This window comes from Hyperoodon ampullatus (assembly GCF_949752795.1).
Source record: "Hyperoodon ampullatus genome assembly, chromosome: 10".
Classification (NCBI taxonomy): domain Eukaryota; kingdom Metazoa; phylum Chordata; class Mammalia; order Artiodactyla; family Ziphiidae; genus Hyperoodon; species Hyperoodon ampullatus.
Genome location: NC_136923.1, coordinates 65,248,043 through 65,320,131, shown reverse-complemented (window position 1 = coordinate 65,320,131; position 72,089 = coordinate 65,248,043). Strand labels below are relative to the sequence as shown.

Below are 72,089 nucleotides of genomic sequence, written 5' to 3'. Positions count from 1 at the left end.
CCATAACCCCAATACAGGTCCACAATCCCTTTTCTGCATTTCCAAATCTGGACAGCTCAGAAAATCAAATTTTCTAAAAATTTGCTGCTAAAATTCGTTTGGCAAATCTGACCTGTTGAGGGAAGGGGTCAAAAGTGTCTCAGAGCTCTTATTGGTTACATGTGGTTCTGTAGCTTCACTGTGTGTAAAGATACATATAGACATAAATATACACATATATATCATATGAATGCACATATTTTTGATTTTTTGGTATTAAATTACAGTATCATTGACATTATGTTAGTTCCAAGTGTACAAGATGATTCAATATTGTTAAAGGTTATACTCCATTTAAAGTTATTACAAAATAATGGTTATATTTCCCTGTGTTGTACAATATATCTTGTTGCTTGTTTATTTTATTCATCGTAGTTTGTATCTCTTAATCCCATACCTTTATCTTGCCCCTCCCCCCTTCCATTTCCCCACTTGTAGCCACTAGTTCACTCTTGGTATTTGTGAGTCTGTTTCTGTTTTGTCATATACATTTGTTTTATTTTTTAGATTCCACTTATAAGTGATAACATAGAGTATTTGACTTTCTCTGTCTGACTTATTCCACTAACCATAATACTCTGTAGGTCCATCCACATTGTTGCAAATGGCAGAATTTCATTCTTTTTTATGGCTGAGTAATAGTCCACTGTGTGTGTGTGTGTGTGTGTGTGTGTATATATATATATATATATATATATATATATATATATATATATATATATATAAACACCACATCTTTACCCATTCATTTGTTGATGGACACTTAGGTTGCTTCTGCATCTTGAATATTTGTAAATAATGCTGCAGTGAACATTGGGTTGCAGGTATGTTTTCAAATGAATGTTTTTGTTTCTTTCAAAAATGAAAATGAAAATATTTTTGTCTTTAGATTTAGTTGAATTGTGAAAATGTCAAAAAGAGTTAAAGAATAACCCTGTGTTTAAAAGTAAGAAGAATAAAAGGAAGTTTCTGGTATCATTAATAGTGTGGAAAGTAGCATTGCTGCAGAAATTTGAGGCATTTTATTGAAAAATATTGTAGCAGCCACCACTATTTATGACTTAAAAAGACAAGTTGTTGAAATAAAATAGAGATGTGATGACCAAGAACTCGTGACATTTTGAAAAACATGGTGTAAGGCAAAAAATAAAAATGAAGATCTTGAACTTGCTTTGATTGAACGGATTCAACAAGAAAGGAATGAATTTGTTCAACTGTCTAGTTTTGGGGGTAATGAAACAAGCTAAATAAAACCACGAAGAGCTGAACTGGAAGGTGAGTGTGTGTAGAAAGTGTAAGTCTAGAATTTTTAGAAGCAGCATAGTGTATATAAAGCAGTGTTTTCAACCTCAGCACTATAGACATTTTGGACCAGGTGGTTCTTTGTGGCTGGGGAGAGGGAGCTGTTCTGTGCGTAGTAGCCTGTTTATCAGCTTTCCTGGCCTCCACCCACTAGTTGTCAAAAGAAACCCCCTGTGTGCCAACTAAAAATGGTGCTATCTGGAGCCAATATTCTGCGGCGGGTGAAGGAACGGGGAGAAAGTGTGCTGAGCTGTCGTTGGGCGAGAACCATGGGTGTAAATCATATGAAAAAACTGTCCTGGAGAAACCACTCTCAATTATGGAGCAGCTGAGAGTGGCATAGAAAAATTTGCCAATATTATATCTGTTGAAAATCTTGGTCCTACATGATATATGTTTTTTGGGAAGCCAGTCCCAGTGAAGAGCTGTTTTTTCCAATAAAATGAATTTGTTCAGTCCAACCAAAGTTGACTGATTTCTTTGCCTTGGCAATTAGTCACTGTGATATTGTGATTTATGATAAGAAACATGTATTTGTTCTTCATCCCCGTTTCTGCCACAGATCTCCTAAAACTCTGGAAATTTCCTAAGGGGTAAAATCAATAAATGAGTCTTTTATATTAATTAGGTGACTTTTGGATCCAGTCTAAGGAGATGTACTGGTCCATAGTCCTCCCTATCTCAATAAACAGCATCACCATCCACCTAGTTATCATGCAAGACAAAATCCTGAGGGATAAGCTTTTGATTTTCTATCTTCCAACTCCCACCATTTAATTCATTAACAAGTCACTCAACAATCTATCCCAAATCTGTTCACTTCATCGCTACTACACTAAATGAAGTCACAGGCACATCTTCCCTGGAGAACCCTTCTACTCTCTCCTAACTGGTCTCCGTGACTCCACTTGGAACCCCTGCAATCCAATCTCCATGCGGTAGCTAGAATTAATTTTTAAAATAAATATAAATGGACTCTCCTTGTAACCCCTTAGTAGCTTCATATAGCTCTGTAAATAAAAGTCAAATTTCTCACTATGGCCATCAGGGCCTAACATGATTTGACTCCTGACTTTCTCTCTAACCTCATCTTATTCCACTCCCCAACTTGCTTTCTCTGCTTCAGCTCCTCTAACCTTCTTTCCGTCTCTTAAACACAGCAAACATCTTCCCACACTTTGACCTTTCCCTTGGTCCCTCTCCCTGGAGCATTTGTCCCTTAGATCCTTCCCATGTCTGGCTTCTTCTGATCATTTATGTCTCAATTGAATGTCACAGGGAGAGCTCTCTAGATACTTGCACTGAAGTCAGGTGAATACAATTTTCTCAGTCCCTTAACCCTTACATATTTTTTAGAGCATTTATTGCTGTTTGAAATGTTTTTCTTGGTTCAATGTTTATTGGGTTGTTGTCTTTCTCTCTTGTCATTAGGTAACTTCCATGATCATAAGCGACTTTTTTTCTGTTATTCAAATAGAATCCTCTGTGCCTAGGACAGAGCCCAGTATATAATAGTTGTTCAAAAAAGTATTTGTCATCTAAATGAATAAAGCCATAGTTTTGGGAATTGATCTTTGTGGGGCTCTTGGTAAAGCAAGAGGGGCTCCAGTTCCAACATACTTTTGTAATCATGACACCTTATGTCTCTTCTACTTTCCTGTGAGAAATTCAGACTAACTTCCTCTTTCTCCTCTTACTACTTGGAAGAAATATTCACAGGTAAGGAAAAGGTGTTTTAAGAGCTAGGGAACATTTCATGAAGTTTCATTTCATCCAATGTGTCTGTTATAGTGCTGAGGGTTTGTGCAAACCAGGGATTTTTAGTAACAGTGATGACATAGTAGGGGAAAGAATAGGGAAAAACCGGAAGGAGAGGTAACCAAAGATGACTAATTATGGAAAATAGATGGCATGATGAATGAACCTATGAAATTTGGGCCCAAGACTCCAAGAGGCCAGTGAGTTCCCTTGATTTCCTTACTGGCTTTCAGCCCTATGGGATGGAAACAGCCTTCACACACTCTGTATCCTGCTCAGGGTGTATGGTTTGAACCATATGAAATTGCTGATACTTGACTATTTGGGGTTTATAAAAATATAATTTCATAATTTATTCTATACTAGTTAAATCTCTTCTTGTGGGTTCGGGCCAGAGAAAGAGGAGATATAGGAGAAACTGATAGGATAGAAAGGTTCAAAATAGAATAAGCACTAATAAGCGCTAACCTGTGTCAGGTTTTCAGTTCTTTTGAGTTCTTTAAGGCATCATAGATTGCCCCTTAGATGCTCCTTAACTACAGGGTCATTCTCAGTACTAAGGATCCCTGCTTCAGGTACAGAGTGCTTTACGCAGGAGAAATAGGGAGAAAACTAACCCCAACTTTTGTCAGAGTACCTCCAGTACAGGCATACAGGCCTTATAAAGAGCGGGGTTTAGGGAGAAAGAAAAGGAGACAATAGATAACCAACAAGGACCTACTGTACAGCACAGGGAACTCTACTCAATATTTTGTAATAACCTATAAGGGAAAAGAATCTGTAAAAGAATATATATATATAACTGAAGTGCTGTGCTGTACACCTGAAACTAACTCGATATTGTAAATCAACTATACTTCAACTTAAAAAAAAGAAAAGAAAAGGAGACAATGGTGAGGTCTCTTGATACATCCTCACGTATTAGCGAGAGGTAGCTGCATCACAGATCCCGTGGACATAACACAGGATCTTCTAGGAGAGATCTTTCTAATTCCTTTTGAGTCCCCATAAAATTTTCAGAGGATTGTTCCCATTTTCTGGCATAACTCAACAGAATAAAGGGAACCACGGATGGGAATTATTTTGAAATCATTAATAATCATTTTAGATTATTTTTGAAAGCACTTCTAAATCCTCTCAAAACCCCGAAGGAATGGGATGTAAGGCTGGAGAGGTTTTATTAGAAGAGAGTTGACAAGAAATAGCCTATATGTATATATACGAAGGCACCTTATGCTGGTCTCATAAAGAGGGCAAGTACCCAGGCTCCTTTTGTTTGTGGAAGGAATTGAGGCTCCATATGATAAAGGTAAGTAGTCACTGAAGAAGATGTCAGGGTTTTAAGTGACATGGCCTGGACCCAGACAAAGCTAACTCCCTCCCTTCCCCCACATCCCAAAATAGCTCACCATCCAAGGTGTGCACTTACCTCTCCAGCCCAAGCCAGGAGCGGGCTCAGCACCATCAGTATCACTGTCAGTATTACTGTCCAGGAGCCTGCGGGGAACCAAAGGCACACCATGCAGGAGAAGAGAAGAAGACAAGGTGCAGGGGAGCAGACAAATCTCATTGAGGACTAGGACCCTCCTCCAACCCACATCTCAAATATTACCAACCAAGGAACTCATTTCTTAGTTCCTGGATTGGGTCGTCTCAGTTTTGGAGAACCAATCAGATTCATCTGTGAACATCATCATCAGTTGCTGGTTAGATACTCAGTATGAAGTTCCTCTTTTGAAACTTAGATTTCCTTCCTTAGGAGAATTGTTTTAATTTCGTGCTTTAAAGGTTTGATCCAGTTGTATTTATAACATTTTAACTGGGGCCCTATAGTGAGCCAGCTCTGTGCTGGTCAGTGATGGTCACCCAAGTTTTTCAGGATTGTCTCCAGATGCTGTCACTGAGTTTAGTGGGACCTCCAGGATACACATAGAGAAAGCGGCTTATCAGGGGCAATCCCTGTGGAATGGAGGGTCTTGAAGGTACCTTTGTAGAGCATGTAACTAACAATGTAATAGGGTCAATGTCCAAATCACATTCTACAGGGGACTGAGAGATTGATAATGGACTCAAATCAGCCCTTGACACAGCAACTCTGCTTTAGAATAATTAATATTTTATGTGAAAAAGTGATCAATCCCTTCCTCCTAGTTCCCATTTTGACTTCCTCATTTAATTGAGGATATTTCCCTTTCTTTCTCTTTTAAAAAGTTTTTAAATTTTATTTCATTTATTTTTTATACAGCAGGTTCTTACTAGTTCTCTATTTTATACATATTAGTGTATATATATCAACCCCAATCTCCCAATTCATCCCACCATCACCACCCCCCACCATCAGTTTCCCCCCTTGGTGTTCATACATTTGTTCTCTACATCTGTGTCTCTATTTCTGCCGTGCAAACCTGCTCATCTGTACCATTTTTCTAGGTTCCACATATATGCATTAATATGCGATATTTGTTTTTCTCTTTCTGACTTACTTCACTCTGTGTGACAGTCTCTAGATCCATCCACGCCTCTACAAATGACCCAATTTCGTTCCTTTTTATGGTTGAGTAATATTCCATTGTATATATGTACCACATCTTTATCCATTTGTCTGTCGATGGGCATTTAGGTTGTTTCCATGACCGGGCTCTTGTAAATAGTGCTGCAATGAATATTGGGGAACATGTTTCTTTTTGAATTATGGTTTCGTCTGGGTATATGCCCAGTAATGGGATTGCTGGGTCATATGGTAATTCTATTTTTAGTTTTTTAAGGAACCTCCATACTGTTCTCCATAGTGGCTGTATCAATTTACATTCCCACCAACAGTGCAAGAGGGATCCCTTTTCTCTACACCTTCTCCAGCATTTGTTGTTTGTAGATTTTCTGATGATGCCCATTCTAACTGGTGTGAGGTGATACCTCATTGTAGTTTTGATTTGCATTTCTCTAATAACTAGTGATGTTGAGCAGATTTTCATGTGCTTCTTGGCCATCTGTATGTCTTTGGAGAATTGTCTATTTATGTCTTCCGTCCATTTTTTGATTGGGTTGTTTGTTTTCTTAATATTGAGCTGCATGAGCTGTTTATATGTTTTGGAGATTAATCCTTTGTCCATTGATTCATTTGCAAATATTTATCCCATTTTGAGGGTTGTCTTTTCGTCTTGACTGTAGTTTCCTTTGCTTTGCAAAAGTTTCATTAGGTCCCACTTGTTTATTTTGTTTTTATTTCCATTATTCTAGGAGGTGGATCAAAAAATATCTTGCTGTGATTTATGTCAAAGACTGTTCTTCCTATGTTTTCCTCTAAGAATTTTACAATGTCTGGTCTTATATTTAGGTCTCTAATCCATTTTGAGCTTATTTTTGTGTATGGTGTTAGGGAGTGTTCTGATTTCATTCTTTTACATGTAACTGACCAGTTTTCCCAACACCTCTTATTGAAGAAACTGTCTTTTGTGCATTGTATATCCTTGCCTCCTTTGTCATAGATTAGTTGACCACAGGTGCGTGGGTTTATCTCTGGGCTTTCTATCCTGTACCAGTGATCTATATTTCTGGTATTGTGCCAGTACCATATTGTCTTGATTACTGTAGCTTTGTAGTATAGTCTGAAGTCAGGGAGTCTGATTCCTCCAGCTCTGTTTTTTTCCCTCAAGATTGCTTTGACTATTCGGGGTCTTTTGTGTCTTCATACAAATTTTAAGATTTTTTGTTCTAGTTCTGTAAAAAATGCCATTGGTAATTTGATAGGGATTTCATTGAATCTGTAGATTGCTTTGGGTAGTATAGTCATTTTCACAATATTGATTCTTCCAGTCCAAGAACATGATATATCTCTCTCCATGTGTTTGTGTCATCTTTGATTTCTTTCATCAGTGTCTTAATAGTTTTCTGAGTACAGGTCTTTTACCTCTTTAGGTAGGCTTATTCCTAGATATTTTATTCTTTTTGTTGCAATGGTGAATGGGATTGTTTCCTTAATTTCTCTTTCTGATCTTTCGTTGTAAGTGTATAGGAATACAAGAGATCTCTGTGCATTAATTTTGTATCCTGCTACTTTACCAAATTCATTGATTAGCTCTAGTAGTTTTCTGGTGTCATTTTTAGGATTCTCTATGTATAGTATCATGTCATCTGCAAGGAATGACAGTTTCACTTCTTCTTTTCCAATTTGGATTCCATTTATTTCTTTCTCTTCTCTGATTGCCATGGCTAGGACTTCCAAAATTATGTTTAATAATGGTGGTGAGAGTGGACATCCTTGTCTTGTTCTTAATCGTAGAGGAAATGCTTTCAGTTTCTCACCATTGAGAATGATGTTGGCTGTGGGTTTGTCATATATGGCCTTTATTATGTTGAGGTAGGTTCCCTCTATGCCCACTTTCTGGAGGGTTTTTATCATAAATGGGTGTTGAGTTTTGTTAAAAGCTTTTTCTGCATCTACTGAGATAATCATGTCGTTTTTATTCTTCAATTTGTTAATATGGTGTATCACATTGATTGATTTGCATATAATGAATATTCCTTGCATCCCTGGGATAAACCCCACTTGATCATGGTGTATGATCCTTTTAATGTGTTGTTGGATTCTGTTTGCTAGTATTTTGTTGAGGATTTTTGCATGTATATTCATGAGTAAGATTGGTCTGTAATTTTCTTTTTTTGTAGTATCTTTTTTTGGTTTTGGTATCAGGGTGATGGTGGCCTCATAGAATGAGTTTGGGAGTGTTCCCTCCTCTGCAATTTTTTGGAAGAGTTTGAGAAGGATGGGTGTTAGCTCTTCTCTAAATGTCTGATAGAATTCACCTGTGAAGCCATGTGGTCCTGGACTTTTGTTTGTTGGAAGATTTTAAATCACAGTTTCAATTTCATTACTTGTGATTGGTCTGTTCTTATTTTCTATTTCTTCCTGATTCAGTTTTGGAAGGTTATACCTTTCTAAGAATTTGTCCATTTCTTCCAGGTTGTCCATTTTATTGGCATAGAGTTGCTTGTAGTAGTCTCTTAGGATGCTTTGTATTTGTGCAATGTCTGTTGTAACTTCTCCTTTTTCATTTCTAATTTTATTGATTTGAGTCCTCTCCCTATTTTTCTTGATGAGTCTGGCTAATGGTTTATCAATTTTGTTTATCTTCTCAAACAATCAGCTTTTAATTTTATTGACATTGCTATTGTTTTCTTTGTTTCTGTTTCATTTATTTCTGCTCTGATTGTTTTGATTTCTTTCCTTCTACTAACTTTGGATTTGTTTGTTCTTCTTTCTCTAGTTCCTTTAGGTGTAAGGTTAGATTGTTTGAGATTTTTCTTGTTTCTTGTGGTAGGCTTGTATAGCTATAAACTTCCCTCTTAGAACGGCTTTTGCTGCATCCCATAGGTTTTCGATCATCGTGTTTTCACTGTCATTTGTCTCTAGGTATTTTTTGATTTCCTCTTTGATTTCTTCACTGATCTCTTGGCTATTTAGTAACGTATAGTTTAGCCTCATGTGTTTGTGTTTTTTACATTTTTTTCCCTGTGATTCATTTCTAATCTCATAGCATTGTGGTCGGAAAAGATGCTTGATATGATTTCAATATTCTTAAATTTACTGAGGCTTGATTTGTGACCCAAGATGTGATCTATCCTGGAGAATGTTCCGTGCGCACTTGAGAAGAAAGTGTAATCTGCTGTTTTTGGATGGAATGTCCTATAAATATCAATTAAATCTATTTGGTCTATTGTGTCATTTAAAGCTTCTGTTTCGTTATTTATTTTCATTTTGGATTATCTGTCCATTGGTGTAACTGAGGTGTAAGTCCCTCAGTATTATTGTGTTACTGTCGATTTCCTCTTTTGTAGCTGTTAGCAGTTGCCTTATGTATTGAGGTGCTCCTATGTTGGGTGCATATATATTTATAATTGTTATGTCTTCTTTGATTGATCCCTTGATCATTATGTAGTGTCCTTCCTTGCCTTTTGTAACATTCTTTATTTTAAAGTCTATTTTATCTGATATGAGTATTGCTACTACAGCTTTCTTTTGATTTCCATTTGCATGGAATATCTTTTTCCATCCCCTCACTTTCAGTCTGTATGTGTCCCTAGGTCTGAAGTGGGTCTCTTGTAGACAGCATATATATGGGTCTTGTTTTTGTATCCATTCAGCCAGCCTGTGTCTTTTGGTTGGAGCATTTAATCCATTTACATTTAAGGTAATTATCGATATGTATGTTCCTATGACCATTTTGTTAATTGTTTTGGGTTTGTTTTTGTAGGTCCTTTTCTTCTCTTGTGTTTCCCAGTTAGAGAAGTTCTTTTACCAGTTTTTGTAGAGCTGGTTTTGTGGTGTTGAATTCTCTTAGCTTTTGCTTGTCTGTAAAGCTTTTGATTTCCTCATCGAATCTGAATGAGGTCCTTGCCAGGTAGAGTAATCTTGGTTGTAGGTTCTTCCCTTTCATCACTTAAATATATCGTGCCACTCCCTTCTGGCTTGTAGAGTTTCTGCTGAGAAATCAGCTGTTAACCTTATGGGAGTCCCCTTGTATGTTATTTGTTGTTTTTCCCTTGATGCTTTCAATAATTTTTCTTTGTCTTTAACTTTTGCCAATTTGATTACTATCTGTCTCGGCATGTTTCTCCTTGGGTTTATCCTGCCTGGGACTCTCTGCACTTCCTGGACTTGGGTGGCTATTTCCTTTCCCATGTTAGGGAAGTTTTCAACTATAATCTCTTCAAATATTTTCTCGGGTCCTTTCTGTCTCTCTTCTCCTTCTGGGACCCCTGTAATGTGAATGTTGTTGCGTTTAATGTTGTCCCAGAGGTCTCTTAGGCTGTCTTTATTTCTTTGCATGCTTTTTTCTTTATTTTGTTCCATAGCTGTGAATTCCACCATTCTGTCTTCCAGGTCACTTCTCCATTCTTCTGCGTCAGTTATTCTGCTATTGATTCCTTCTAGTGTAGTTTTCATTTCAGTTATTGTATTGTTCATCTCTGTTTGTTTGTTCCTTAACTCTTCTAGGGGTTTATTCTTTAATTCTTCTAGGTCTTTGTTAAGCATTTCTTGCATCTTCTCGATCTTTGCCTCCATTCTTTTTCAGAGGTTCTGGATCATCTTCACTATCATTATTCTGAATTCTTTTTCTGGAAGGTTGCCTATCTCCACTTCATTTAATTGTTTTTCTGGGTTTTTTTATCTTTTTTTTTTTTTTTTTTTTTTTTTTTTTTTGCGGTACGCGGGCCTCTCACTGTTGTGGCCTCTCCCGTTGCGGAGCACAGACTCCGGACGCGCAGGCTCAGCGGCCATGGCTCATGGGCCCAGTCGCTCCGCGGCATGCGGGATCTTCCCGGACCGGGGCACGAACCCGTGTCCCCTGCCTCGGCAGGCGGACTCTCAACCACTGCGCCACCAGGGAAGCCCTGGGTTTTTTTATCTTGTTCCTTCATCTGGTACAAAGTCCTCTGCCTTTTCATCTTGTCTGTCTTTGTGTGAATGTGGTTTTTGTTCCACAGGCTGCAGGATTATAGTTCTTCTTGCTTCTGCTGTCTGCCCTCTGGTGGATAAGGCTATCTAAGAGGCTTGTGCAAGCTTCCTGATGGGAGGGACTGGTGGTGAGTAGAGCTGGTTGTTGCTCTGGTGGGCAGAAACCAGTAAAACTTTAATCTGCTTGTCTGCTGATGGGTGGGGCCGGGTTCCCTCCCTGTTGGTTGTTTGGCCTGAGTTGACCCAGCACTGGAGCCTACCCGGCTCTTTGGTGGGGCTAATGGTGGATGTAACCCACCCACCAGCCACTCCATGACCCCGGCTTCCTGTTCCTCTGGATTCCGGGAGCAAGGGGGTGGCTGGTGGGGGCGGGGTGGGGGGAGGGCATCATGGGACTTTTTTTTAAAGGATGAGGCTGCAGATGGTCAGGCCAAATGCCTTGGGTCCTAAGAGGAAGGTACTGATGAGGATGGGGTACCCAGGGCATCTTTCAGGGTAGCATTGGAGTAAATAAAATGGGAAGCCCATGGAAAATCTCTGCCCATTTTTTAATGGGATTTTTTTTTCACTATTGAGTTGTATGAATTTCTCTATATATTTTGGATATTAACCCCTTTATCAGATACATGATTTGCAAATATTTCCTCCCATTCAGTAGGTTGTTTTTTCATTTTTTGAAGGCTGCGAAGGAATTTTTTTAGTTTGATATAGTCCTACTTGTTTATTTTTACTTTTGTTGCTTTTGGTGTCAGATTCAGAAAATCATCATCAAGACCTATGTTAAGAAGCTTAACACCTATGTTGTCTTCTAGGAGTCTATGGTTTCAGGTCTTACATTCAAGTCTTTAACCCATTTTGAGTTAATTTTTGTGTACGATGTGAATATTGATAGTAATCTAATTTCATTCTTTTGCATGTGGTTGTCGTTTTCCCAACACCATTTATTGAAGAGACTGTCCTTTCCCCACTGTATATTGGCTCTTTTGTTGTAAATTAATTGACCAAATATATGTGAGTTTATTTCTGGGCTCTCTATTCTGTTCCATTGATCTGTTTTTCCAAATTCCATACGGATTTGATTACCACAGCTTTTTAATATGGTTTGAAATCAAAGCTGGAGGAACCATTACTCTTAATGCATCTTCCATACTTAACTTTATAATCTTTCATTTCATAAAATGTTAAGAATGAAAGGGGCTTTAGGGACTACCCAGCTAATTTCAGCCTCCACTTACCAAGAAAATGCAAATAGTTGGAGGAGTGTATCTTTCCCAGCCAAGGTCACCCACCAAGGCCTCCCCACGTCCAGTCCAGACCTCATGAGTTCTCTTCCAATTTACACTCTCCTAAATATCACTTGGCATGTATGTTCCGAAGTTTTTACAGGGAATGTTAAATATTTATACAAAAGCATAATGGAGAGGAGAGAGCAGCTGGTAGATCTCAGTGGCTTATCTTCAGGGAAAGCCAGGGGGAGCCTTAACCTAAATGGAAAGTTTATTAGCAGCAGCCCCAAGAACCTTGCAGTGAAGCAGCCTATGTACAGTTCTGAAAAGGGCCCCTTCCCAGCCGAGAGTCTTGATGCCCAGGCATCCCAGGCACACATCGCACATCCCTTCCCCCATGTCAGACACCACCAGCTGCTTGAAGGATACTGTCACATTTTCTTCTGCAAGATCCCCAAGAAACCTCCTGAGACATGGCCTCTCACCACATCCTGGGCTTCCACACTTTCCTCTCTTAGTTAACTTTTGTGTAGGTGGTTTAGAAGGTGGCGGCCAAGGCCAGCTCTCTCCACTGAGGGACAGAAGGCTCACAAACAGCCTCAGGGAGGAGCCGGTGGCAGAGGCAGAGGCAGCCTGGGACCAGGAGGAAACCTCTTGTTAATCCAGAAGACTGGATGGGTTAAGTTAGGGCCAGTTGTGTTCTAAGTGAGGGTCCGGGCTCAGCCACAGCTATTTCCACCAAAGAAAAGGCCCTCTTTGCTTCTTATCTTAGTGTTCATCATTCTGTTCCGAAAGCCCTGAACCCTCAGCTGAGTTCAGGCTGGAAAGCTTATGAAAGGTGGTACTTTCTGTCTTGGATATAGATAGGGTGCCGTTATTTGGTATTCAGATACACACATTCGAATTGAAGACCAGTGTCATTTGAGACTTAGAATTGATTTGTGTCTGAGATACACAAGTGATCTAAGTCCTTGTTACTTGACGTGGCCCACACACCAGCAGCGTCAGCATTACCTGGGGGCCTCTTAGAAATGCAGGAATGTGGGCCCCCATGCCAGGCCCACAGAGCCAGAGGTGCACTTCAGTAAGAGATATGTATGCAGATTAGTTTGACAATGACCCTGCCCTAGGATCGTTCAGATAAAAGTAGACAAGCAGATGAAGCTGAGAAAAGTGGGTGGACAAGATGAACTAGCGGTTGGGGGTAGGAGAGGGATGTGAGTCCAAAGACATGGGTTGGAAATGGTTCTCTGCAGGGCCTGCTGAGCCAGTCTAAGCGGGACAGCACCCCAGTGCGCACACAGCCCGGGTTACCTGTAACTCACCATGTGACCACTGACTTGGCACAGCGACAGTTTGGAGTAAAAGAAAAATTCACTTCCAGTGGTCATTTCTCCTCTCCCCACAGGGGTTGACAGCTACTAGGGAGGTGAGGCATCTGTTTTCATCACTATGCATCTTTCTAGAAAGAGCTGAGGATCATGATGAAGAAATCATTTCCTGGAATATCTGGGCTAATTAAAAAAAACTAACCCTCACCACCATCCGTTTAGTTGTAGAACTCACACATTCAAGAGTTTTCACAATGTCAATTCCATTCTTTTATTTCCTCATACCACAAACACTTTACTGCCTTTTTACAAACTGAATTTACACAAGCAAATTGCAAAGGAAAAACAGGCGTTCTTTAATCCTCCAAAATGCATGTATGAAATATAGCACAAACCCTAGTATCTATACATAAACAGGTTTAGCTGAAGCTTTATGGCAATTTCTTAAAATAAGCATGACAGTTTAGATATTTATGCCTGTAAAGTTTGCATAATCTACTATACATAGTTTTTTCAGAAGCAGTTCTAAGACTTTTAACTAATTGGGGGAAAAAAACTTCAACAAAGAGCTCTAACAATTCTGTGAAACTTAAATTATTTACAATTAAACATTTAGGGTCCTGATTCACAAAACTTAGTGCATATCATGATTTATTTATGAGTTTCACAGAGAAGGTAAGTAGTATGTAGAATAATCCCCAGGTAAAATCTAGAATGAATGGCTTTTAGAAGAATGTCAGTAATATGCTTACTGGAAACTAGAGAAAAAGTAACAAAACAAAAACTTCAGCAGCTGCATTTGATTTGAAAATTTAAGTAGACAGCAGCAATCAGAATAAACAAGTGACCACAACAGAAGAGCTGGTGGCATTTTTGACATTACTCTTGGTATGTACAAGAAGAAAAACGATTCTCCCCCTTTTTTCCATAAAAAAAATCACCCCCAATAATCACTACACGTGAACTCAGAGTCTTTCTCCAGAGCTGTCTTCAAACTTGATGCCAAAATTAGCAAACACAGACAGAAAGTACTGTCAGTTCAGTGGGTTCTGTTTAGTGGGAAAAGCTTGGGACAGGGTTACCAAGGGGTTAGCTATTCCAATTACAAAAGCATCATCATAGATAAGGTGCCGGAAATCTAAGCTTCCCCTCAAAGCACTCTGGTGGATTCAACAGTGATTTCATGTATATGCCAAAGGAGATGACTCAAAGAAAATTAGCAGGACAAACTGTTTTCAAGGTGAAGTGATAGATTTCAGTGAATCAGGTCCAGGTAAAGTCTTTAAAAAAACCCAAAAATTTACAGTAAACATTTTAAACTCTGGAATGCAGATATAGTAATCAGTAAGTTACATTTACAAAACCGTTTCCACAGTAGTTGCTCCAGAGTCAGAACTGAAAAATGTACAAGCCAGCTCACAAATGACTTTAGATACAGTGTTATTAAAATACATTGTTAGTCATAAAAATACTTTACTATGTACATGTACACTGTATAAACTCTAGATTTGCCTAAACCCACCTCTGCCGAGCAGCCCAGGAAACAGGGCAGTGCTATTATCTGGTCCTCACACCACGCACACGGGCTGATCCTGCGGTCAGTCCTTCACTAACACAGTGAAGCATTCCTCCTTCTGCAGGACGTCTAGTTGGAAGAGTCAGTTTTACTTCCACTGTACTTTACTTTCCTAAATGCTGGTCCAAGTAACTCTGGGCATTCACACAATTCATTTGCGATTTGGTTACACTTTAAAAGAAGGCTATAGTTCATCTCGTCAGTTATTACACTGTCTTGCTTGTAGTCTGGATGGTTTGCGATGAACTCCCTCATCCATCTGGCAACTGTCATTAATTCTCCTGAAAAAAAAAAATTTTTTTTTTTTTTAACAACTTAATGGAAGTGTTTTTTTTTTGTTGTTTGGTTTTTTTCTTTCGTAAGTTGACATTTGTTGGCCCACATAATACAATCCTGAAGAAGAATCAGTGTGGCCTTCTGGTGTAGCCACATGGCAGGGGCCAGGAACGAGCTGTATTACGTGGCTGTAATGTTTGAAGAATTCCTCCCAGAGAAGGGTTTCATGTTGCAGGCAGGCAGTGAGAACACACACATCCCACTGCTATGGGACCTGTTAGATGCCACCCGCATGGTGATGCTGCCGGCTCTAAGACACGGGAGCCAACGTGTGTGGACTAGAGCCCGAGTTCTCCCATCTGGCCAAGTCCTGCCTGTGCCGGTGTCACGAGACTGCCCCGGGACAGGAGGGCCCCCGAGTTCCCCAGAGCCATCTGATCAAAGAGGTGGAGAGAATAATGAAAAGTAGATGCATGAAGACAGAAACTGGCAGATACAGCATTTGGGGGCGGGGTATATCCTTTGTGGATCTGGAAATTTTACAGAAGCCTTGAGCAAAATACAGATGCCACTGCTACTGTCCTCTTAGTCATGGCTGACAGCTCCCTGGCCACCATGATCTCAAAGCTGAGAAAGTGGGGTTCCAGGGTGCCCCTGTAGGGAGGCAGGCTGGAGGGCCACCGTCCTAGCTGTGCTATTAGTTAACCTGAGGACTGGCTTAGACTCACTGTGCAAAGAGCCCAGGGTGCCTCACGACACACACAGTTGGGCATAAATGTTGAACAGGCAATCCAGATACTGTATTTCATTGCCTAAGAGACCATCGGCTTAAAGATGCAGCATTATTGTACGAACCAGTAAGAAAAAAAGCACTGCTAATTAAACTGTGACTGTCAAAGACTACAAGGTGCATCCAACCGCTGAGATGGTACAATGTGGAAAAGTGCATTGATTTAGGATACCGTGTACTTTAATAAAAGATTGCTTTAAAAACTGAATATTGTAAGGTTGTGAGGTTCTGCCTACGTTAAGAGATTTTTAAAAAAGCAAAGCACAGAATGCCATACCGGATGCTCTCTTCTTAATCAGCTTCAGGTAGTTCAGAATACTGCATCTGGTGTCCACATCCACCTCCATGTTTTCCAGGTAAGAGTTCAGGATGGGGATCAGCCCGGGGAACACACCTTCCTGCAAGAAGCGGGGTGCGCTGTCTGCCGACTCCCCGGGGGCAGGGGGTGGGGTGGGGGAGGGGCGAGGTAGCTGGGGCGTGGGCCCTACCTTGCCGTTGATGATGGTGTCGATGGTCATGAGCGCGTACTCCTCGGCTGCTGGCTCGGTGCTGCCCGTGGTCTTGCCGCGGCCGTCCACCATGGCGTTGCCACCTGCCAGAGGGGCGCAGAGGGTGTTAGCGGTCCGTGTGGCCTACAGGGACCCCAAAAATGCAAGAGAAGGCAGTACCTTTGCAAATATCTTTTCTGAAATAAAACAATCCCTGCAGGACGGCATCTCGCTTCTGTGCTACTTTCATGTTCTCATCAACCTGAAGGAGGAAAACCATCGCAGCCAAGTCAGAACATTGTCGAAGTCAGGGCACTCCCGCTCCGGCGCATTTGGGGGCTGTGGTGCCTCGCTCACCTCGCGGTCTGGACCCATCTGGGAAGAAGCCTCCCACAGCCAGCGCTTGCTGGCGGCCAGATAAGACTTTGCACTGTCAGGTGGGGCTGTGTCCCTCAACCCCAGACTGCTGGGATGTGCTTTTTAATAACAACGGGGCAATTCTAAGAGAAGCTTACCTTAAAAATAAATGCAAAACTTAACACTCATGTAGGCCGCCCACATCTCGAGGTCCCTTGAGACACCCTGGGATGAATCTATGGCATTGGGAGGTCAGAGGGCTGGTCTCTGCTCATACGCCAGACTCACTCTCCTGCCTCTTCTGCCACCTGGAGTTGAGGGCTGTGCCCTCCCCACCCCTGGGGTTTTGCTGCCTCATAGGCGGGCTGTGGGATCTGGAATAAGGTGACCCCTCCCAGGGCAGGTCACCGATGCTGCCTGCTCACCTGCGGCTCTGCCGTGCCCACTCCCTCAGGAGACCCCAACCCCTATTTGTGAATTCTCCATTTCTCCAATGACTTTTTAAGACCCTCAAAGTAGAGCTTTTAAAACTTTTTAGTAGTAGTCCCTTATTTCTATAATGAAATCTTAGGGGACTCTCCATATACAAAACAGACACAAGTCAGAGGTCATGTTGAAGAGGGATGGTCAGTACAGAGTCTTTGATTACTTAGCTTTGCCCCCTCACACTGATTAATTCCTATCATTATTTTTTTTTTTGTTTTAAGGCACATATGACCTTCGCATTAATCTAGATACGGGAACATACTCAAGCAATCTAAAATGCTATCGTGGCTAGGAACATCTAGCTTCATTTCTAATAACGTTTGTATTTTTCTTAGTCTTGACAAAAATTCACAAAGATCATCAGTTTTAATTTCTGCTTTTATGAATTCCTTTTAAAAAGCTGTAATTTTACTACAGCTCTTTAGATTCTTATTTAATTACTTAGGTTTATTTTTAATATTTCTGTTTATAGTAGTTAAGGCTGTGATTTTCCCTTAGAAATTATCTTTGCCGTCATCATTTTCCTAAACAATCTATAATTCTAGTTTTTTTTAAATTTTATTGAAGTATAGTTGATTTACAATATTGTGTTAATTTGTGCTGTGCAGCAAAGTGACTTACTTATACACATATGTATTCTTTTCCATTCTAGTTTATCGCAGGATACTAAATATAGTTCCCTGTGCTATACAGTAGGACCTTGTTGTTTACCCATTCTATATATACTAGTTTGCATCTATAATTCTAGTTTTGACTTAATCTAGAACCTACTAGGAAAACGATTTAAAATTTCCAATAGTTAAATGTTTCCTGAACATTTTCTTGTTCAACTTTGGTGGGAATGTATCCTGTACAGTGTCTGCTTCTGAGAAGTGAAAATTTTCCTTAATTAATTTTTGTTATTCTTCCTCAGGGCATTTAAAAAAGGTGTGCCAAGGTATAAGATTTGTGATCAGGCGACACAACCAAGCTTATTAACTGTGTCATTTAATTCCCCGTGGCCTTTCTCATCCTTTGATTATATGGCCTGTCAGTTACTGAGTAACACGCCAGAAACTCTGCTAAGTGACTTACTCCACGAACCCCACATGGCCTTACGACAGCCCACGTGTCTCTGTTCTATACCTGCGAACTGGGGCAATGAGAGGACAACTAACTTGTCCAGGTGAAAAAGCTAGTAAGTAGTGCAAGTGATTTATGAATTGAGTGCTCACCTGGAAGCTACATCTTACCCACCGTACTACAGTGCCTTTAAATTCTTCTTATGCTGCTGAGAAATGTTTGCTACACTTTATGTTAAAAAAAAATGGCTCTCATGTTATCTTGAAAGAGTATATAAAATTGTTTCCTGTATCTCATTTAAGACCTTCTCACATTTTGTCTGTTAAGACTTTGCCCTTCCTGAATTGTTAAAAGGTCATTATGGAGCTCTTCACTGTCAACATCTGTCCTTGTTTTAAGTATATCTTATGCAAACAACATGTACCGTTACATTGTTATTTTATATCACCCATTTTAGCTTTTGAATAGGAGAATTTAGTCTATTCAAATTTGTTTTCATCTTATTTTACCACTGTATGTTCTCTGGACCATAATGTCTTATCACGCCCATGGCCCCAGACCCACTTTTGTGGCATCAGGAAGCTTTACTTTTTTCCCACCTCTTTAGCTAGGAGATTAGAGGCGACAAATCCTATTTCTATACTATTAGTGGTCTTTCTTACTTTTAGACAAGTAGTTTTGAAATTCTCTCTCCAAATGTCAAGCATTAAGAAGTATCTACCATTCCCCTCCTTCCACTATCCCCTTGCTAGATAAGATTTCTGGCTTACTTTAGCCCTAACTTGATCTTTTTTGTTACAATCACTTGGAATTTAAAGACTAGTTTGGCTGGCATGGTTCTAATTCTTTACCCTTCAGATTCTGTAGACCTCTTGCCATCTCTTCTAGCATTTAATGTTGTAGATGAGAAATGATATCAATTGATTTTCTTCTCCCTCTTGGCAGGAAGTTTAGGTATCCTAATTTCCTCTCCTGTCTGGACAACTGATCTGCTCTTTGAGATTCAGAAATTCCTAGACTTGGGTTCTTCTTTAAATAATTCTGTCTCACCCTCAGTGGACTCTCACTCAGGGGAAATTCTATTTCTTTATTTTCTTTATTGTATCTCACATCTCTTTTGTATAGTGTTCTCTTCTTCTAAATTTTGATACAAACCCTGAACTTTCCAGAGAAATCCTCTCTTCCTTTTCCCCATAATCTCTGTTTCTTTGCCATCCTGCTGGGATGAATCTCATTTTGGTTCCCCTAAATAACAGACTTTGATCTTCAACCACACCTGCTTACTGGTAAGCATACTGAGTGTGGCTACCATGTCCCTTGTTTCTGAGAACTCTTACTTTCCAAATGTTCTTTGGTCCACAGGGCTTGTTTATTTAAGATGTGACCCTTCTCTAGAATTTCTTCGAGGGCACTAATGAGAATTTATTTAAAAATTCTTTCCAGTTTCTAAATTAACTGTGTTTTGGGACTTCCCTGGAGGTCCAGGGGTTAAGACTCTGGACTTCCACTGCAGGGGGTGCGGGTTTGATCCCTGGTCAGGCAACTAAGATCCCACATGCTACACGGCCAAAAAAAAAAAAAAATTAACTATATTTCACTGAGGATAATATACTCTGCAGGCCCATGGGCTCTTCTCTAAGTTTTCAATTTTATACTGACTTTCAGACATCTATATCTGACCCCAGAACAATGTGGGTCCACCTCTATGAGGATTTTTCCAGCAGTAAATACTACAGTATTCCATGATCTGCTGATGGTTGAATTCTCGGATACGGAGGAACTGACTATAAGTTACACGCATGTCAAGTGTATTTCATAAGCAAAGGCTTGGACTGGCAGCTCACATGAACCCCCCTTACGTGCATTCATCTCCCCAGTGGCTGTACCACATTCAGAGGGGTGTGTGTGTGTGTGTGTGTGTGTGTGTGTGTGTGTGTGTGTGTGTGGTGGAGGGAGGTGCAGGCTGGAGAAGACCCTCGAGGAGGGAGGAGCGGGGGAGGGCTATGCAGTTTTATTCATGGGACAGGGCAGCTCTGCTTCTCTTCCCTCCAGCCCTGAGCCCCGGCAGACCCTCACTCCGCCCGGCAGCCTTTCCCAGCCACTCTCTGTGCCAAGAGACCCACTGGCCAGGAACCAAAGGTTTCTATACTCACTTGGCTACTGCCCCACGGCCCCAGCCTTGCTGCCTCACGGCCTGGAACTGTTCCAAGGCAATGCCGGGAAACTGCTTCCAGAAAGCTCCTTCTTGGTTTTTGTTGGGCTGAGGCTGATTCAGATTTGTTTTTCCAGTAGTGCAGCGCCAACTATGTTCTCCAGAAACCTCTCCAGTTTGGTTCCATTCCCTGCACTATCGAAGTTACGCGTCCCTCCGTCCTGAGTCTAATATCGTGATCGGCCTGGGACTGGACAGGATGAAACCCATTTGTGGGAATCCCTCCTGCCATCATCTTGAGTCAAAAGCCTCTAGAAACTAGAGATTGTTCAAATGCAACCCTAAATGTCTTCCAAATGGGCTGAGTTAAGGAGCTACTATTAACATTTTTTTCCAGGAGTCTCCACCAAAACGGTACCAAAATCTATAGCATAAACTTAGGTTTAAAAAGAAAAAAAAAATAGGGTGGAAGGAGAGCATTTTATTCTAAGGGAGGAACAATCCTAAGTGAGGTCAGAGTTGAAGCAATTATTATACATAAATGAGCAATGGATGATAACCTACAGACACCCAGCCCTACACTGAAACTCGTCCTTACCTTTGACAGCGGGATGAGAAAGTCCAGTTTGTAGGAAAGGATCACCCTGGTGAGCAGCACCACGAACACCACGTACGCGGAGTTCTCGAAGTCTGTCAACTGAACCTGGACACGGGGCCCGAGACATTAGGGGCCCACTGTGCAAAAAGCTCCTCCCTGAGAGGCCCCTGAGGGTCATGTCTTTCCCAAGCATCTCCTAACCTCCCACCTGGGTCTGGAAGCCTCTGCCCACAATCTATTCTCAGAAGCAGTCCTCCCGAGCTGCTGCACTTGTGTGTAACACGCACACACGTGATCTGTGCTGCCTTCCAAGTAACCCGAGCTTCTGACAAGGGTGCGGGTGGGTGGCAGGTGGCTGGGAATGGGTGCGTCCAAGTCGGTTCCTGCCGACGGGCTGCGTACCTCCATGGGCCGGAATTCCACTCTCCATCCAATGTCGGAGTTTGGAGGAGGAGGCTTAAATCGCATTGTCTGCCAATTTGTGGACTGAATATTCTGTATTCAAAAAGCAGAGAATAAAACCAATTTTCCAGTAAGGTATTAAGATGATTTGATATTTAATAAGTGAAGCAGACTGTTTACTGTCCATACTAAATACTCTTCAATTTACAAATACAAAAAGGTGCAATTTAAGATTTTCATGGAGTGTGACCTGCTAGGGGGAGAAAACAGCAAGTGCTTAGTGGAAGTCAGGTGACACAACAGCAGTCCTGAAAGAAGCGGTCGTGTTATTTTTCTGTACAGCATATTTGCATTTTTCATCGCTATGAAAACAAGAGAAAATACTGAATGAAAAATTCAGAACTGGAGAGTAAGAATCATAAAATAAGGGTACTTGAACCAATTTAAAATCTTTGCTGCACTGGGTCATGGAGGTCATAGAAGGCTTCTACTGTCATCAACTCCTTGCCCCTCCAGACAACGGCCTCCACCCTGGATAGTGAAGTGAAACGCCTTCAAAGCGGAGCAGATACCTCAAAATGGTCGGACTCATTGGCATCGTCCAGGTGGATTTTCTCTTCAAACAGAGTCAGCGGGTCTCTAATGAAGAGATGAGCCACGTGCTGGGCCAGGAGATGATCGATGCCTGCAGAGAGAGGTCATACCACTCACTTCAGAGCTGTTCTCCATGCCCAGAAAGACGGCAGGACAGCTCGGGAAGTCTGAAGAAAGGGCATCTAGAAGCTTAGGAAATGGCTGGGCTGTGCAGGATTCTCTTGTCTCCCAGGATTTTATCCTATGGAGTGTGTTCGCTCCTTACACAACGCCCGTGGGGGCAGAGCTGTGGACCGAGGGACAGGCCTCCAAAGTCAGCTCCTTTTGCTAAAAGTCAAGATCTCACAAGTATCTGGAACTTGAAACTTTAAGAACAAGCAGCCTCATGAGAAAAGTTAAGAGACTTCACACTAAAAATAGAAGCCAGACCAGGAGTCAGCAAAGGAGTTTAAAAGGGCTTTGAAGAACTACAGGCTTACAATCAAATCTAGACAAGAGGAACAGAGGCTCACCTTCCTGCAACAGCTGTTCATAGATTTCTTTGTCTTTCGTCAGGTCGATGTCATTATATTTCTCACCGCACTCAGATAAGTAACTGTCTATTGAATCGTATCGGGACTTACTGATCCTATAGTGGTTGTACTTCAGTGGCTAAAATTGAAAAAAATACAAATGAATGCCATATAAAATGATGTGGAAACAAACTAACGCCCCAAGTAATTATATTAAAAGCCTATATACTATATATGTAATTACATAAAACTGTCCAACCTGAACACGAGATCCCCAAAAAAAGCTAGTTAATCCTGAAAAGTACTAGAAAAATATTAAAAAAAAAATCTGGAGACAATTTAAGTAGTCTGTTTTCTGATATGACTTAAATATATATATATTTCTTTTTCTTTTTTTAAAAGTGGATCACCTTCATTCTCATTAAGATAGGAAAATGCCAATGTTGAAAGCAAAACTATAAAACTATAATGTAAAACAAAGCTATTAAAATGATTTCTGCTTTAAAGTTTATTTCTACTTTCTACAATTTATGAACAATTACATAAAGACCAGAGCATCAATAGGGCAGCCCAGGTCGAGAACATCAGAATCACCTGTGAGGGCTCCTTTGGTAACATGTATGTCTAGGTCCCAGTTCTGGACATACTTACTCACTGGGCTAGTGTGGGCCTGGGCACTTATTTTTAAAGATCTCTATAGGTGGTTCTGATGCACAGTCTTGGTTGGAGAGATGCAGTTCAACATGCAAACAAGAGGCACAAACCTACCCTTATTAGGCAAACCTAACCCTCTGTAACAGGCCAAAGAACCTGACAACAGATTATACTTTCCACAGCAGAGAGCACCACAGACAAAGCACTCATGTAGCACCAAAAAGCTTTCTGGTAAAAACAGCCATCAGCACTGACTCCCAAAATATAGAAAAATTGTACTACTAATTTTAGAAGGTAAAACAAATACTGGTTTCAACAAATGATGAAAATTAACTTGAACACCGCCCCCCCCAACCGAATCACATTTCCCACATTCTCACCCCAAACACACATCGTGGAGCCAAAGACAGGTTGATAACCTGTCAGCTTCTTCCCATGTGTGACTAATCCACTCAGGATAAAAATTTAAGGGCGACTTCAAAACTGTGAGTAGTGACAATATCCCCATTTTACCTGCTGGACTTAAAAGACTATTCAGGAAAATCACTCCCACCTCCAGTCCTCTCTCCTCCCGAGTTCTATCATCTACAGATGCAGAAATCACGCCCCAGCGACAATCAATGTCTGACACATAGCCTCGGTAAAAAGGAGACGCAGCGCTCAAAGCCATCTAAAAACAAACAGAAGTCAGCACCTGCAAGTTCAAAGTGTCATTTACATGCTGAAAAAAGCTTCATGCAGTTACCTCTGGTCTGGAAGAATCAGTTTATGCAACCCCTACAGATTTCTACTACATCTACTGCACCTGCCTTCTCATGGTGAAATACACCAGAAGTGACTCCAATCCTTGCCTCTGATTCATTTAAATCATCTTCTCTATACCGTGAGGACAGGCGGGATGGGAGGGGGAAAACGGCTACGCTCAAGCTCGACACTTCAACACAAAAATGCCTTACTGGCAACGTTAAGCTCTACAGCTTAGACCCTTATCCATTAGCTCTAAGTCTGCATATTATTCATGTTAGTTCGGTTCTAAATGAAGTCTTAACTGGACTTAAATAGTACATGGTCAGCAAATTTTGCACGTGCAGTCTTTATTTTATACAAAGAAGTAGATAAAATTAGGTGTGATTTCTACTTACGACAATTGGGCAGATAGTGGCCAACTGATCATAAAGGTATCTGGCCTCAGATATGCTGCAGGCTTGGAACGTTACCTGTTTAAGAATCCCAAGTTATTAAACAACAACACAATATCAGCACCATCCTCCACAAGGAGCCAAGTCTGAGAAGGAAGGTGGTTGGTCATGGCGTGTGCTGGTCATTCCGTTGATGACAACATTGAATACAGGAGTTTTAAGAGCTGTCTCGGATGAATTTTGCTAGAAAATGGCTTTAATCATGTTCACATCTACTATACATAACCGTGTTCCAAAGTTAAGTAAGACTAAGAAGTCAAGAAAGATAAGACCTAGGTTAACAATGAAGTTCAGCCAGGCGTTTCCTCTTCCACTGACTTATTTCCTTCTACAGCTGCCCATCCACATCTGTGGGCTTGTATACATTTTGGTACAAAAGGGGGATCTGGAGATGCGAATGATGGGTTTCAGAGTTCACTGGTGGCACAGTGGGGGATAGCTCGGGAGGGGGCAGGACTGGAGGAAGGGAGAGAGGGCAGTTAAAACACTGCCACTGTCCAGGAAAAAACTGAGCAAGTCTGGTGGGAAGAGGCACAGCAGGGCCAAAGCAGGCCTGGTGACCAGTGGGCACAGAGGAGTGAGGAGTGACCTGGGTTTTGGCCTGGGTGCTCCTCGGACAGATGGGAAGCAGCGGCGCCAGGACACAATGGGCTTATGAGGCCAAGGAAGAGCGAAACAGCCCTGTAAGTGGCTTGGTCTCCAGGGCTGGGGCCAGGAAGAAAGATCTGAGCTGGAGAAGTATTTGGGGAGTGGGCCCAGATGATGTACTAAGAAGGGCAGATTGCCCAGGAAGCCCGCACAAGAGGGGTAAGTAGGACTTCAGAGTTAGGCAGAGAAGGAGATCACGTAATTGATTAGTGCAAATCCTCTCAAAACAATTACCCAAAAGAAAAAAAAAAAAAAAAAAAGTGCTACCCTCTGCAGGGCTGCGGCAGCGGAAGGGGCAGGGAACGCAAACTGTGGTTGTGTTGGCACATTTGTAATAACTGCAAACTGGGAACAGTTCTCATGTCCTGTTGTTATTTAATAATGACAGTTTGGATTTTGTGTTGGTGCAGTAAATAATTTAAGTGCTTAATAGTTGAACTAGCAGCTGAGTGAATGTTTACTATTCTAATCGCAACCTGTTAGTTCCAGTAGTTTTAGCCAGGTCTCAACTTTGCTTTTTTTTGTTTTGTTTTGGCTTTTGTTTAAATGGCAGAGGACTTCTGTTGGAGACTCAAGGGTCTAACCGCTGAATTCATGGCATTTCACGTCAGTGTGGTGACTGACTACAGAAAACGATGACTCAGACCATTTACTGTGTCCTGACTTTCCTACCATTTCTATGTGAATTATTAAGTCAGTGCTATATTATAATTAAAACATAATGATAGGTACCCAGCCATTACAAATTAATTCAACACACGGAGAAGAGCTGTGTCACAGGTGTAAAGGAGCAAGAATGTCAAAGGTGAAAACAGAAATTGAGAAGAACTGACAGGTCACTAATAACCCAAACCAGGGCAGTTTGTGCCAAGAGGTGGGAATGCAGAAATCAGCTTGTCTGTGGGTAAGAGTTAAATGAGAAGTGGGGGAGATGGTGAGCAGAGTATTTACAGGCTTATCTGCTGTGACCCCACCCCTAAAGTGTAAGCCCTAGGAGGGCAGGGGTCTGCCTTGCGGTTCTCTATCCCCAGTGTGTAGGACAGGGTCTGACATCCACTTAGTCCTTAATATTTATTAAGTGAATAGAGTATCTTGAAGGAAAGAGGGTGCTAAAGAGGAGAACACAGGAGCAAAGATAAGTTTTATTTTTATAAAATGGTGGGATACTTGAAAAGCTGACCCTACAGCCCAAACTTATATGGATTGAGATTAGGAATACCTAAATGTTCCCCCAAGTGTTTTGACTGCTGAATCCTTTTGAACATACATCTCTTAGTTTATTTAGGTCCTTTTTTGAGTTACTCTTAGCTATTTTAGAGTCTGTTATTTTTGTTTTTAAGAAGATCCTATGATAAGCATTTTTTCTTTTCAGTTTTTTGATTGGCTTCTCTTAGATGGCCTAGTATATACTAGACAATTCACAGGCAAATTCTGAAAAAGTCAACCCTAGAAAAATATGCTTAAGAAAACCGGCAACTGGAATTCAATAGCCGAGTTAGAACAGTGATACGACTTAGGTAATCTAAGTATATTTAGTAACTAGCTTCTTTACCCCAAGGCTGATTGAGCCATTGAGACATCACTGTGGTAATGGCTTTAGTGGGGGAAGAAAAAAAAGAGTTCTTAACACCTTAAAAAGATATGAATACATGAACGGTTTTGGATTCTGGTATCCTTTTAAACTATCATATAAAGAAGAGAAGCAATGTCACTAGGAAACTGATGAGGGAAAAAAAAAAGAGAAAGTATGGAAAATTGATGTTAGAAACCTAAATATCTAAAATTTGTCCAGAACCCAGTGTTGAAGCCATAGGATTTTCTTGGGGGGCGGAGGGAAGCCTATCATAATGTGCATGAACTTATTAAATGATTCCTGCAAAGTCCCCCACCAAGAGTCAAGAATTTGAGTATAGTTGAAGTACTTTTTGTTCTGTACAGTAAGATGCTCACTAACCTTAAAAAACAAACAAACAAAAACTTTGAAACCATTTTTTTGCCTTATTGTAATAAGTAGTTTCTAGTTTTCCTCTTAAGAGATAAAGCAGAGATTTCTGTGTTGATTGATGGAATTTGTCTCATTTACCATATACTTACATTATCTGTGCTAAAGACTTTTAAGTGGAGTATTGAAAGTGGGGTGGCTGGACACACCACTGAGAAAAAGAAAACAACCTTAAACCCATGACAAAGCTTAAATTGGATGGAAAACTGTATCTACAAGCAATAAAAATGTAAACTACCTACCATTAGGACATATTTATTTGTGTAAACACAGTGTTTCAAGGGAAAGACTACCCCTTTGGAATGGGGCAACTGTGCTGCCCATGGCAAAACACCCTGGTTTAATATTAAACCAAGAAAAAAAGGCAAGCGGTCCTCCAAGAGCACTGATAGATTTTAAAGCTGTGCACTCTAAGTTCTAGAGCTTAATGGTTCTCTTTAGAAATATTTGGAATTAAGATAGGGAAGCAGATAAGGCAGTTAAAAGTCAACAGGTCTCTTTTTTATGAAGTGTGTCCATCTGGAAGGAAACTCATAGCCTAGGTTTGTTTGGAAGACACGTTTTATACCACCTATATAAGTCAGGGAAAGCACGGGAAATGGTATCCTTGGCCATGGTTATTTGAACACACTTAGCATGTAAAAATCTGACTCTGGCATTCAATTTTGATTACACATAGTTGTAAAATAAACACATCCAAGATACATGTGCAAGAAGGTCTGTGTCTGTGTGCAGCTGCCTGAAATGATGGGATCCTGGGTCCCCAGCCGTGTGGAGGGCAGGCAGACTGAGGGCTGGGGGTGGGCTGGGGGGTGCTCATGTGGGGTGAGGCTTCACACCGCTCCAATCAGCAAATAATCAGAACTGGATAAAATCTCCTTGGATAATAACAAGAGGCCCTTTTTTTTTTTCTTTTGAAATTTTCAGTTTGAAACTTTTAATTTTGTGCCACTTTTACTTCTGTTCTAACATGATTTTAAACAAATTAAAGGTTAAAACCAATACTGTTGTTAATAAAAACAATTAAAGAATATTAGCTCAGAGACAGACCTAGAAGCAGCCTTAATATAAACCCTTCTTTCAGCTGTTGAGAAAACCGAGACCAGAAGAAGGTGAGTTACCCGAATACCTGAGAAGTCACAGCTAAAGCCCAGACACAGGCTTGTGGGCAGCCTGATGGGTTCCTGCTCCCCGCTCCAGGTCCCCTGTGAGGTGGGACACCATCCCTGCCACAGGTGCCAGTAATCTGATTAGATCCAGGGCAAGTTTTAACCAAGTCATTGACAGAAAGGCTATTTTACAATACCTCCTGTGAAACTTAGCCTGGGGCAAGGCAAACATGGGCTGCTAAATATTTATTCTTTTTATACAACTAGATGGCCTTGCAGGAAAATAAAAATTTAAAGTCCAAATAACCCTTCCCTTGGATCACAAGTTCACTGGAGTGCATCCAGAATTCATTTTCAGAAATGATAATATTTGAGCAATGTTTACAATCTCAAAGCTAGTCACTAGATGGCAGCAAAAATTAGGCACAGAGAGAACAGAGACAGTGACTGCGGAATATTTCACATTTTAAGTTCATTAACAACTATGTCTTTGTCGTGAACTGTAGATTCCGTAAATTCTGTCCAGAGATAACTTCCAGTGAATTAACTAAGATAACTTCATTGGTTTTCAGAAAGAAGTAGTAACTACTATTTCAACCTGATTAAAATGTGATTTTTAAAAAGGAAACATGCACATATAAAGAAAAGAAGTTAATAAATAGAAACGGATGAGGACAGCTTGCCTCTCTGGATATTTGAAATGATACCTGCAGACAGCAATTGCCCATCCCAAAGCCCATAGCGTCCATGTAAATGTGGTCGGGCTTAGAAGCCTTTGCTGCCTCATCATCCTCAGGAAATGTTTCTATAAATGGAGATGGTGTATTCTTGTCCTTAAATACTGCAGTATTAATTGAAAAAAAAAAAAAAGAAAGAAAAGAGCAGGAAATGGGTGAGAGTCAAGGATTAACAACAATGGGGGGGTCCCCTCCCACCTGCCACCTCTGTAGACTCACTTGGGACGTTGATGACAACCTTCTCTCCTCTTCTGTGCCGGATGTTCCTGGTGAGGGTACTAAAACACAGACAACAAATGTCCTAAGTTGGTCACCTAAGAACCATCATGCAAAAGAAGAATTTGACAATATGCAAGTACACAGAATGAAATCCTCCCTCAAACTAATCCTCTAAGACATCCCTACCGAAAATTCGTGTGGATCCAGAGACTGAGGGGATTTCCTCAAAGAAGGCTTTGCATTAATACCATGTCCCCTGGCTCTTGTTTGAGAATGTCATTCTCTCTCCTGCCCAAGCCCTGATCCCCGGCTCCGTGAGACTCACCAAACCAAGCTCAAGTGTTCAAGGTCTGCCGTGGTCTGGCCTCACCCTATGTTTCTAACGTTTTCCATGCTAAGTCCAAAGACTTGAGCCAAACTGTGGTGCTCATGTTCCCCGGGCATCTCTGGACCCCAGAACCTCATCACTCCCTCCACCCATCCTGCAGCATTAATACTATCCTCCAGCCTGCGATGTCTGATCCAGAAGCCCCTAGGCAAGCTGTGGCTGTGAGCACTGGACGCGCGGCCAGTCCTAATTAAAATGTGCTCTGAGGGTGAACACACAGCACATTTTGAAGACTTGGTACAGAAATAAAGTAAAACTTATTAATAATTAAAAGATACTGGTCACAAGTTGGATATATAGAGTTAAATAAAATACACTATAAGTTCACCTTTTTCACTTTTTTAACGTGGCCACAAAATTACTACTAAAATTACACATGTGGCTTGCATTATGGTTTTACTGGGCAGTGCTGCTGTCGACGGTGTAAATGTCACCTCTCTCAGGAGGCCTGTTTTGACCCCCTCAATCAGAAGCACCTTCCTCTCTCTGGTGTTACCATCTTTGGACACCTGTCATAATCTACCTTTTCTTGCAGCTGAATATCTCCACCTTCCCCTTGGCACACTATCAACACTTGATGTTGGAAACTATGTTTATATGTCTTTATCTTCCCCACGGACTCTGCACGTAGCAGGTGTGCAGACCTGTTACAGGAATGAACACTGAGAAGTCACAGGTCCCTAACTCTAGGTCAGGAGCCCGGGTTCAGTATGACAGGTGAGACTCAAAGGTACAAAGCTAAGATCAGACTGGTGTGGGCCCTGAAGCAACTTGAAACCCTAGAATTGAAACTACAGACTAACAGACTTAGAAGTTAGTGGAACAGAAGGTAGAGCGTGCCTACTATATACACAGGTATTGTACATATTTTACCTTATTGTCAAGGTATATGGAGTGGGATGAGAAGACCACAGACACTGGCGGTAATTTTCAGAGGAGGAAAAGGTAAAAAGGATGACAAGAAAGCTTCTCCAAACAGGTGTTAACAGAACTAGGATTGAAATGCATCTGTGGTTAAGTGTACAACTTTAGGATCGCTTGGAAAACAGGCAGATCCAGCCTGGAAACAAGCAGCACCAACCGAGCAGCCTTGGGGGACTGAGAACAGGCGTAGCTGTGGGTCTGTAGGCTCCTCTGGTTAATTACCACAGGAGCTGGAATTCAGGAACCGCTCAGTAATGACTCCGGGAGGGACACTGCACCCCCAGGGCAGGGAACCAGGGATCCAAGTCATCCACACACTCACCTGAAGCGCGGGTGCTTGTTTATCGCTTCATCAGGAAAGAAGAGGGACTTGGAAGCTCCTCCTTCCACTGGGTTGGGCTTGAACTCGGGCAGCGTGAACCCAGGGCAGCCTAATCTACAACAAATTGAAGAACTAAAGAGATAGAATCTGTCTTCAGGGATTAAAAACGTGCATGTGTAACGTTGCCTTTTTCAGGGGTCCGGCATACAGGTGTTCTGCAAACACTGTGGCCCTTGCAGCCACGCCTTTGCAGTCTGTCTTGCTCACCAAGCTCTTCTCTTGTGACTGCAGCCCTTTTGCCGATTTTATCAGAAGCCTCCGTCCACTCAGGGTCTGCAGAGCACTTACTTACGTCCTGGCCGCCTTGGCTGTTTCCCCCACGCAGTTCCTGAGGCGTCTTCCTTTACCAGCTCTGACCCCTTCACACCACCACCTCCCCATCAGCTTGGTTCGACTTGGGACAGGCCTCCTGTTTCTTGCCTCTGCCAGGCACCTCATGAATCCGTCCAGATCAGGCAGGTTCTCTGCCGGTGCCCCTGTCCACCCCCAGATCTCCCTCTGGAGGCTGAAACCCAACCCTGTTATCTCACTTGACCCGAGGAAGAGCTTTAATTCCAACAGAGAAACAAAGCAGGGTGTAGATCGGCAGTGGGAAACTTCTGGCTTGGGAGCCAAGACTAGCCGGTGCCTTATTTTCAACCTCATGTTTTATAAAACTGGCCGCCCATGTTCGCCTTGTGAACAACAACTGAACTTGCCGAACTTATCTGGAAAACAGCCCCAGCTATGATGGGGCTCCTCAGAGTTCCTGCAGCTCCGTACATTATTCACTGACAGCCTGCAGCCTTAGGAAAAGCCCTTGCAGAGAGTGACAAACTGAGATCTGGGGGTCTCTCTGCTGACCGGAATCAGGCTGGAGAAGCACGTGTGTACTTGGCAGGAAGCGGGCAGCCAGGACTCAGACCTGCACCCCCAGCCCCACTTTTCCTCCAGACCAGCACCGTCCAACGGAACCTCTGCAGGGATGGAAATGCTCACGACCTGCACTGCCCAGATGGGTACTGAGCAGGTGGAAAGAGGCGAACGAGACTGAGGAACTGAACTTCTCTTTGTATACAAGTCGGATTGATTTAAATGTAAACAGTCACATGACCACTGTTTGGGTTACTGGGCCACACTACAGTTGCACCTGTTTACGGAAAGAGAATCACCCTGTTTACGCTGAAGAAACTCAGTCTTCCTTCCTCTCCCTCTTGATTCCGAAATAAAACTTCCCCTATCATTTAACTGTGGATGTAAGGTGAGGCTTCTACAAACAAATAATTATTATCTTTGTTTTGTTTACAAATCCAAAAATACCCTCTCATCATAAAAGATATGGTTAGGCTTTTTAAAAAAATTAGATTTTTAGAATAAAACTTATTCCTAGCTCAACTCTCCTCCCTTCATAATAACTTAAGAGAAGGAAAAAGATACTTCTCTAAATGTCTGATGAGTTGCTTAAATAAGGTTTCAACTATTTATATGTGACCATGGAGATTTTAAAAAAGAAAATTCCTTTTAAGTGTCCTAAGACCAGTGGTGTGACTGTGAATGCCTATGTTCATCATGGACACTTATCAGGAAAAAAAAAGAAGGCATAAAAATAGTTCAGAGTGTTCCAGGCCACGGATACCAATCCCCAAAGTGCTTTTGAACTTTGGGGAGGTAAGCATACTTTGCCACAATCTGACAGATATCTAGCAGAGATAACCAGATTTACGATTTGGTAGAACTGCATTCTTGCTACAGATCCTACCTATAATTGTGTGATATTTACGTACCTCATACTAAGCTAAGGGCAGAATTTCACTGTTCATATTTACCTTATATTTACTCTTATGAAACTTTAGCCATAACTAGATTTGATGACAAATCCTAAATCTTTTCAGCACAATCCAAACATGACCCAGTGACTCCCTTGTTCTTTGTTAATATGTATCAACAGACCCTGGGAGCACTGATGTCAGCCCCCCATCGGGGGTCCGCTGATCTGATCTGGGGGGCAACGCACATCCTTCCTTGTGCACTGCTCCTTCCGCTCGGCCTGCGGAGTCTGTGGCCCTCGGGTCCTTCCACAGTCCCCCTGGCCACCACCACCACTGGCAGAGGCTAGCATGTGATTCTGCCTGCAGCTCTAATGTTACAGATTCTACCAGACACGGTGTGATGAGGATGAACTGTCTGCAAAGCATGAGAGCTGTGGGGTCAAGTGCTGGGTTGTGATCTGCTCTCTTGATACCCGGATGCTCTGAAATGCCAGCCATGCACGTTGACACAGGGACTAACCTGGGAAACGAAGTGATCGTGCAGAGGGCCTGGTTTTCTCCCAGTAGAGATGTCGCTTCCTTGCGGCGCTTCCTCATGTTGTCCTCGACCGTGTTGAACTCAGACATGGTCCCTCCGTACGGCTGGCCAGGTGTCCCCTCGATCATGTAGCTCCCATACTCTGGCCTCCAAAGGGTAGGGTGGCTACAGAGGAGAAAAGGTTTCAGTCCATCTTATTCTTCTGCTGCAGTCTGCTCCATTTTTAGTCTTGAAAAAGTTGCTTCCAAAAATTTAGAAACCACTGGGTATACAAGAAGCCAAGAACTCTTTACAATTCCCAGTGGCTGTTAATCTTCCACAGCTTTTCAACTACGTAAGGGTTACAAGTGCTGGGTCTAAAATATTTATAAATAACTGAGACACACACAGGGCATGCACTGTCCAAGGCAAGCAAGCCTGTCCACTCTGCAGGGAAGGACGTGGGGATTTAAGGCCTCCTTCAGTTTAAGACTGGGTTCCAAATGCAAACCCAGCCTCCCAAAACTTAGTGGGTAGAAAAATGAACTAGAGGTACATGCCCCCTTCACCTCTGTCTACTGAAATAAAGAAATATTTAAAAAACATCCTGCCAGCCAAGCAAAACCCATCTGCAAGTTTTCTCTGACACCATGGTTTGTGATCTTGGTAACTGCCAATTTTTTAAAAAAACATTTAAATAGTAAACAAACTTTATATTGAGTTTACTCTTCTAAGTGCTTACTAACGTATTTGGAATGTCTACACCCTAAGAGGTAGGTATTATTATTATCCCTGATTTACAGTTGAGGAAACTGAGGCACAGAGAAGTTAAGTACCTCGCCTAAGGGTACCCAGCTATTAAGCAGAGGAAGCAGGATTTGAACCCAGGCAACTGGGAACCAGAGCCAGAGCCCTAAACTGCTATGTTCTCCTGTCTCCTGTACGTGGGAGGAGAGATGATATTCCAGTGGTTCTAACAGTTTCAGAAACCCTCAAAGAAGCCTTAAGTACATCAGCTTACTTTGGGTTTGTCCTTTCCCCCTTTTCTTGCAGAGTTTCAAGAAGTTCCTCTCCAGACAGTACCAGTTGGGCTTTTTTATTTTCATGATCAAAAGATACCAACATGTATTCCACCTATTGGAAATAAAGGAGAGAAAGATGAACATTCCTCCAGACTCATGCTTGATGCGACCTTTAGGAAAAGTAGGGAAACGTGAAGGTTGGAAAGGATGACAGTGTCCTGAGGAGTCACATCTGCTTACACAACGGTGCTTAGTGAGTGAGGTTTGCATAATGTGAAAACCTGGAGAGAATGGCCAACAGTGGCCTTGTGGGAGGACAAGGGCTCTTACGTGATTCCATCTTCCCCTGTTCTACTTAATACCTTATAGAAAGGTCAAGATGCCCATTCTGACAAATTGTACTTCGAGAAAGAAGTATTTCAAAGCCAGGATTCTGTAAATTGCAGTTGCAAGTAGTAGTCGCATTTTACAACGTATTTCCTCAGTGGGCTTACTGTAAGTTTATGAAAGGGGTTACCTGCACGTTCTAATCAAGGTAGATTAGCCTTCCTCACTGGTAGGTTATTTAATCATCCCACTATGAGCCTCACTAATGGACAGTTAAATCAAAATCAAATACACCAATATAGAGGTATTAGTTTAGGAGTTTCAGCAATTTTGGTTTGGTTTTTCAGGAATAATTTAAGACCACTTCCCCACTCTGAACTCATACAGAATTTACAATGCAAGGTGCACTAGTGCATTCATAACAATACCTGGTGGAATTCTGATAAAAAATCAAGAGTGAAATACCAAAGTAAGACTTTTCTGGGCAGAGTACAAATAGAACCTGCATATGTTTTCCCTGAAATCAAGTGCTGTAAGTCATGATAGTTGGTATTAATAGTGAAGATTGTGACTCACCATTTACGGTTAAAATAAGACACACATCATCCACAGGTAAGTGAAAAGACTGGAGCTGGCCCATTCAGGCAAACACTTGAGAGCACCCTTTGCACAAGACCCCAAGACAGAGAAGAGATGGCAAACTTGTGGCACGTGGCAGACCAATCCCCAGAAAGTACTTTGTTTGGCTTATTATAAAGGAGACAAGCAACAATACATCCAGTATCTACCTTATCTACCTGACATTTCACATGGAAATCCAGATCCCAGCCTTAAAAACAAACCAAAGTGCGGAAGCCCAGCAGGAGGCCTGGGTCCAGAGGGGCTGGGGCTTGGGAGACCCCCTTTGAGGGGGGCTCTGGTGTGCAGACCCACCGTCCAGGTGGAAGGCATCTGAGTCAGCCCTCCCTATCACAGAAATAGTACCATTCAAGAGACTGGTTTGCCCTTCAGCTAAGAAATATAAAAGGGGGGAAAAATGTTAGTAACCATAGGGAAATAGCTTGGCAGGTTTAAATGACAACAAAAATAAACTTTCGATGAATTTTTATTAGTTGTTGTTATGGACTGAATGTTAGTGCCCCCCACACCATTCTTATGTTGAAGCCCTTAACCCCCAATGTGATGGTATTTAGAAGCGAGGCCTTGGGGGGGCGGGTAATTAGGTCAGGAGAGTGGGGCCCTTGTGACGCGATTTGTGCCCTTATAAGAAGAGACGAGAAAGATGATTTCTCTCCACTGTGTGAGAACACAGCGAGAAGGCAGCCTTTCGTAAGCCAGGAAGAGGGACCTCACCTGGAAACCAAATCTACCACCACCTCTGACCATGGACTTTTCAAACTCCAGAACTGTGAGAAGTAAATGTTTGTTGTTTAAGCCACCCAGTCTGTGGTATTTGTTACAGCAGCCTGAATAGACCGAGAGAGTTGTCTTACTGATGAGTTCAAGTCATCAGTGCTGAGGTGAAAACAGCACTTAATTTGGAAACAATCTAGTTCCATAAGACTCAGAAGCAGCTACAGGCAGTTCCCTATTTAGGGAGACTGTACTTTGAGAAAGTCCCTCTGTCAATTTCTGTGTACATTAGAAAAAAGGAATTTTCAAATTCCTTTGAAACAATGTTATACAAAGGTCCCTGGGCCACCTCTCTGAAGTATTTAACCTATCATGCGTCTGACCTCTGGAGAGAGGGAACCCATCACTGTGTCCCTGGGGGACAGTGAGGTCCTACACCGCTTCCCAGGCACTGGGATGAAGACTCCAGCCTCCTTACACTCTGGAGAAGGGGTTGAAACCAGGTGGTCAGGCCAAGGAGGGGGAAGGTGCGGGGTAACTCAGCCCAGGAGGACTGGGCTGCAGGGCGGGGTCCGCAGCCACCCTAAAGAAATTCACAATTCAGGATTCAGGGCCAGCTCCTCCATTCCACCGGCCCAAGCAGTAAGCAGTCTTGACTTCGGCTGGAACCACCCATTCCATCTAAGAGACCTGGTTTTCTCCTTACACCGACTCCTGAACAAGCCCGCAGCCATCTTGTGATAAGGCTCTAACTAGCTGATGACCCATCAGTGCTGAAACACAGCGTCCTGCTGCCTCCACACTCTTTGTCCTTTCACCCAAAGTCCTGTGGTTGGCAGGTGCTGGGAGCACTGCACAGAGCCAGGTGGATGTGACTCCTGCTGTCAAGCTCACAGGTGGCTGAAATGACAGCCAGTAACTCAAGGGAGCTAAATGGTCTGGGGCACGTGTAACAGGAGGGTCTGGTCCCGCCTGGGGTATCAGAAGGTTTCCTGGGGGAAGGGAGGTGGCCAGGCAAAGGAGAGGGTCGTCATAAATACAGCCCCCACCCCCGACCCCTGTGCTTCCCCTGACCACCACCCTGACTACAGCGTAATCACCTGGTTGGCTGCCCAGAGATGCAGATAAACTGGGCCCACCCCTGGAGACCGTGTCACAGTAGTCCCGCCTCTAGACTGTAAACTGTTTTAAAGCTAGTGACTGTGCCTTCTGCCCAGAAGATGGTTTCCTCACACAGCAAAATACTAATGACCAATATTTTTGAGCACTTTCAACCATCCAGTTGGATAGCACCCATTTCCGTATCTAGCAAGATACTCAAGCCTGGAGCACCCAAAGGGGTGCTAGAACCAATGGTGATGCTACTTGGTTTCAAAATCACTTGTAGTGAAATAGGGAAGACCTGCGTGGCAAGACCAGAAGAGCAGCTGTGCCTGAAACAGTGGGTGAACTTGAGGTGACCACCACAGGTCAAGGAACCCTTTGTATATGGTGACATTTTAGACTATAACTCTTGAGGTGTTATTTTAAACTGCTCTATTTTCCCCAAAAGGAAATGTTTTAGTAGTTTACTCTAAAGTTACATCAGGGAACTAAACTCAATATTTTGTGATAACCCATAAGGGAAAAGAATCTGAAAAAGAATATATATATGTGTATACATATATATGTATGTATATATATATGTATGTATAACTGAATCACTTTGTTGTACACCTGAAACACAACATTGTAAATCAACTATACTTCAAAAAAAAAAAAAAAAAGAAACACACAGGCCAAAAATAAAGTTACATCAAATTCTTATAATATCTGCTATATTCTGACTTTTCCCCCACTATGAAATGCCATTTCATACCACAGAATAACACAGGGTGCACGCCAGGGAAGTTTACACAAAATAAATGTGGCCTTGCCCTGGCCTGGTCTTCCTCCAGTGTCCTAGACCAGGACTTCAGCTAACAGAGCAGGAGGCTCTTTATGCATAATACATTAATCTCAATTTTAACACTGCGTAAAATGATGTATTTCCTATACGATTACATAAAGTAACTTCCTTGAATCATTACCAAAACAAATTCTTCACATGCCAAGATTAGTAATATGAAGCCTCAGTGAAAAATTTTAAGATTCAGGAGAGAGCAGGGAAAATTGTGATGAATCTCATAAAGGGGACAATGACACCTTTCAATAAAGGAAAGGAAAAAAAAACACCCTCTCCTTTATTGTAGACACTAGGCACGCGTGACCTTTTTAGATTTAAAATTAAAGTAGGGTTTCCCTGGTGTTGCAGTGGTTAAGAATCTGCCTGCCAATGCAGGGGACACGGGTTGGAGCCCTGGTCCAGGAAGATCCCACATGCTGTGGAGCAACTAAGCCCGTGTGCCACAACTATTGAGCCTGCACTCTAGAGCCCGTGAGCCACAACTACTGAGCCCATGTGCCACATCTACTGAACCCGTGCACCTAGAGCCCGTACTCCGCAACAAGAGAAGCCACCCAATGAGAAGCCTGCACACCACCATGAAGAGTAGCCCCCGGCTCGCTGCAACTAGAGAAAGCAGCAACGAACACACAATGCAGCCAAAAATAAAATAAATAAATTTATAAAAAATAAAATTAAAGTAAAATAAAAATTTCAGTTCCCAAGTCCCTAACTGGATACTGCAAACAATTCAATTACTGCAGGAAGTTGTACTGGACAGCACTGGACTTAAACCCGAGAGAAATCAGCTCTTGGAATTATATCTGGACACACTTACTGATGCATTACTGCTGGTGCAAAGGAAAGCCCTGAATGCCAATCTGCTCTTTCATGTCCTACAAATGGTGTGAGACACTTACTTTCTGGGCCTCTGAATTGACACTGGTTGATTTTTTTTAACCATGTCACTACACTTCAGGCGTGTGTCAGTTTTCATTTTCTGATGGTTACAAAGACCAGGCTAAGTCACTCCTAACTTATTTCTGAACCAAAGTAGAACCCAACCAGTCTGCTCCCACAAATTAACCTCACAAAAGAGAGCACATCACGTGAAGTTACCAAAGGAGATGTTTGCTGTGGTCACCAACACAGGCACTCTGCAACCTAGAAACCTAAGCCAGAAGACACGTCCTCCTAAAGAAATAATATTGTAAATATAAATAGTTCTTATTTACCTCAAAACACTTGCAGGTTAGTACTATAGCTTCTGGGTTCTGAGGACAAGAGAATTCTTCGCTTCTTTCCTGAGAACAGGGTCCTGGTCAACGTGGCTGACAAGAGAGGGTGTCTTGGACCAACTGCTCTGCAGCGCTTAGGTGGGGAGGGGCGGTGAGGGAGTGAGAGGTCAGGGCCCCTGAAGGACTCCCACCAGGTAAAGGAGAACCCAAGGCTTCAGCAGGGCTGGCTCAGGGCCCCAGGCACTCCTGGAGCAGGTGACTGACAAAGCAAGCTAGGTCCCTGTAAGTGTGTTTAGAGATGAAGTTGGCCCAAATTCAGGGACCACCATCGAGAGATGAGAAATTCAGGGCTTTAGTTCTTAGGAACTGGTGATAGATTAACCCACCCAATGAAGGGAGGGTGATACTTTCTAAAGAGACCTAGATCCAGTGCCGAAACAGGACGTGCAACTCCTAAGTCACTGCTGTGCTCAGAGGGGCCTTTGGGTCCCCAGAAGCAGGTGACAGCGATTCCAGACCTCCAAGTCCAATGCCATTCCACCACAGTAAAGGTCTCCTTCATAACCACATCTGATGGTGCCTGGATGCTGAGGCAGGTCCCACCAAGAGACCAGTTCTGACCTGCTGAAGACAGGGTTTGCAGGATGCAGACTTGCTAATACAAACTCCTTCCTGCCATACCTGGAATTCACGGGAAAGGATTACAATCTCTGTTTGAGATAAACCAGAGCTCCTGACTTGGGGCTCTGATGCTGGCCCACTACCTGCTGCCCAGGACAAGGTCCGCCTGGCAGCATAGCTATCAAGTGAGGTCAGCCTCATTCCCACAGAGGCTCATCCATGTCTGCCCTTTCACAGGGCTAGGCGGCCAGCAGAAGATTAGCTGGAAAGGCCGCAGCCACATCGCTAAACCTGTTAGCATTTGCCCTGCGGACCGAGAAACTGACCACACATCCTCGACTTTTCAGATCTGAAAGTGTAGCTGGCATTTCACTAGGAGGGAACCACTGGTCATCTGGTAACCAAGAACACCGAAGCCTGCACTTGTTGCTCGAGACCTTTACCAAAGCAGCCCACCCCCCTTGTTACCCCACCCCACACTCCTTTCCCTTCCACCTCCAGCCTCGCCTCAGGTTGGAGCCTCGTCTGAATCTTAGTAACATCTGTGTTTTTTTTTTTTTATAAAATGAGGATAACGCCTACCTCAAGGGGCCCCTGGGGAGGAGTACATAAAATAATGCGTGTCAAGTGCCTAAAGTGGTAGTTGAGTACACGTATCCTCACGCGTTAGTGATCATTTTCTAGCTCTCGGGCAGGGACACACGTATTGAGGTAGAACAGTGTCTTTTAAGTGTTCTTATGGGTCCATGGTGGCCTGTAATCAACATTACCAAAAAACGTTGAAATGAGTAGAATAAATACCAGAATATGTCAGTCATGGGAAAGGAAGTACTATTTCACCCAAATACTGTTTCGCGCAGCGTTTGTTTCAGGTGCTCGCAGTCTCAGTAAAAGGAAAGACTTTGTGCAGAACACCGCCAGCTCTGCGACAGCGGGCACACTTTCAAATGGCTCAAACTCAGCACATCTTAGCACCCTCACCACGTGTGCCGCCCCTCCACTCCAGTCCCGCCCCCCAGGCTGCACCCACACAGGCCTTCCTTCTGCTTCTCCGCCAGCCAAGCACTCCAGGGCCTGGACAGCACCGCTGTTCTCTGCTTGGGAAGCTCTGACCGCAGCCCCTCAAGTAGCTGGCTCCTGCCGGGCTCTAGTCAAGTGCTACCTCTTCAGAGCAACCTTGGCTAGCCCCCAACACTAGGACCTCTCTTGTCCCACGCCCAGGGGTGCCACCCACACTAGTGCCTTGTGGAGTCGTGGAAGTGGTTGCCCAGGCCAGAGCAGTCTTAATTTCCCCTCTGTCCTCACAAATATTAAAATTATGGACATTTGGAACATGTCCTAATCTAACAAAGTGTCCCTTCCAACTCTAAACTACTATGTCTGTCATTAAACTCTTCCAGAAGTTCTTGTGGTAGAAAACCATCCATTTTTCTTTCCCTCTCAAAGATAAGGCAGTACACACACTGCATTGCAAGGAAGGGAATTTTTTTCAAATGCATCGTCTTGCTACCTAAAGCTCACCCCTTCTAAGCACATGGTCTCTTAAACTGTATGCATACATCAGTGGAAATCTTTCTAAAACTGATTACGTCTCCTTCTGCTACAATAGGAAGATACTAAACATACTTCCACTTTTTTATTAGGGCTTCAGACTCGGGGCAATTTCATTTCTTCAACAGAGCAAGGCCCTGGGAGGCACCAGCTGCTGTGTCGAGATCTGCTTTTCCAAGCTGCTCTCCGACTTGGTCTCTGATTGCTGCCTCGACTGATTTTTTGTAGTTCATCCTGAACTGAGGAAGGAAATGACCAGCTTGCAGGAATTGTGTGTAAAGTGAGCAATCTCCGGGTGAGGGCTTGAGACAGGCTTCCAGGAGTAGAGTGTGTGCACTCTGTACTGAGAGGGCTTTTGCTTGCTTCCTAGTTCTCGCTGTCTGTGTTTTGGGGCCGGCGGCTCCTGAGCCCTGGATACCACTCACACAGCCATGGAGGGAGGACCACAGGCAGGGCTGCTGCCGCACGGTATGTTGGACGATATGCCTTCCAAGTGCCCGACTTGTGTAAATACGCGAACGCTTTAGCGGGAAATGAGGGAAGCACTCCCAAATAACCTCTTTAACGTTGTTCTGAGGCTTACAGTGCTCAGCGTATCCTTTCAAGCAAAAAACTTTTTAAATTAAAAAATGTAAACTTTCATGGAGGCTCTTGCCTTCAGGGTTTGTTTTAACTCTGCTAAATCAGCATCCAGTTCAAAAAAAGGAAGGTGTTAACTAAATCCAAAGGACTGAAAAAAGGGCCTGGGGGTTGGGAGACAAGACAGTGGGTTTGTGTGAACATTTATGTAATTAGGAACATCTGGTTTGGGGGTTCTTTTGTAATTTTGTTGTGGAAATAAGTTTAATTACTAAATCCTGACCATAACAGACACAAACATCTAAGAACACAGAAAGCTCTCCAAACAGTGTCCAACAGAGTAGAGCCGTGGCCATATGAATGCTGCAAAAATATACCAACCCAGATAACCAAGTTTTCTGGACACCTATAAAAGATGTGCTCTTTTGGCTAGAAGTCTGACGCTTATTTATGTTTCCTTAACTTCTGAAACGTCTGAAACAATGTCTGAGAAACCCAGCCTTTAAGTGGAGGAGATTTAGGGTCATCATCCTAAATTAGTCAATCCTTTATGATCAGTTTCAATATACAATCCCCATGGTTACTAAGTAACCAAAATGCATATGCTTTCCCAATTCAATTCTGTTTCTTTCTGAAAATCATAACCAAGATTTCAAGGACCCTACAAGCTGTGAAAACATGCATGGGCTCTGAGCCATTTATTTTGGCCGGAAACCAATTTTTGCTCTTTTCCCAAGTTCTAGTATGTTCGAGACAGGTCGCTGCCAAAGCCTCCAGTCCCCTAACCGGCCAACTCCGGCTTCACTTCCGTTCCCATCCTTGCACCCCTCTTGAAAGCCTGCCATCCTTCCTGCCCCCAGGGCAGTTCTACTGCCCCCACTGGTCCTTCTCCAGATCCCACACACGTCCAGGTCCTTCTGTGTGTATCACCAGGGTTTGGAGGGGATGGCCATGTTTCCTCTCTGGGTTAGTCATCTCGCTCTCCTCCTTGGTTTTAACCCCATCTTTAGGCCCGTGGCTGCCCTGCCACACACACAGCCAGCTCAGATGTTGCTCCAGCCCCCTCTGCACTGTCTACCCGGCATCTCCACTGTATGAGCACTGGGCTCCTTCACCTAGGAGGTCCCAAACCAGAAGATCCAAGCAGTTCCCCAGGAACTATCCCCACAGGCTACACTCTCTCCCCTCCCTCAGCATCGAGGTGACCTCTGCAGTGGGAGCTCCCAGCATCTAGTTACCCTCCCAGCCCGTTTTCCCCACCACCGCCGAAGAGACCCAGGATGAGTCTCCCTGTACGATTCCTGGACTGACAACACCACGTCTCCTGGCATGGTCCATTACAAAGGACCTTGACATATATACACTAATATGTATAAAATGGATAACTAATAAGAACCTGCTGTATAAAAATAAAATTCAAAAATTCAAAAAAAGAAGATATATGTATATGTATAACTGAATCAATTTGTCGTACATCTAAAACTAACACAACGTTGTAAATCAACTATAGTCCAATATAAAAAAATTAATTACAAAAACAAAAAACCCCCCAAAAAACAAAGGACCTTCGACAGCCTCAGCCTCTAGCCACTCCCCTTGCCCTGCTCTGGTCCCACGCCACAGCAGTGATCCTCAACTTCAGGCACTTCACAGTCGCACGTCTGCACGCACCCTTCCCTTGCGCTCTCTGTCTCCCTTTGAGATCCTCCCAGAAGGTCTCCCACTCCGTCCCCCATCTCCAAGACTCCCAGGATCTCCAGGCAGAGAGCAAACTCCTCCCCTCCTTCCTCCAGCCTGTTCCCCGACCCTGCCATGCCACTGGAGTTCTTCAAGGACAGGAAGCTTCTCCTTTTTCTTGGTTTCTCTCTTCAACCCCATGACCTACCACAGGAAGTCCTTGATAAACAGGAGTCACTCAATAAATACTTAAAAGTCATCCATCATGGAAATAAAGCCTTTAGTGTTTGCCACCTGTAAGTGAAGCTTAAGTCTCAGTTTTTCTGAAGGAAACAGTCTGCGATAATATCTTGCTTTTTTTTTTTTTAATAGAAACATTATGGGGTTCAAACAGGTTTACTTAGGAAGTTAAGGAAAAGGTTTTAGAAACCTAATATCTATGGGTTTGTAATTAGATTACTTTCTCAGTAGCCAGTAAAGTACGTTCTCTTTGAAAAATCCTAAAACCCAAAAGGTGACGGGATAACGAAATGGATTCTACTATCTCTTGTACACATTTCCTGATTTTTTTAAGTTGTGTGGCATTTAAAGCATTCTGAAACAGTCAAATTGTTAAAAGATACAATTAGAAGTTATATATACATATAAAAGCATGCAATTCAAAACCAAATGATAGAATTTTTTGATTACTCTTGCAGATGAGGAAATTGTGGTCCAAAGAATTTAAGTTCTGTATCTAAGATCACACAACTGTTTGGAGGAAGACTTGGGGCTGCACTCCCATCTTCAAGTTAGTCCATTCTTAAACATGTATGCAAACTTCAAAATAATTGTGTTTCCACCAAATACCCAGTCATAGGATGATAACAGTGGTACTAAGTGATGAACATTACAGCATAAAGGCAAAGAAAATCCTGACTTTAAAAACCTGGCTATATCTAGGTTGCTGGAGATATAACCATGAGGGTAGCTAGCCTTTGGACAAAGTTTATACACAAAGGAGAGCAGAGCTCAAAGAAAAGGTAGAAAGACTTCCACTTCTGATCAAGATGGAGTAATAGCGATCAATTTCACATACACCCGCCCCTCCCGAAAAAAAAAGAGAGAAAGAGAGAAAACATATAAAAGAATTTTCAAGACACTGGACATCAGATAACAAAGGGTAGAGATCCCTGTGATAGGAGGGACAATTTTAAAGTGAGTGAGCCCTACAGATGCCCCAGCTTCCTGCCTGGTGAGAGGCACTAGATCATGGGCAGGGAGGTGAAGCAGAGCCCAGGGTGGGAGTGGGGGTTTGGTGGGGGGAAGGACTCCCTGAATTGAAGAGATAGAGCTGAATATCTGAGGATACCAAGTAATTTAGAGGTCACAGGACCAAGTACCAAAGAGAAGAGAGCTGCACAGACAATTCCGGAGATCTGCAGAGGGTCCCCCCCTTAAGGACTCAGTAGTAAATCGACCCACACATGAGAGGTGAGGACCCAAAGCTGGGACAGGGTGCCTTCCCCCCCCCCCCCACCAGAATGGAATAACTCCTAGTTCAGGGCATTGAGGAAGGTACCCCTGAAGGCTTTGCCTTGGCAGAAGAGAATAATTAGCCCTAAAGTGACACTCTTCTGGACCTGCTGAATAAATTGTAAAAGCAAGACCTGAAAGGATCAAACCATCTCCAAATAACTATATTCCAGAACAAAGCTTAAGAATACGTTTAGGAACACGCAAATATCAAGCACGCAACGAGGTAAAATTCACAATGTCTGGCATCCAATCAAAGACTACCAGGCATGCAAAGAAGCAGAGAAACCTATTCAAAATGTAGAGAAAAAGTCAATTGAACCTGACTTTAAATGACAGAGATGATAGAGTTAGCAAAGACATTAAAACAGTTACTAGAACTGTATTCCCTATGTTCAAAAACAGTATAGTAAGGTTTCAGGATACAAGATAAATACACAAAATCAATTTTATTTTAATATAGTAGCAACTACAATCAGAAATTATAACTTAAAGAGTAATATCATTTACAATAAAAAAATACGAAACATTCAGTGACACATCTGACAAAAGACATGAAAGACTTGTCCACTGAAAACTACAAAACACTGATGAGAGAAATTAAACAAGTGGAGAGATATACTTGTTCATGGGCTGGAAGCATCATTGTTAAGATGTCAATTCTCCCCAAACAATCTACAAATTCAATGCAACCACAGTCAACATCCCGGTAGGGTTTGTTTTGGGTAGCAACTGCCAAGATGTTCTAAAATTCACGTGTAAATTCAAAGGACCTAAAAGAGTCAAAATGAGTTGAAAAAGACCAAAGTTGGAGAGGTAAGACTACCTGATCTCACAATTTATTATAAATTATAGCAATAAAAAGTGTGGTATTGGCACAAGGACAGACAAATAGAGCAATGGAACAGTACAAAGAGTCCAGAAATGAAACCACACATAGACAACTGATATTAGACAAATGTGCAAGGGCCTTCGGCAGTGGAGAAAGGATAGTCTTTTCAACAAGTGGTGCTGGGGCACTGTGCAAAAGCAACCAAACCCAAAAATCCATACCCTGCATCATACACAAAAGTTAACTCCAAAAGAATCATAGACCTAAATGTAAACCTAAGACCATAAAACTTCTAGAGGAAAATACAGGAGAAAACCTTAGATAATGAAAGATTTCCTAGACAGAAACACAAATTCTATGTTAGAGGCTCAGATAATATTCTGACATCTTTTCTCAAGATACGGGGCCTTACACTGAACATTACCTAGGTTTCTCCTTCAAAATGAAGCTACAGAGTTCTAGTTAGTACATTTGCTAACACCACTACTAGACAGTCCTAGAAGTGGTACCTTTAGAAGTGATATCCTGGACATTCCTCTTCACAAAGAGGAATTCAACAGTGATGTGGTGGGGTCACAGTAACTTGTTCAGGAGTTCAGAAACATGTTCTAGGGGAACCAAGTGTGCAGAAGGAATAAACATTTTCCTCCCATTGTGTTTTCGCCATATTTAAAGTACATCAAAACCTCTACGTATCCAAAGACCTCTACAAACTAATCCTACCTGTTCACCGCACTGACAACACCACCAGGCACAGAACGCTCGCACACCAATGCTATTTCTCACCTTTCTGCCTTTATTACACTGTTCACTTGCCTGGAATGCTTTCCCTTCTCTTCCCTTCTCTTCATATAAATAATGACCCTAATTATCTAGGGCAGCTTCCCAAAGATGGTGCCTGAAGCATCAGAATCACCTGGGGTGCTGTGTGTCTCACACGTCTGCAAAGGGCACAAGGGAACATCTGAAGGGTGATGGAAGTGTTATATATACTCAGATGTTTCCTATTTCTTTATTTTGACTGTGGTTGCAGATATCTGGTTGTATACACTTGTTAGAAGTCATTGAGCTCTATGTTTAAAATGGGTGCATATTATTGTATGTAAATTATAATTCAATGAAATTGGTTTAAAAAGAAAGTCCACATAAAACTATATAACACGAAATGAACAGGGGGAAAAAATCCCAAACAGAAGTGATAGTCAAGCTCACATTTAAGCCAAGCTTAAATTCTTAGCCTCAATTCCTAATACACAGTTGACCCTTGAACAATGAGGGGGTTAGGGATGCTGACTCTCCCCACAGCCAAATATCTGCATATAAATTTTATGGTCTGGATCATGTGGTACTCTAGTATGTGATTTATTGAAAAAAAATCCATGTATAAGTGGACAAGTGCAGCTCGAATCCATGTTATATAAAGCTCAACTGTATACACAATCAGTTTTCTGGTTCCCTAACCTTCAAAAATGAACCTCTTTGTTATAAAAAGTAATTTTGAAAAAAAAAGAAAATCACCAGAAAGCTCTAACCATATTTCACTCTTTTTCCTGGATTTCACCACCGTGCTTTAGACACATCAGTAAATGCTGATAAACTGATGTCCACAGTGACAGCAAGAGACAGAAAGATGCAGCAACTGTGCTTCGTATACAGAGAGCACACAGTGACCTACGGAATCTTCATGAATTCTCAGAGTAATTTGTGCTCAATACCTTATTCTAAGAAGTCATTGTCAAATAATGCATTTTAAAAACACAATTTAGATTCTGAAATGCAGTTTAGAAATACCATAAACAGGGCTTCCCTGGTGGCGCAGTGGTTGAGAGTCCGCCTGCCGATGCAGGGGACACGGGTTCGTGCCCTGGTCCGGGAAGATCCCACATGCCGCGGAGCGGCTGGGCCCGTGAGGCATGGCCGCTGAGCCTGCGCGTCCAGAGCCTGTGCTCCGCAACGGGAGAGGCCACAACAGTGAGTGGCCCGCGTACCGCAAACACACACACACACACACACACACACACACACACACACACACACACACACAAAACAGAAATACCATAAACAATTACTAAGCTAATGGAATACAATTATATCTGAATGGGCAAATTTCAGTTAAAAACCGGCAAACATGGAATGCCTCATTCCCAAATAACCATGGCTATTTAAATGATATATTTTAAATGAGATATCCTGGGTACTTAAACATTTCCAAGTGAACATTTATGAGTCTTACTTAAAAGACTAGGCACTTACTTGTAAACCATTCCAACAACATTATCTCATTTAATCTTACTAACTCTATAAGGAAGGTATTACTCTCCCCATTTTACAGATGACAAAACTGAGATAAGCGCTTCGTCCAAAGCTACACAGAACCTTCAATTAGACTCAAATGACTATGCTTTTGTCCATTCTAGATTTATAGCTCAGGATGTTATTTTTGCTATAGGATCATAAGCTTACTGATTAACAAGCTATGCATTTTCTAATTAGTCATGTAAGCATTCTTAACCTACATAGGTAATTTGAAGTTCAAACTATGAATGATATGCCAGCCCTTTATAAATCCCATCTCAGTTCTTATTGGTTTTACACATGATAATAACACACTTATAAATTTTTTTTTTTTTTTTTTTTTTTTTTTCCCGGTACGCGGACCTCTCACTGTTGTGGCCTCTCCCGTTGCGGAGCACAGGCTCCGGACGCGCAGGCTCAGCAGCCGTGGCTCACGGGCCCAGCCGCTCTGTGGTATGTGGGATCTTCCCGGACCAGGGCACGAACCCGTGTCCCCTGCATCGGCAGGCGGACTCTCAACCACTGTGCCACCAGGGAAGCCCCACTTATAAATATTAAAGATGTATATTTCAAAGTTCTCATGGATTTACCTGCTAATTAGAGCACAACTGACCTTCTTGCCTTTGAAAGGCAAAAAAGAAAAATCAGAAAAAATGTTTCCTTTAAAATGTTTTTCTGACACCTCTGTAACCTGGAGAGTCTGGACTCCGTAAAAAGAGATTTGATGAAATCTCATACATTGTAAATATTCCAAAACCTGGTGTAATGTATTTAAGAAGTGGACCGTGGAGTCAGACAGATTTCAATTCTGATAATGCCTCTGCCACTAAGTAGCTGAAGAGGCTAGCAGGTAGCTGACACTAGAGGGATATTAGGAAGCATTCAAGAGTCGTATTTACTGTCACATTTGCAGTGTTTATAAACTTCCTAGGTTTGTCTTTTAATGTGCATACTCCAACTTACAAACAAAATCTGTACCTAAAAGTTGTGTGTGGGCTGTGAAGAGAGAAGTGCTTACTTTTTTGCATAAAAGAACGCTTAGCAGGCATCAGGGCCCCCAGGGACACCCATCTCACCTCCCCCTCACCCCCATCTGGGGCAGCATGAAGTATCTTCATGACCTGGGAGTCAGAACTTCGATAACCCACAGTAACAGCATGATCAATGGGTTGGGACCAGGCACAATAAAGGCAAAACTCGCATTTGTAAGCTGACCTGGGAATCTGCCTGTTTCTAAGGTTCTCACAGGAAAATACTTCTGAATTCCAAAAAGCCAGCAGACACACACACTTGTACAATACAACCATTTTTACCACAGTGACTGGTGGCAGCCTTCTCTTCACTCAGCAGTCTAAAGATGATCCCAGGCGAGTTTCAAAGAGGAACAACCCTCTCATTTTCCAAAGGAGGAAACTGAGGTTCACAACCACAAAGGTGGTTGGCAAGCCTTGGAATACAACACAAGTGCAACTCCAAATCCAAGTTCTTCCTGATAAATACCACCAGCGACAAATACTGTCCTAGCACCAAGCATTTCCAAAGTGGCAGGCTCTCCTTCCAACCAGATCTACAACGATGGGTTTAGGCTGCTTTTTTTCCTTTTTTAATCCAAGTCCATGGTCCTGTAAGCGCAACATCAAAACTTCCACAAGGAGCAGTATTTTGGTATCACGCTGACCCAGCCCAACATATCACGTCCCAAACACCCCTTTCTGTCTGGTGGGGCCATCCTTCATCTCCAGGGCCACGGCACCCACCACACCCTTCTCCACTTTTATCGGCCCAGCCTGATTCTTGCTTGTTTCCTAGGCTTCTGCATACAAACAAGCTCACTTGCAGGCTGATCCTGCCTGCAGATTTTTACTCAGTAGACGTGACAGGGAGTTCCCACTATGTGCAAGGATCAATGCTAACAGTGTTAACGGCCTGCTCTTTCTCAGAGGCTCACCTCATCAGGGAGGCCTGCCATGGTAAATGTGGGACTCTGACTTTCAAACCCCGTAACTGCAACCACAGTAAGAAATAATTTACATGCACCCAATATACCACCCCTACACACACTCTCAAATAACTCAAGTTTGACATAATAGTCTCACTATGTGTGATAAACCAATACTCTTCATCCTACCCCATTTCCATTTTTAAAGTCTCAGAGAGAAAAAAATCTAGGGGGAGAGGAGAGATCATAAAATACACACAATACACAAATAATACACAGTAGTCCCTCGGTATCCACGAGGGACTGGTGCCAGGACCCGCCTGAGACACCAAAATCCGCAGAGGCTCAAGTCCCATAGTTGGCCTTCCATTCAGCATCTGTGGATTCAGCCAACCGTGGATTAGGTTGTATTCACTATCCGACAAAAAAACCTCGTATAAGTAAACCTGAGCAGTTCAGACTCTAGTTTTTCAAGGGTCAAAATGTCAGATGCTGTAAAGAAACAACGAATTTCAGACTTCTAAAATCTTCTAAGTTTATTTCTCAACCCACTAATGGATCATGATCTCCAGTTTGAAAAGTAATTTTATGTAACATAAGAGTGATTACCTTTACATGATGCTAGACGAACAGAAGCATCAGCAAATGCTCAGGTGTGAGACAATCCCCCCTCCCCCACCCAAGCCACATCTTCTCTCTGTCCAGAGACGCAGAGGTACCACAATGGAGAGTTAGCCCCTGCATGCCACAGGTCAAGGAGAGGAGACAGTATCAAACTGGGGGAGACCAAGGTTTCAGTGAAGTGCTATTCCAGGAGTAGGAAGAGTGGCGCTTTTTTCTTAACCACCTGGGAAGTCTTCACAATCTCAATTCTTCCCTTTGGGTCATGCTGCTTATTTCCAAGAGGACTGTCAATACTGGCAGGCAGGAATTTTATTCTTTTTGAAAATCTTACACTCTACCCAGACATGACTGAAGCAGAATTTAAAGTAATAATAAATGATCAGCGGGTTATTTTTTAAATCTAAGATAACTTTTCTACTCCATGGTTTCTGTTAAACAGTAAACTCCTCATTCCAAAGGACATGGGTTTGTTAGTGGAAAAAAAGGAAAGGGAGGTGTGGGAGAGAAAAAAAAAATCTAGAGGGAACAGAGGATAGATCATAAAATAAACACAATACACAAATGAATATATAAAATGTCGGATGCTGTAAAAAAAAAAAAAAAGAGCTTTAGTCTAAAACTGAAGAATCATCACCAAACATACTGTACCCCTCTTCTGTCCAATAAAGTATGGCAAACCACCTACGGTAGAAATGTGAATTACTAGTCATGATACTTTTTCTAGCTTAAAAGAGCACAATTCCTTCAACTGACAGGCAGAAGTATTTTCCAATCATAGAAAAACTAACTTTTTGCAAGTAGAGAGATTCGGCACTGGTGTAGCAGCACCTTGACACTTAGGTAAAGAGTGATAACACTGACAAGGAGATAAATTATTTACACCTGAGCAAGCCATGGAAGGCAAAAGGTAAAACCACGAAAAATATAAACGAAACTTTCCAGAAGTCATTTGATTATCTGAACTGTATATACACGTGATTTTTAAAAACAGGAAGGGAAGGCATGAAACGCTTTGGCAGAAAAGACTTTAAAACTAACAGGAGGCAGTGCTTTCCAAATCATTCCAATAAACAATGGTTCAATATTGAGAATCTAGAGGCATTTCACCTCGAAGCAGCACACATGTGGAAGCACAGATTCGGAAAGTTTAGATAATAGATCTGGGCCATGGAAGGGCACTAACAAATCCTAATTTTGAAGCTCTCAGAGTTCCCATTTAGAATTAAACTAAGCCATGATTTGTTTTAATTTATATCTATAAAGTGGTGGTCGGGGGGTGGTTGATGAGGAGAAGCTGGAGGTTTAAAAGGTACCAGGATGAGGTGGGGCGGAAGCGAAATCCTGAAGACCTGATTCCTAACAGCAACCGGCCTTCCAGGACAACTTTAGTCCCTTTCACGTTAATGGCATTTTGAGACGGGACCGTGGGTCGATAGGCGGCGGGCAGACACCCCAGCCTGAAAACTCCTCCAGGCACCCAGTGGCACACTTTTGCACGCTCACGCCCTCCCAGCGCCTACTCCGCACTTGCTGAATGGAAACGAACCCCGAATGAATGAATGGGAGAGAGAAGTCCGGCCAAAGGCTCGGAGCACGGCCCTGGACAGCGCTGGACGCCCGCGGGCTGGACGGGGACCCTCAGGGCAGCGCAGGGCATGGACCGAGGGCGCAGGGGCCTCGCTGAACAAAGGGGCGCGGGGCGGCGGGGGCCGGGCGCTCACCTCGTCGCCCCACTTGAGCACGTCCTTGTGCCGGTCCTTGACGGCGTGGTAGATGTGCAGGAACTGGAGGATCCCGTGCAGCCGCACGTGGTCGGCGTGGCGCTGGGTCTCCTCCCAGCTCAGTGGCGAGCCCTGGGACAGTAGCCCCATGGCCGGCCCCTCTCGTCCTCGTCCTCTGGGCCGGCGGCGGCCGCTCCGGGCTCCCGGCGCGCGGCGCGGGCCGGACACTCAGCTGCCCGCGGAAGGCGGCGGCGGCTCAGCCCCGAGGGGGCGCCCTTGGGCCGCAGCCGGCGGAGGGAGGGTCCGGTCCGCTCCGGCTCCCCCGCGCGAGTTCCTCGCCGCCCGGGGGACCGACCCAGGGGTCGGGTGTACAGCGCGGACGGAGGCGGCGGACCGGGGGGCGGGCTGGGCCGCCCTCTGCCCGTCGGCCTGGCCCCTCGCCCGCTCCGGCTCCCGCCCCGCTCCTGCTGCGAGGCGGCGGCGGCGGCCCCCACAGCCCCGGCGCGGCGGTGGCTCCCGCTTCTCTTTGCCGGTGTCCTGCACTACCTCCTTCCTACTTGTGACCAAAACCTGCGCCGCTGAGCATGCCCAGTGCTCCCGATTACTCGCAACTCCCCAGCGGGATCCGCCGCTCCGGATTTTATAGACTGCGGGCTGGGGCGGGGAAAGGAGGCGGTGCGGGCGAGGAGGAGTGGCCGAGAGCACCCGCAGAGACTCAGAGGCTGTGGGTAGGCGTGCGCAGGCGTGGTTAGGGCGGAGTCCAAGGGGCGGGGCTCACCAGGCCGGGGTCGGCCTCGCTTTAAGCAAACGCGATGTGTAAAAGTCCGTTTTCTCTAATCCAAAGAGAGAAACTCTGCATTGGGGAAGACGTTTGATTATTCGAATTAATGAAGAATCCACAATATTATTTTTTATGGAGAGAAGCGCCTCACACTTATAAAACCGGGGTGAGAGCAGCAGGGTGTGGCAAGAAAATTTGTCTACAGGTTTTTAGACGTGTACATATTATAAGTATTTGTGTAGTCTCTATTTACTTGACGAAATATGTTCTTTGGATGGCACAGACACCATTCATTGCAACCAAAGGGGCTTTGTCAACATTTCCATAAGGATCGTTAGAAGGAATCATCTCCAAAGTATATCCCCCATCCAAACCTAGGATTCAACCAACAAGTGATTAAAATGATGCTCATGTGAGCTTACCACGGGGTGGAAGGTTTTAGAAACAGCTGGGGTTGGCCCTATCCTGGCGGGAAAGGGAAGGAACGAGGTACCTCGCCCCCAAGTAGTTGTTCAAAAAATGTGTCAAAAGAGCAATGAGATGACAGATCAGGGGAAAAGTGACAGCAACTAGATCATATGTGTACTGAGACCAGAAAGTGTGTACTTACTGTGCCCTCTTCCCTCACACCACAAAGTTAATATTTAGTGACCACTTACTGACTGACAAATGGGTACATGATCATAGAACTCTCTTCTCCCACCCCCTTCATATTGGCTGTGCCCATCTCAGGGCTTGGGGACATGGATACCCAAGGTCTGGCTGTAATGTCCACAGGGGTGTATGTGTATGTGTCTGGAGTGTGGGTGGGGATGTGAGGGGGTTTGAAGCTCAGTAGATGAGGTTTCAATCATCTGTTTCAACAGCCAGGATAAAAACCAAGCCTCATTCTACTTTGTCCACAGCTCCCTCTTCCTTGTACCCTCCCCACCAACCTCACTAGACCTGTGCAGTCCTGGCTTTCTGCTGTTTTTTCTGCTTGGAATTCTCCACCTGACACAATCCTGTTCATTCTTTGAGTCCCAGTTACTCCTCTCTGTCTTTTGGTTGCATTTGTACATGTCACTATTTCTATGTTATGATAGAATCATTTAAAAAATATTTCCACACTAGGTAGTGACTTCCTCTGGGATACAGATGATTCACGCCTTTTGTATCTTTAACTCTAGGAAAGTGCTTGGTATAAATGGAAAGAAGGCAGTGCGGAGGTGGGGAGGGAGGGATAGTATTGGTCACTGTTTCATGTCCAGGCGAGGCATCCAAAGGATCATTTTGTAATTCTCATAATCCCATCTCACATCTGCATACCCTGGCATTGTTCAATACAATAGCCATCAGCCACATGTGGCTGACCATTTGAAATGTGGCTAATTTGAGAAAGTGAATTTTACTTTTGTTTTAATCCACTAAAATAGAAATTGTAAAATTGATGTTCCATTTGGCTACTGGAAAGTTTCTAAGTAAATTTGGAACAGATTGGGAATATGAAATCCACTTTTTCATCTGTAAATTTTATGAAATCTAAATCATAAATACGGATCGAGTATTTCCAAAGAAAATTTATTGGACTGGAAATGAGCTGTGAGTGTAATACACACACCAGATTCAAAGACTTAGTACACACACACAAAGAATGTAAATATCTCATTAGTAATTTTATATTGATTACGTTTCTATACTAGTATTTTGGATATGTTATTGTATATTACTTAAATTAATTGACCTCCAGGGTGACTTGTAATTGCTGTTACAAGGGGAAAAAAACAACTACAGATCAACAGATGTCATATTTAACAAGTCATTCCCCTCTATTTGACAGTGTTTTGCATTATCTTTGGTTTACTTCTCTATTTCATTCTGTAGATTGCACCCAAGATTGGGTTTCGACTTGTGGGAGTGGGTTTTCTGCAGACAGCCCCGCACAGAACGTTTAAGGCCTTAATGATGGCTAAAGCGAAAAGAAGGCGCGCATATCCTGCAGAATCAGCCTTGACCAAAGGTGGATTCCCGGACAGTTCTTCTGCAGAAAACAGCAAGACTCGCTGGGCCGGAACCCAGCGACTGTACGAACACCGGATCCTGCGCTCGGGGCATCCAGGGAGACCGCAAGCTCCGCCCCCAGGGCCGCCTGGAAAATCCGGGCGGTGGAGCCGGGGGGCGGGGAGCGGGCGCCGCTCTGAGCATGCTCGGAGAGCCGGCGGGTCGCGCGAGGAAGCGGCGCGGCCGCGGGCGCTGCACGCCGAGCCGTTGTTGTGGTCCAGCCCCCGACACGTGACTGCGCGGGTCCGGTCCCCGCGCACAGCGCCGCCTCGCCGTGACTCAGCACTCTGTGCCGGCTCAGAGCTGGAAGTCAATACCGGAGAGGCTAGTCAAGTTAGATGTGTGGTCCTCCACTCCTGCCCCCGGGGCTGCTGATGCTGATGTTGCGGCAGCCATTTCAGTCTCGTCGGTTTTCGGGCTTCCGGTCAAAGAGGAAAAAAATATGTTTCCCTGTGGCCACGCCGCTCCTAGTTGCCCCTGAGTCAGCGGCTCCGCGTAGAACCCGGAGCTGCCCTTGCACAGGGCGAATGAGGAGAGCAGAGGGGCTGTGCCTAGGGCTCTCTGAGGTTCATGCTGCTTGCGGTCACCCGCACCAGCCTTTACTGCTCCGTTTGGCCTGAGCATCCCCTAGATGGTCTCTTGGGTGGTGTCAGTACCTTACTCTTTATGGCGCACCTGCTTTATGCCACGCTCTTTGATTTAGAAATCTGTGAGGCAGTCCTGGTTGTTGTCTCGTTTTATGGACGAGGCAACTGAGATCCAGTAATAGCAACAGGTAGTCGCTATGCAGGGATTTGAACTCCAGTGTGATTTCAAAGCCTGTGCACTTTTGCTGCACTTCACATCCTGCGTGAAGCAGATGGCCTCCTGCAGTGGGACTCCTGGTTCTTGATACTTCCTCCACTACAGCCTTCCTCCTTTGACACACTCTTCCCCCAAAAGACCTCTGGTCTGCTAGTGAGGGGCTTAAGACTTTCTTTTTATTTTCATTAATTGGTAGAAAGACAGTTAACTTTATGTAATACAAAATCCAAAAGCTGTGGAAAGGATTTTCTCCTCTACAATTTCACTGTACTTTGAATCTGAATTGATTATACTGAAGAAGGCCTCCAGGACCTTATGATAGAAGAGCAGTAGCCAAGAGTTTGGGGTCTTCATGTTAGCTCAGAGGGTAACCAGCTGGGTGGACCTAAGCAACGTTGTGTGTATCATAGGGGACCCCTACCTCTTCACCTGTTCCAATGAGAATCTGGAAGAAATGTGGTTTCCCTTCCAACCTAAACATTCTCTGATGTTAATACTACTAGATTAGTTGAAAAAGTGCAAACCTTTTTGTATTGTGTAGTATTTCTAACGCATGATGCTGAGATGCGCAATTGCTATTTTAAGTAAAAAAAAAAAACAAAACCTTTTTTTTTTGGCCGCACTGTGCTGTATGCGGGGTCTTAGTTCCCTGACCAGGGATCCAGCCCACACCCGCTGCAGTGGAAGCGCAGAGTCCTAACCACCAGACTGTCAGGGAAGTCCCAAGAAACACCTCTTTTAACTTAATTTCTAAAAGCCTTTTTTAGTTTATATGGATTTAAAAAATATAAACATGTTCATTTTCATGTAGAGTTACTAAAAACCTGCTTGTCAAGGGAAGCCCTTTATTAAGCTGGGGAAGCGTGAGTGTGTAAAGAAGACGGGTAGGAGTCAGCTGGGGATGAGGTTAAAGATGTGGGAGTGAGAAAGGATGCCTTAGAGGCAAGATCTCTCAGGAGACATGACTTGATGGGATCCAGAGCTCACGTAAAGAGGTGAGCTTTTTTACTTTTTTAAAATAGTAGTATCGTCTTCCTGTGAGATGCTAGGGAAGATGTATTGGGATGGGCAATGTGGTAGCTGAGTTCCATAGACTCACTCTTTTCACTGGAGTATAGTTAAAGAAACACAGCTTTTTTTTTTTTTTTTTGCGGTACGCGGGCCTCTCACTGCTGTGGCCTCTCCCGTTGCGGAGCACAGGCTCCGGACGCGCAGGCTCAGCGGCCATGGCTCACGGGCCCAGCCGCTCCGCGGCATGTGGGATCTTCCCGGACCGGGACACGAACCCGTGTCCCCTGCATCGGCAGGCGGACTCTCAACCACTGCACCACCAGGGAAGCCCAAAACACAGCTTTTTTTGATAGACATTTCCAAACAAGCACAGAAGTAGGGAGAACATAGTGTAATATACCTATTACCCATGTTCAGTATCACTGCATGGCTAATCTTGTTTTGGGTATTCACCCCCTCTTATTACTGTAGAGCAAATCTTGCTGAGTATGATCTCAAGTGGTTAGCTCTAAGTGAGTGCTAAAGAAAAAAAGAGGAACGTAGGGATGAGGGGCGATCAAGGAAGACAGGAAGGAATGAGCAGTAGGCTAATCCCTTACTGGAAATCAGTGTCCTTCATGCAGAAATTGGAGACGGTTGACGTTATCCAGTGGTTTTTATTCCAAATGTTCTAGCTCTTGTTATAAATTATGGGACCTTGCATTTAAAAACAAAGCCAAAAACAAAACCAAAAATTGTGCTTGTCACATGTAGTATAAACTGTTTCACAATAGCTGGCATGGATAATTGTTTATGGTCAAAGTAGGCCCACTGTCAAAAGGAGAATAAGTCTTTCAAGCATGTATTTAACCCTTTTAAAGATCCCTGATGTTAGTCTACACCCCTTTCCTCCCATTTCGCTTACACTGGTTCACACAGACATATGTAAACTTCATTGTAGATTAGATAACATAAGATAATTCACCTTTGACACACAGCAGCCTATCATTTGTGGATGATGAGATGTGAAAAGGTGCTAACTGTAATTACATATACTTGAAAAGGCAATTGTACTAAATATTGAGCAATTTTGCTTTGATAAGATCAGTTCCTAAAAGAAAAAAAAAAAAGGAATAACGTAATTTTACTTCCTGAAGGTATTTTTCCACACACAATACCCCTGCCATTTATTTTAGTACTTAGGCTAAAATGTAATAGGTACCTTTGGGGGAAAAAAATCAACTCATCTAAAATGCAACTTATCCTACAATGCACAGGGCAGCCCCACATGAAGAATCATCCATCTCAAAATGTCAGCAGTGCCAAGGGTGAGAAATCTTGGTCTACATGGATCAGGATTAATTCTGAGTATTACGTGGGTGCCTTTCCTTAAATCTTTGCAAGGGTTTCTAAGGTCATCAGAATGATTAGTTGAGACGAACTGAATATATACAATGGTTAGTATCACTTTATTTGCAGTTACCATGAACACAAATATATACAGCTGTCTAATACACTCTTTGTCTGTAGTATGCTTCTGGAGCTTATGATAGGAGGGTGAGGTTAGGGCCCCTACTTTATCCTGTTTTTCTTTTCCTCGTGTTCTCTTAGTCATCCAACCCCGGCCTACTCTCCATAGCATCTTATTTCCTGTCCATGTGAGGCTAGTTATATATTTGTACCAATATTAATATTAAACTGCAGAGTTCTTAGTCCCCTGTCTAGATTTCTTAAAATTCAGTTTAAAGAATGAAAACTCATTAGCTTTCTTAAAAGCTCTTTTCCTACTGCACAGGGAATATGTCATATGTATGATCAGGCCATCCAAGATGGCTATTCTCTTGTTCCCATCCCCTGCTCGACCAGTGCCTGCTTCACCTACACCTACTCACATGACTGACCTTCCTATTGATATATACTTGCCCCTGCCCCAGCTAGTGATTGTTTTAACTTTAGATAAGACATCTCTACCATGATACATTATCAAAGGGGCGGTGAGGGGTGCCCCTCTGCTAGTTTCCCTGGTAATCCATAACCAAGCTGACGTCAGTTCCCCCTGTAACTGGTAACCTGCCCCCAGCACACATATCCCTCCTACCTGCCACCCCCCAACCCCAGCAAAGACTGCCACATAGTGGGGTGTCATTCTAGGATCTTGCTTCTGGTGTGTAAGCTCCCCCATCCATTAAGCCATTGACGTCTCTGTTGCTGACTCCGGGCTCTTTCTTCGGTCTTGAAGCTGGGCAAGCTGCGGGGTGCAGCCCGACAGCATACTGAAAGAGGGCTTGGGTGCTAATTTGCTGAGTAGTTGTAAAGATTGAAAATAACCTGCAGAGCATCTGACACATACTGGGGCTCATGAAATGGTACTTCTTTTGCATCAGTCAAGGCAGGGTAGGAATTTCAGGAGTAGCAACAGTACTACACTCAAATAGCAGTGAGCTCATGAAGCATCTTCCAGCCATGGATGATGCTTCTGCTGCTGGAATGGTAAGAAGTTTTAGATTTTTCTGGAATGACACTCCCTTGTTACTCAAAAGCTCAGTACCTGTAAAAGCTGGGGTTAAAACTCCCCCCTGGCCACTGAAAACTGCCTCTCTGGGATTTTCATTTTTAAGGTTTTGTGACTTCTGCCAGTGTCTTTTCTGGAAGTGTCATTCAGGCAAATCTCTATGGGTTTTCTACCTTACTTCTCCCCAAGAAGTAGCCTGGACAAAGTAGAGAACAGCTTGCTACCCAGCAGCTGCCCCATGGCCTCAGGTAGGGGCGTTGTAGGGGCTTCAAGGAGGACAGGCCACAGCTCACATGGCACGTGGGCCAGTGAGTTCACAAAGAGAGTTGCCACAAAGCATCACTTTGGGATGGGCAGCCCTGCCCTGGTACAGCCCGCCGTTGCCCTTCTGAGGAGTGTTCAGCCAGGGAGATGCACGCCAGCCAAGTAGGTTGCTCCATTTGTCCTTGATCTAGGGAAGGAAAGGGATCTAAGAAATCATGCTACATCTATTATGATCAGGAAGGCTCACATTTATTCCTCCCCACAAACCAAATAAAGCAGCACCTGATCTGGGTGATCACTGCCACCTGGTATGGTCACATCTCACTGTGGGTGGCAACATTCTTTTCAGTAAAAATATTCTCCTTTTCAAGGTGTGCAATATTATAGAAAAGTTTGGGAAAGACTTCTGTGAGGTATGAGCCCATTTTACAGAAGAGGAAGCAGAGGCTCACAGATTATTCCATCTTCAAAGGCCACACTTAAAAACAGCAAGTGAACAGCAAAACCAGGATTTGATACCAGGCCTGTTTGCCTTCAAAGTCCAAGTTCATTCCACCTTCCTCACACTGCTAAAAACCAAACCAAACCATATAAACAGTAATACCTAAATTTTGATTAGGCTTTTATGGCCTACCAAGTGCTTTGACAGAAGAAAGGGAGAATTAAGAGGGGAGGGAACAAACATTTCTCATATACCTACACTGCATCTGGTGCTTTCCATCCACCATTTTATTTAATCTTCTTAACAGTGTGAATTTCTGATTCACAAAACTTATAGTAGATGGTCTTGGTTTATTTTACAAATTTAAGTTGCCCTTTCATTATTTTCTCTCTGTACCTTGCGAGTTCTAAGAACAAGCACACTAATAACTCATATTTGTGTATGAGAGTATAGCTTTCACATAGTTTACCTCATTTGATTCTTATAACACACCTGTGGAGTAGGGAAATTTTACAGGGAGGAAACTGAGGCTGAGAGGTTACCTATCTTCCCCCAAAGTGGCACCACTAGCATAAGGCCAGGCTGGGATTAGAACACACATTATTTCTCCAACTCTGCCAGCACCTGGCAGTGGACATTGATTCATGAGTATTTCATCACCAACCCAGTTCTTCAAGAGTTGAAGTTTGGCACATAGTTTTCCCTCCCCTCTTTTTCAAAATATTCCCGATCAACAGAAAAAAAAAAAAAAAAAAAAAAGAACAAAAAACCAAAACCAAAACAAACAAACAAACAAAATATCACCAATCAGTTGTCTTTTAAGAACTAATACCAAAAGAAGGCTGGCCCAGGAAATGACTTTCTTCTCTGGGTAAAGGAGCTGCTGGCCTCGGGCAGGTGGTAAGGTCAGTGTCTCTCTTCATCCAGTTGATGGCTTGACCACCCAGGTTCACCCCATCTTTACCCAAAGTCTTTCCTCCTGGTACCCTCACCTGACTCCTGCCTGCAGGCTGCCTTTACACATAGGCTGCCTTGATATAACATATAATACGCTGCCTTAATATATATGCCCCCCTTTCACAACTGGTTTATATAATCTTGTGGAGTTTTAATATGACTTCATTTTAGAGATGGGGAAACTGAGCTGGAGAAAAGTTGAATGATAGAACCTGCACTTAAACCCGGGTCTTTTGACAGAAAAATCAGGACCCTCCTTGCCCTAAGAGCGATGGTGTCATTTCATTCTGTAGAGACTTTCGGAATCAGAGAATCATCCTTACTGGCTCAAGACTGTACAAAAGAAATTCTTAAACTTCATTTTTTTGTTTTTATAAATTTCTGTTTCTCTCTCTATACCTTTTAATTTCCTTGTCCAGAACTTTGGGGCATTAGAATAATTACCTAAGTCACGTGCTGATGGAAGAAGATAGAGAGAAAGACTGGATGACCTTGAGAAGACCCTCAAGAAATGATTTCTTTCTAAAGGAAAATCTTCAATAACTACACTCCTTAAAGTAAACCCATAGATGTAAAACAGGCCACTCCTTTTCAGTATCATTCACTGAAAGTCATGGTATTGAAAATAAAATTCTCTGCCCAGAGATGTCTCTCAAGCACATAGCACAGCCTTTTTTCCTGTCCAGGAAAACCGAATGTAACTTTTGTGAGAGCTCACGAACCATTATGGGGATATTCAGTGGGTTTTCTGAGTCATAATTAAATTGCAAGGGTGATAGCTAAAACCTTGAATGTGAGAATTTGTCCTTGAAGTTAAGATTATTACTGAAGTAGATTTAGGCACTATCATCTTGTTTTCACTTTGCAAAACAAATAACTAAGAAATCTTTTACAGATGTCTTTTAATATTTAAGAACATGGATTAAATATGTCCATAAACTAGCTATGAAATGAGTACCAATGTTGATCTGGGCTACAAAGAACTTTTGGAAATTTAGACAATACATAAAGTTCCATGATTATATAATGAAGGCAATTCTCTGCCAGTCGGATTAAATGTGTGCTTGTTTATTTAACAAATATTTGCTAGGTACCCACTCTATGTGGGTCCTTTTCTTGGTACTGGGGACTTGGGGTGAATGGGAAGGACAACCTTTCTGTTCTCATGATCTTTCCTTCTAGAGGGAGAAGACAGAAAATAAACAAGAGAGTAAGCACAGTGATTTTAGGTGCCATTTTGAAGAAAGTAATAGAGAGAAGTTATTACTATTGTGATGATTTGCATATGTCAGACCTTCTTCTGTTTTTTTGTTTGTTTGTTTGTTTGTTTTTGCGGTACGCGGGCCTCTCACTGTTGTGACCTCTCCCGTTGCAGAGTACAGGCTCCGGACGTGCAGGCTCAGTGGCCATGGCTCACGGGCTCGGCCAATGCGCGGCATGTGGGATTTTCCCGGACCGGGGCACGAACCCGTGTCCCCTGCATCGGCAGGCGGACTCTCAACCACTGCGCCACCAGGGAAGCCCAGGGAAGCCCCTAGGGAAGCCCCTAGGGAAGCCCCTAGGGAAGCCCCTTCTGGTTAGCTTTGCTAATGATTTAACTACCAGAGCTGTGATTTTGCAGGCCAAAAAAGCTACCAGCTCTAGAGTATTTTCCTTTGCTCCTGCTGGGGATAAAATCTACTAGTTGAAGTAGAGAGTTTTTTCCTTCTTTTCCTTCAGGTAGGGCATATAGCTTCCTTCCTAAAATCCTTCAAAATGAGATAATCGTTGTAATTGTTATTGAAAGACAGATGCTTTAGTTACCTTTGATAGTTTGTTATGCATCTCTAGATCTTAGAAACAACATTTAAACAATTTCTAAAACCTCAAGTATTTAAGAAAGATTTATGATGGGATTGATTCAGTAAGTCAAAATAGTGTCAAAATGTCAAAGACTATTTGATTTGATGTTCATTAAATTGACTTGACATGTTACTTGGGTCAGGGTTTTTTTTTTCCAAAATTTACTTGGATTGAAAATGATAATTAGTGGCATTGCCTTTGCTAACATTAGACTCTGCTCTTCTGCATGGAGACCACATTGATAGAAAGTTCCTAACACGGGGTGGTGAAGGGCATCTAGAATGTAAAACCAGAGGGAAAAAGTACAAATTGTCCCATTTTTCAGATATTTGGTACATTTGATGAGGTCAAATTTGTAAGAAATAAATAGTTTAATCCATATTATATTACACCCAAGGTTGTTTATAAATCCTGTTTTGTCTTTTCTTCTCCTCATAAGAAACAAACATAAATTCTGCTTCAAGATGGAACCCCAGCAAGAGTTTTCTCTTTTATCCATTTTTGTATTTTCTAGTTGTAAAAAGGAGATTCAGGTCATCCCATTTTAACTAGAATAATATGTTCTGAGGTTTCTGAGTTTTCATTTTCAAGTTATGGCCAGTTTATATAGTTTTAGGGCTGTTTTATATTCAAATGATTATATGGTAGTTTATTTAAAAGGCAAAAAGAAGTGCTAATGTAAGCCTGCAAATATTTATTCCGACTTTTAAAAGTCTGTTAACAGCTCAATTCAGGTAACATGCTGCATGATTAATGAAAGCTGGGTTTCTTTTAACTGAGAAAGAAGACTGTTGAAGTAATTAAAAAAAAAAAAAGGCTATTGTGTTTTGTTTCCTCTGAGGCTTGTAGTTTAGTAATCGCATTAGTATTGCATTCCAGACTCCCAGAGGAAGGGCATGAAAACTGGTGTAGATTATGAGGGGTTACCGGAAAAAGGGAGAGGAGGAAAGAATTGAGGGGAAAATGAAAGAAAGAAGAAAGGGAGAAAGAGAAGAAAAAAAAAAAACAACGAGGGACAGCCTGGAGGAGTGCCTTTGGTTCCTTACGGACCAACTCATTCCTTCAGATATTAGTGTGCTAGTGACAGGACTCTGGGCAAATACATTAACATCTTAGCCTGGGTTCTGGGGGAAGAAAAACAAGATTAAGAAAAAACATAAGAAAAGAAATTGAAAATGATAACAATTCCAGCCACAGAGTTATTGTGAGGTTTAAACAGCATAACATATATGAAAGTGCTTTGAAAAACTTCTCTACAGAAGAAAGTTCTCTGCAGATACTACAGGCAGACCTCAGAGAGACTGTGTGCAGGTTTGGTTCAGACCACCACAATAAAGCAAATATCAATAAAGTGAGTCACATGAATTTTCTGGTTTCCCAGTACATATAAAAGTTATGTTTACATTATACTGTAGTCTAGTACTATGTCTTAAAAAATGTAAATTTTTAATTAAAAAATACTTTATTGCCAAAAAAAAATGTTAACCATCATCTGAGCCTTAAGCGAGTCGTAGTAATAACATCAAAGATCGCTGATCACAGATCACTGTAATAAATATAATGATAATGAAAAAGTGTAAACTATTGAGAGAATTACCAGATTGTGACACAGAGGCACGAAGTGAGCAAATGTTATTGAACAAATGGCATGAATAGGCTTGCTTGATGTGGGCTTGCCACAAACCTTCAATTTGTAAAAAATGCAATGTCTTCAAAGTGCAATAAAACGAGGTGTGCCTGTATTAATAAAAGGTACAGGCCCATTTACCATCTTCTTTCTAAAACTATATTTGAGGTATTTCAAGGGGCCTCCAAGCCGGGCTCAGGCACAGAGAGTAAGATAAACATCCTTTATCTTGTGAGAAAACTTTCAGTGTCTCAATACTCAAGTGGGTGCATGTGGGTGTAGGAGGAACAGAACAGTATCTCTTTGATTAGTGCCTATAGTAAAATCAAACAAAAAACCCCCCCAAAACCCCCCAAACAAAACAAAACAAAGAAACCAAAACTGCATTTGTGCATATTTAAGATATGCTATCTCACTGGGAAGATACTGGGTAGGTGATTCATTCTACAAGACAGGAAAAGGTGAAGGAAGCTGATTCATCCAGTTCAAGGCCAGGATCCAATAATTATGGAGGCTGTGTTCCATTCACTGAGGCCATAGTATGTGTCCGTCACTGTGTTCAAACTCTTAAGCATACTCTCATTTAATTCTCACAACCACTCTATGGGGCCAGCAATAATAGCTCCATGTGGCAGCTGAAAAAAGCAGCCTTCAAGGATTTAAGCATATTTACAAGTTACATATCTAGTAAACGGCAGAGTTTGAATCCAAGTCCAGGTGTTCACCACCTTGCTTCTCCACTTCAGCTCTCCAGGCATACCTGTGACACCTGCTCTTCCCCAGTGTGTAGGGGCTCAAAGGCAAGGGGCCCAGGGCTCCCCTGCAAAGTCAGCTGTTGGCCCTGTGGAATCAGAGACCTTTTTCCCCTACCCGTCCCCCTTTCCTGTAGCATTTCCGGAGGGTGTCTGTGTTCCTTCTCCCCTCTTGGGGTGGTGGCACCATCCTTGAGGGCATCCATGGCTTGCTTCTCAGTGATGTTCTCCTAGTCCCAGAGGTTGGTGAATACTTTGCAGGGGTTAATGGAGGAGCTGGGAAGTGTCAGGGTTCAAAAACGGGAAAGAGGGATAAATTAGGAATTTGGGAGTAACATACATACTACTATATATAAATTATATGGGAAAAGAATCTGAAAAAGAATATATATATATATATATATATATATGTAACGGAATCACTTTGCTCTACAACTGAAACTAACACAACATTGTAAATCAACTATACTTCAATAAAAAATAATTTTTTAAAAAAGGGAAAAGAGGCAGGAAAACGAGAAAAGTAAGGGTACTAGGGAAATATGAAGAGATCTAATGAGTAGTAGTTAATTGTCTACTAGGTGCCCAATACTGTGATAGGTGCTGGGACAAAAGAGTGAACAAAAGGCAGAGTAGTTCTCTTTCTGTTTACAGCCAGTTTGGATAGAAAGAAAGTGGTGTTAAATAAAGAGATGTGTGAATTAATGCATAACTTTAAGTTATGATGTCTTAGGACAGTAGAAGAGTGCTATGGAAAGGAATAAGGAGAGGAGGATACAGTTTATTTTTTTTATTTTTAATTAAAAAAATTTTTTTAGATTTTTTTTAAACATCTTTATTGGAGTATAATTGCTTTACAATGGTGTGTTAGTTTCTGCTTTATTACAAAGTGAATCAGCTATACATATACATATATCCCCATATGGGAGATAGTATCAGAAAAGGCCTTGCTGAGAAAGTGATATTGAAAACATGTTTATAAACTGTTTGATACTGAAATACTTGTATATTGATGATTCTAGAATAATATAACTATTAACCTTTGATGGAAGTTATGCGTAATAGTAGGAAATGCATTTATTTTTATTACATATGCATACTATAGTTTTTGAAAGTAAATTTCAGCTGTAAGTGAATATTTCTATAACTGCTATAATTATACATTTTAAGAAACTATTATTATCTTTGTATTACCTGGAATAAGACATAATAATCATTGATTTTTACAGATAAAATATCAATTGTTTTGTGAAGAGATTTCTCTTTTCCTCATATCCCCCAATTAACCAAAGTTTAACTCCTTCTATACATATAATAGAAATTATCTTCTCACCATTTAATATATCTGTTTTAATATTAATATTCTACAGTATGTGGGCTACATCTCATTTTTAAGTCTTACTTATATAACCACATAGCGTTTTGTTTCCAGTAAAATGTTACTTAAATATTTGGTTTAGGATACATCTACATTTTCATAGAGAATAAACTGATAAAATTTTAGCAACATTTAATGGCCAAATAAAACATTTAGAAAGCTTTTCCAAAAAAATACAATAAAATATGTACTTTCACCCTACCTTTTTATTATTTTTTTTTAGGATATTTGTCTTTCTCTTATTTATTTATTTATGGCTGCACTGGTTCTTTGCTGCGCATGGGCTTTCTCTAGTTGTGGCGAGCGGGGGCTACTCTTCGTTGTGGTGCGTGGCCTTCTCATTGTGGTGGCTTCTCTTGTTGCAGAGCACGGGCTCTAGGTGCACGGGCTTCAGTAGTTGTGGCACGTGAGCTCAGCAGTTGTGGCTCACGGGCTCTAGAGCACAGGTTCAGTAGTTGTGATGCACAGGCTTTGTTGCTCTGCAGCATGTGGGCTCTTCCAGGAGCAGGGCTCCAACCCGTGTCCCCTGCATCGGCAGGAGGATTTTTAACCACTACACCACCAGGGAAGTCCCTCGCCCTTCCTTTTGAGTATGAATTATCACCTTATTTCCTACTGAAAGTTACTCCTTAAATATTTTACATTAAAAATAAAGTTATCTTAATTAGTGGGAAGAAATATTGATCAAAATCATTTATATTCCATCCTACCTCTGTGCAAAAACTTCATGTAAAACGGTGTATGTTTATTTCAAAGTGTAAAAGTTATGTGTGTGAGAAATTTTACAATTATCAAACCATTAAAAGCACTGTTAATTTTAACTGTTAATACTGCTGAATAACAGTAAAGCTTGTTAAATGGTAAAAATATATTTCCTCAGTTCTGATTCTTCTTTGTTACAGTCTGAAGTCACGATTTGTTTTATGATCATTGTTTATGATTAGCATTATGGCTGGGGTAAAATAAATTTTTCCCCCCAACCCTTCTTAGTTAATTGATGGTGCAGCTGACAACTACAGTTGACCCTTGAACAACAAGGGGTTTAACTGCTGGATCCACTTATATGGATTTGTTTCAGTAGTCAATACAGCAGTATTACAAGAATCCTTTGTTGGTTGAATCCTGTGGTATGGAGGGTCCACTATGCACGGATTTTCAGCTGTGAAACCGTGAAGAGGGTCAGCACCCCTAACCCCTTCCTTATTCAAGGGTCAAGTGTAATGGATCTTAGAACTGGCAAAATATGGCATGATGTACATAGTGATTTCAGCAGCAAGTCTTGCTTTCATCCACCTGGGGTATAAAATGAAATATCATTAATTTTTACAAAATTTTATTGGACTACAGTGGATTTATAATGTTGTGTTAGTTTCAGGTGTACAGTAAAGTGAATCAGTTATACATATACATATACATATATCCACTCTTTTTTAAGATTCTTTTCCCATATAGGTCATTACAGAGTATTGAGTAGAGTTCCCTGTGCTATACAGTAGGTCCTTATTCCTTATCAATTTTATATAGTAGTAGTGTGTGAATATCATTAATTTTTAAGATCCAATTTACCCTGGTTCTTCTCCCCAGAATGCGACTGATTGACCTGAGCCCCTGCCCCCATCCCTCACTTTCCCACATTTCCCACTAGGTATTTCTGAGAGTCCTGGAAGGGGTGCCTTGCACCAGGCTTATAAGCCCCTCCTCTCCTGTCACCGCGATGGACCCTCATGCTCTCTCCCGCTCTGTCTGGGCCACACCCACTGCACTTCCTGTGCCTCAAGGTCGGTCTCTTCAGACATCCCAGGTCTGTATAGACAGGGAAGTCCCCGGATGCTGCCTCCACCTGTGTACAGTCGTCAGGATCTCAGCGGCTTCAGAGTGCCGGGAGAAATGTCCCCAGGGCTGAACTGCACTTGGTCTGGAGGCAGCTCTGCTGGAAGCCAGATGGTCTCCAAGCCTCCTAGGGACGCTTCTGTGGCACCTCCTTACCTCATTGCCGCCTGGACACCCCCATCCCTCCTTTTTGCCCACCTTCCTTTCAGAGACTAGTCTCCTTAAGAGTGTCCTGGCGGTTCCAACCGATTCCCCTCTGAGCAAGGAAACTGCAGCGGCCTCCTTTTCCCCCAAAAGGCATCAAGTCATTTAAAAGAAAATTCAGAAAAGGCAGTCAGCAAGAACCACGGAGACTACAATAGCTGTTGCCCCATTTTAAAATTAAGAGACTCAGCAGAGAAGATTGGAGGTTGAATGATTTGTCCAAGGTCCCAGACCTAGGAAAACCACGGACAGGCAGAGAACCCAGAACTCTCTATGCCACCACCCATAAGAAGACTGAGTTTTCTTTGTCCTCCTGGCTTTTTTTTTTTTTTTGCCTCTTGCTGAGCCTATCAGCTGAGGGGGGTGGAGTAAGAAGTGGGAAGCACATCTCTCCTCCAAGTGCAACTGGTTTAACCCCCACCCCATCCAACCCCTTTCATGTTGCTGCCATTGTTTCGGGCATAAAGCAGGGACAGTGTCCTAACAAAAAGGCTTCTGAACATGTGTTTCAGCTTTCACCTTGCATTTTTCTTTTTTTAATCCCGTTTGATATATGCACGTATATGCTTAAAAAAAAAAAAAAAAAAAAGGAAGCTCCAGACAGCTGAGAAGAAATAGTTACAAAAGTGATGACATCTTTTGTTATGAAATCATTCTTATGATTTTAAGTGAGTTTGGATTTTTTTTTTTATCAGTTTTCTCCCTTGAAAGAACCAGTGAGTTGAAATGCAGTTAATTCATTCATTCCAATCTTTTTTTTTCCCCTCCCTCCCACCCTTTCTTTCTTCTTCCTTCATTGATCATTTAGGAGACACTTGCAATATTTGAGACAGTGCTAATGGGATACAGAGATGAATATAGCTGGTACATTTCCTAGGATACTATACTGCAAAGAACCGGATCTTGAGAACGACGGTAAATACCAAAAAAAACTTTGGTATGAATTAGGAAAGGATAATTATTTAAGCAAAATTCTGATGAAGTGCTCGTTTTTTGTTTCTGTTTTTTTTTTTTTTCGTGGTACGCGCGCCTCTGACTGTTGTGGCCTCTCCCGTTGCGGAGCCCAGGCTCCGGACGCGCAGGCTCAGCGGCCATGGCTCACGGGCCCAGCCGCTCCGCGGCACGTGGGATCTTCCCAGACCGGGGCACGAACTCGTGTCCCTTGCATCGGCAGGCGGACTCTCAACCACTGGGCCACCAGGGAAGCCCTCTGTTTTGTTTTGTACATAGATTTCTCTCCACTGGAAGAGAAGGGCACTGGGGAGGCATCAGAGGGTGGTGATACATGGGCTAGACTTTGAAGGACAAGTGAAAAGTTGTTATGTAGAGATTGGGACATGGACACAGAGTTTTGGGCAGTAGGACCATTAGGAACTACATCATGGAATCAGAGGACATAGTCCACAGTGAATATTCTATTTTGATGGAATGTTAGATTTTCAAGGTGAATGATAAAAAATGTTTTAAAAGGTAGATCCAAATCTAGAAGATGTAAAATGCCAATCTAAAGACTCGGGGCTTTGTTTTGTTTTGTCCTATATTGTGCTAAAAGTTAAGCCAATGGTACTCCTCAGTTTATAGCAAAATTTGGCCATTGGTCTGTGCTAGACTCTTCTGTTTCATTCATTCATTCATTTTTATTTCCTTTTATTTCCCACTTCCAGCAATGGCAACAATGCTAATGCACTTGATAGTCACACCTTTTCTGTATGTGCTTTTATTATATAAGTACGGTTGTGTGCATGCTTTTTAAAATACCCTTCGTTGTGGAAAATTTCAAAAGTAAATGAACTACGCATCATCCACTTGTAATAATGATCAATTCCTGTCAAATCTTATTTTATCTATAGCCCCACCTACTTTAGCAATCCCTCTGGTCAGATTACTTTGAAAAAATCACAGACATTATATTATTTCATCTGTAACTATTTCAGCCTGAATCCTTAAGGGATGAGGACTTTTTTTGGGGGGGAAACATAACTTCAATGCTATTATCTTGCTTAAAAAATTAGTGAAAATTCCTTAATTATTTCTTCAATAAGTGGTGTTTGTATTTCCCTAATACTTCTGTAGAATATTAGAGGAGATGGCAAATTTTCAAATCTGTAAATTTGGAGGAGGAGCCCTTCAGAGCGGGACTAACAGCTCTGAGGAGGTGGCGTTGCTCTCAGTGGGTCACGTTGAGTCTGGCTGGGGGAATGTCGGGAACCCTGCAAACCAGGCTCAACTGTTGCTACTGGCACAGACTCCACTGCTGGGGAAAGGAAGGCTTGAGAGGTGGTAATGGTTCCCTTTTTGATTTTCCAGTTCTTTGCAACCTGGCTAGCAATTCCTTAATTATGTTCAATACTCACTGTTAACAATGGCTGTGTGTTTCTGCCTCCCAAGTGGACTCCAACTGAGAGACGTCATCTCATGTCCCTTTGGCTTCTCCTCTCCACCACTGCGTTGATATTATCTAGAGTTTTAATTCTAGATTATTATAAATATGTATTTTTATTTTTAATTTTCCTTCTTTTATTTGCTCATTTTTTAAAAATAAAAATTGGGGTTCGTATTTCATCTATCTTTTTCTTTTTTTTTTAAGTTTGTTGATTTTGAATATTTATTTATTTATTTTGGCTGTGCTGGGTCTTAGTTGTGGCATGCAGCATCCTTTGTTGCAATATGTGGGATCTTTAGTTGTGGCATGTGGACTCTTAGTTGCAGCATGTGGGCTTTTTAGTTGCAGCATGTGGACTTATAGTTGAGGCATGCATGTGGGATCTAATTCCTTGACCAGGGATCAAACCCGGGCCCCCTGCATTGGGAATGTGGAGTCTTACCCACTGGACCACCAGGAAAGTCCCTCATCTATTTTTTTCAGACCAATTTTATTTTTCTGGTAACTTTTTTTTCTTTTTTCATTTTAACAGCTTGATCGAGGTATAATTGACATACAGGAAACTGCACATATTAAAAGTGTACATTTTGATAAGTCTTGGCACATGTATACACTCTTAAAAATCATTACTGTAATCATAATATCAATATAATGAACGTATTCATGTCCCCCAAAAGTTTTCTCCTGCTGTTTTGTAACCCTGCTCCCACCCCTCCCTGCCCTTTTTCCCCATCCCCAGGCAACCACTTACCTGCTTTTTGTCGCTGTAGATTAGTTGCATTTTCTAGAATTTAATATAAATCGATCAAACACTATGAACTCTTTTCTGTTATTCTTGTTTAGCATAAGTATTTTGAGGTTCATTTATGTTACTGCATGTATCAATAGTTCATTCCTTTGTATTGCTCAGTACTATTCCATTATATAAATGTATGGCAGTTTGTTTATCCATTCACTTGTTAATGGACATTTGGATTGTTTCCGGTTTTGGCTATTACCAGTAAATTTGCTGTGAACACTCGTATAAGTCTTTGTATGGATATATATATACTTTCTCTTTCCTTGGATAATTCATTGGAGTGGAATGGCTGGGTCAGATGGAAGGTGTATGTCGAACTTTTTTTTTTCCACAT

The 72,089-nt window shown here is 42.5% G+C and overlaps 1 protein-coding gene and 1 pseudogene across 3 annotated transcripts in view; both read right to left on the bottom strand.

Moving 5' to 3' along the window:
* Positions 1–4,621, bottom strand: part of LOC307058928 (DLA class II histocompatibility antigen, DR-1 beta chain-like) — an 11,444-nt pseudogene extending 6,823 nt beyond the window's left edge. The window contains exon 1 of the transcript in view: positions 4,525–4,621. The product of the transcript in view is annotated as a DLA class II histocompatibility antigen, DR-1 beta chain-like (transcript). The remainder of the gene's footprint in view (positions 1–4,524) is intronic.
* Positions 4,622–14,736: 10,115 nt separating this feature from the next.
* Positions 14,737–52,300, bottom strand: GCLC (glutamate-cysteine ligase catalytic subunit; the record flags this gene model as incomplete). 2 transcript variants are annotated; one of them, XM_079712170.1, is made up of 16 exons in its annotated part: positions 14,737–14,969; positions 16,032–16,152; positions 16,243–16,346; positions 16,423–16,504; positions 20,898–21,002; positions 21,300–21,392; positions 21,872–21,984; positions 22,406–22,544; positions 23,613–23,729; positions 24,202–24,276; positions 28,725–28,858; positions 28,974–29,032; positions 30,608–30,721; positions 32,936–33,118; positions 33,954–34,066; positions 52,151–52,300. In XM_079712170.1, the coding sequence occupies 16 exons, from the start codon at positions 52,298–52,300 to the stop codon at positions 14,758–14,760; spliced, it is 1,914 nt and encodes a 637-aa protein (XP_079568296.1). In that variant the 3' UTR covers positions 14,737–14,757. The 2 variants fall into 2 exon arrangements, with proteins under 2 accessions (XP_079568296.1, XP_079568297.1); XM_079712171.1 differs by lacking the exon at positions 30,608–30,721.
* Between the last annotated feature and the right edge of the window lie 19,789 nt (positions 52,301–72,089).